Genomic DNA, 67,552 nt, shown 5'->3' with positions numbered 1-67,552 from the left:
CGTTGGCACCGGTGGCAGTGGAGTCAAGTCTCTGTCAAGTAAGGGTCTGTGAAAGCTCCTTCATTTCCAGCAACATACTGTTGTTGTTCCGACACAAATTTCCACTAGGGGCTACGCCTCGCAGTGTCAACGGCACGGGCAGCTCTAGGGACTTCCAACATCAAGCTAACGCCCACCCCCCATCTTGGTCGAGGGGCTAATCTTCGAAAATAAGAAAGAATACAAGTTTTGGACAGAACCAAGGCCTTGTATGGTCCTCGAACTCAAGCCTATGGGGAAACCAACTACTTTAAGAAAAACTACAAGTTTTGGACAGAACCAAGGCCTTGTATGGTCCTCGGACTCAAGCTTATGGGGAAACCAACTGTTATTGTTATTAATTAGTTGTTATTATAACTTTTGGACACAACCCGGACATTGTATGGTCCCCGAACTCTGTCCCATGGAGAGGTTACCCATTAATAATTGGGTTAAGCCCTAGACTGAATGGAAGTCCCGGTCTATCCTCGGATCCTCAATTCCAAGGGAACTAATGTGAATGTGTTCGGGCCCGGTATAACCATACCTCAGTCCTCGGATCAGAGGCCATAAAACGATTAAGGCCAGGTGTTATCAAGAACACAGCCAAAGTCCATCGCTACTCGGCAACCCTCTCGGTTGGTTTATTTTGAGTTACTCATTCTCGGATGATTGCCTCATGCACATTACATAGCACTCAGCTGTTATCTCGGTTAGTCTTGTAAGCTTAATCTACCGTAGGTTGGTATTATTATGCTTGATAGTCTCAATTAGTCCAAAATAATAGCTTTTTGTTACAAGGTTTTCTGTCCTAAGTATCGTTAAAGAAAAAAAAATATATACACATGAAATACATCCATTCACAAAGTAATTGCTGCAGAAAAGAAAAGTATTTAGATGGAAATAAATTCATCTTTTATTAAGACAAAGAAATAGTACAACGTACAATGAAAGAGCTTGAATAAGCTTATACTAAAAACTAACTACGTAAGCAAAAAGAAAAGATACAAGGGAATGAAGAAAAAGCAGAAGAAGAGGCGCAGAGAAGATAGATGCAGCAGTTCCAAAACGTTGTCTACGGAAACCATTCCTCAATACTTTTACATGCCCATAACTCAGGCAGCAAAAGAACCTAACATGGGGCTAGCACCTTTGAAGAAAAGGTGCAGGGAGTAGGAAGTTGATGAGCCTCCATGTTAGCCACGCTCGCGATGGAGTAGATGACGCTGATGACGGAAAACCTTACTGCTGTTGCATCAAGAATCTGGTGCAACCAGTCCCTGCTTCGGATTTTGACTGAAAGAGGTAGAGATATCATCCCCACCTTGACAAAACAGAGGCTTATCTTGAGTCTGTGTCTCCCCTGTCCAGACCGCACCACCTTGAGTCTCGGAAGGATCCGGTGTCTCTGAAGCGGGTGTAGATCCTTCACCCCCACCCGTGCCTCCAACATATTGCTCTAAGGGTGGATTGCATTGGAGATGGAGACTGTGAGTATGGCTGAAGGACTACGAATTTGAAGGGGCCAAAGGGTTTATATGTAAGGGGAGTAACCCCCTATCCTACTTATATAGAGGGCAAACTGGCGGCATTTAATCCATGCAGGTTTCCAAGAAATGCTACAGACAAGACGGTCTTGGTACAATTTCCAACATCATCTGCAACCGTAAGGTTTGAATAACCTCGTGAAGGAGACATATTAATGGCGCGCCTCGAACACTGAAACGTCAAGGACGCCGCGTGAGAAAATCTAGAGGGATGTCTCACAATTTGGTGCGCCCCCCATGCAAATGGAGAAACCCCAACATTAATGAAGTGTAGAGCTGGACAAGTCATAGTTTGGGCCTAACATCACCAAAACCCTCATCCCCAACCACAAGGTCGGGTAATAGGATTTTGAGGGGCTATTGTGGGGCCGAGAAATTTGAGGTCCCAGTCCACTTTACATTCAGGGCCCAAAACCCAGGCCGAAGAGCCCTATTGCTGAGGACGCATGATGAAAGCCCCAAAAAGGCCCAAGGATGTGGCCGAGGACGATCTCACGCTCAACACCTCACAAAACACCTGAAGAAAAGGACAAACTCAGTACAGGGGCAGTCCAAGGGAGAAAGCTGCCAACACCGTAATATGGAGCCCTGCATCTGACAGGCCCATACTCCAGACCATGCTATTTAACTTTTCCCAACCACCCCCAACCACTCTGAGGTATGGATTGATAGGACGAGTCTATACCCCAAAGAAAAAGCAAAACTTACACGTGGACATTGAATGGGAAGTAAACACTAGTATAAAAGGGAAATAAAGCCAAGGGGGAGAGGGCCCCTGAGAAAAAGAAGGATAAAATCCTACAAAAAAGGGAGAATGGGAAGGATATGATGCTCCTCGGACGCAATCCGAGGACTTAAACCCTCCAAGCTGCATCGATGTAAGGCTTAGCTATTCAAGCCAAGCCTACCTTCATATGAGCTTCCATAAAAATCATGACCAGACCGTTGTCCGGTGACCAAGGTCCAGCCTTTCAAGTCCACACTCTACAAATTATATTGTTCGGGCCCTTTACATACGAGCCCAATGTCACTCTTGGGTCGTTAATAATCGTGTCCCTACAACTCATTATAAGTAGATTTAAATTGTTAATATAGTTTAAAATTTTGAAAATAGTGCTTTATTTTACAATAAAAAATTATAAATATATTAATTATAATAAAATTTAAAAAATAAGTATTTTTTTTAATTTTATTGAGTTATGCTAATTGACATTTTTTTTATGTTTCTAATGATGTTCAATGTTCAAATCCACCATCCTTGTTGTCATAACTATCAATTTTTGAAAAGTATAGAAAAAAATGTATGTTTTTTTTTTTTTTTTTTTGAAAAATTGAAATACCTACTAGTTTTAGAATAAATGGATTTAGTTTACATTTATAATGAATATGTCGTGCAGCAGTTTACCGGTTTGTTCTTATGGTGAATCGCTTTCCGGCCATTATACAAATGAAGAAACAGTACAAACGGAACAAAATTTGTGGCAACGGGAAAAGAATTTCGGTAATATAATTAATGAAATTGATGAGAATTTGTTAGTTTCTGTCTCCTCCTTTTTCTTGAATTTCGGCAATATCAATACCAAAATTAAAGACTTGTCAGTTTCTCTCTTTTTTTCTTGTATTTCGGCCGCATGAATACTGAATTTTGCATCTCTCCTCTATACATAAAGCTTAAAAACTCTAATTTTAACAATATTTAACCAAAAGACTCGTGATACAAGGACATCCTGTAAACCAAATGCTCACCTTAAGGTTAAGACTACAATAATAGTGGGGAGGGAAATGTGTATTTCAACAATATTTTTTTTAATTGAAAAATAAAAATATTATTTTTGTGGTTTGTTAGGATATTTAGTGTTGACTAAATTCTGGATCAAAGGTTTCAGTTTATTAATTACATATTTATTTGAATTTAAATTTTCATTTCAATTGTAAATGCATGGAGTCATTGGCTATTAAATTTAGATGAAAGAATTCAAAGTGCTACAACAAGAATTTCGAACAAGCGAAATTCAGCATGTCAAGTGAGATGTTGGCCGAAATTGTCAGTATTCAAAAATTCAATTACAAAGAATGTCTCACATGAAATTCGCACAAAACTTGTTCCAGGGAGTTTGTCTAAGAAATTAAGAATTAGTTTTTCCCAATTACTTATGCAGCCGACCAATATGAATGAAAATTAAACCCTAGAATCAAAAGAAAAAGGATTAGTTGTTTTTACCATACTGATGGGAAATTTAATCCAAACACTCTTGATCAACCCTAAGTGTAGAGGATTGTTGTTGGAAACCATAGAGGCAGTCACAAATCTTAGCCTTTGAGTGTTCAAGAGATTGGATTTGCAATCAGTAATCGACTTGTCGAATTGCTAAGAATAGAAGCGTCTGGTGGCGATTGTTACTAACGAAAACATAGAGCTTGGATATAAGAACATTACTTATAGTGGAGGTTTTGTAACTTTTTTTTTTGGTTGTATGGCAACTATTTTATAGTGAATTTGGTGCGAACATGGAGTGTTTTTATCATCATAAGTTTTCACTTCATAAATAATTCACGATGTTAGCGTGCATGAGTTGTTACGTGATTACTCTATCACTATTGTGTTTTTACTTATCCATGAAACTGATCATTTAATCACTTGGACCATCGTCTGATTGATAAAATTGGAAGGAAGTTGTTTTTTAGAAATTTAAATGAACTTCCATGGTGGGTTTAGGATTATGCATAATTAGCGGTAAACCATTGCAATGCATTGTATTAATTAAAAACAAAATAAAATCAGAGCGATAACGTAACTTCACTATCTTGCCATTAGTGGGTGTGTAACACAATTATCACAGTTAGTGTATTATAGGTATTGTATTTACTTTTCTAAAAAAGAAAAGGTATTTTATTTACAACATCAGCTTGTAATTCCTTTTCTTCTTGGTAAACTTTCAAATTCTTTGTCAACAGCAATATCGGCAATTGCTACACATACCGAAATCATAAAAGGCACTTTGATTCTGTTTATAGCTCTTAAAGTAATGAAAAACTGAAAGGGATGAGCCAAACATATTTAATGCCCAAATAGGCAAATACCAAATGACATGTGTTAGGCTTTATGCCTAAGCTTTATTTTTTATTTTTTAATTAATGAAAAAGCGTAGAAAAGGCGATGTGAGTGGCTTCTTTGCTTGAGCATTGCCATAGTATCCTCCTACGCTTCCCATTATAATGAGAGTATAATAACCACAAACCAGTTGGGAGTAAACCTAATAACCACTAGGCCAGCATCCTCGATGTATGCCTAATTTTTTTTCCCTTTATAATAAGAGTATGCCTAAATTCTATTTATTGATTTGGGCTTATAACCCAATAATTTAACGAACCTAAAAGCCCTGCAAAATGACCAACATGTTAAGTCAGGTCAAAAGACCCACTCCCAGGCCGGACTTCAAGATCAAAAAATTTCCTAAGCTAGACTAAACGGCCCGCAACCAAGTCCATCTAAATTCCAAAGGACTTGAAAAATCAAACTAGGCTTGATGACCCACAACTCAATTAGACTAACACGATTCATCTTGGGTAAATGACCCAATTCGAACTAGACATACTGTAATATAATTCATATCACCTCTCTCCCTCTCTGGATTATCACCCAACCTTCAATATATGAGTTGGACAGTGAAGGTTCATTTAGCCTTCAGTACATGTCCTGTAATCTTTCCCTGCTTTATCATCCATGTGAAAAGGTGGTGCTAGTTCTTTCTAGAGTTTATTCAATTTTAAAACTGCCATCAACTTGAAGGTTTATAGCCCCTCCTAGCTGTCTTCATTTCTTCTCTAGTTCTTACTAGAATACTCTTCTTATAATCATTTTAAAATGTAAAGTATTGTGTTGTTAATATATAGTGACATGATTTATTACAAGTTGTGTTCTAAATACTAGATTTAGTTCATAAAGATTAGCCTTTTGCGAGGGCTATAATCCAGCATCTTTTGCTATCTGCTGGACCCCTTCACATTTTATCCTCTATTTTGCTTCAAGGAACAGGAGTGGCTTAAATGGTATCTTTAAAGTTATATTCAAACACATGATTGCCAATGAAGCATAAATAATGTTAACTTTTCAAAGGACAATTAAATTCAATGTAGCTATGTGTTTGAATTTAATTGGAGAACCTAATATATTGTACCTAAGTTTTAGTATAACAGGGAGGATAGTACCTTCACCTTTGTTTACTCTAGTTGTAGATCTTCTAGATTCTGGGTCTTTCCTATGTGTTTAGGGAGGAGAGGAGATATATCTTCTTTAATAAATTCTCTATTCTTCATGCATTGGATTTCATTTCTATGATCTAGTCAGCTTAGTAATTCTTGTTACAAAGTTTTTGATTGCAATAAGTGGGATCATGATATAGTTTGTTACCATGGTAGTGATCTGGTTACTTTGATATGGAAATCCAGCCATGGATCGGATCATGAAACAATTTTTCTTTTTATTTGTGCTTTCATAAAGAGAAATTATTCCTTTATTTTTTTATCAAGTGGGTGAATTCTGTGCTGATTCATTATATGGTCATATTTCATTTACTTGATCATATGTTTGCCAGTAATCCAATTCTGATGGTTTTTATTTTCTAAATTCAACTTTTAGTGAAATTCTTAATTGGTTTGTGAATGCAGTTTCTACCGATGCAAGTTTGACCCATTACATGGTGGAGAGATGACTCAACTTGAATAGTACAATTTTCTGAAGCTGGACGAGAGTTCATAAATCAAGGTGGACATATAGTTTTTCTATTTTGGGTGGTCACTACTGTTTTTTTTTTTTTTAATATGTAAGAAAAAACTTATTAAAAAAGAGTACTTCATGTATAAAGGAACGAAGAAACCTAGAGAATTGGTGATCATTGCTTTTAATAATTTTTCATATATATATATATATATATATGTGTGTGTTTAGGGTAGAGCACTGAATGGTGAAAATGTTGTAAATCACGAGAAAATGAAGAAAGCTTAGGTCTTTTAACTGGGAATTTATGTGCATTGATGGTAACGTGAATAGTGAAAACTTTGTAAATATATGTTCAACTGTATATTTTTATGGAATGATGGAAACGACAATAAACTCTCTGCAATGGTATATAGAATATAACTAACCAGTGATTTTTTGTACTTATTCTGAATAATTGGATTGTTACAACTTGTACAATAAATAGGAAGGGGGATTTGAACCAAAGTCTTGTTTCTCCTTATAAAGGAGACTAGGCAATGGCATCAAGCTACTGTGCTCTTGGCATTGTGTTTCTTTACTTGATACAATTTAACAGATGGAAGGCTGGATATTTATTTAACTTCATTCTGCACTCTTTTAGATTTGAACGAGATAATCAAGTAGAAAAGAAAAAAAAAAGTGAAACCTTTGTGTGGTTGTGATGTTTTCAATTGCTGGAAAAAAAAAAAAAAAAAAAATTCCTGCCTAGTTTGAACTGGGAATTTGGGATTGTTTCTGTACTCTATGCATATAGAAACTCCGTGAACAAATTTAAACAAGTTGAAAAGAAAAAAAAAAAAATTTATAGAAAGAGCTTTAAAGTTTAAAGCCTAACAAAATCCAATAATTTTGATTCAAATTCAAGGATTAGTTGGAGAAACATGGGTTAAATATGTTAATTGTCCTTATTTTTAAAATTATTACAAAAATGTCTTTATTGTTATTTGACGGATGGAAAATCTTGATGTAAATCATGTAACACAAGAAATTTAGAAAGCATACTTTGATGAATAGGCATGAATTTTGTTTGTTAGATTGGCAATTTTCATTCATTAGATGATGAGAAAGACCTTTTGAAACACTATGAAGGTAGGGACTAAAATGACCTTTTTGAAACAATAGGAAAGTATAGGGATTAGGGACTAAAGTGCACCCTTTAATATAAAGAACGATTTTAAACAAAGGTCAAAGAGATTGAAGACCAAATATGCAATTTAACCTCAAAAAATAAAGGTAACAACCAAATAGAAGTTACCAAAAAGCAAAACCATCGCATAATTGGTTCAAGATATTCTAAATTTGGTGCAGAAGGATGGTATGTGGCAGTGCCGTTACACCATCAACATTCTTAATTGCTGCCCTACTCTTAAACTTATATGAAATATACAAATCCCTTGAGGCTTGCTTCTCCAACCTCTAACTTAGAGGAAACATCCATGTGCACCAAAATTTTTTCTAAACGGAGTTTATGGCTTTGAAGGAAAATTGCCTATGATGGTGACCACAGCGTATATGCGCATTTTGACCACAAAAAAGAGGACAAATTTGAGGCATGCAAGTCAAAGGGACGGTAATTTATACGGATGCATTCCTAAGCAATTGAATCGAAATTTGCCCTTCGAAAGTGACGAGCAAGTTCCTCCTATCATAATTGGTTGGAAAATTCTTCGAAATCCAATTCCTGCATTGGATAAAACTAATATGCAACATACACACAAGTAGACAATCAGTTGAAGTAACTTTTTTTTTTTAATTAAGGCAATCAGACAGAGATTTGACTTTTGAATCAGTGGTAACGTACCATGTTGGCATAATCTAGGTCCCGTGAGTCCTTCATTGAATCAGTGGAGTTCTTTATCACACCCTACTAGATCCACCAAAATTTATAAGCTCAAGAGTATTAAAATAATAGACAATAAGTTTAGAAAAACATCTTACCATTTAAGTTTTGCATAAAGTGACCCTCTTATGCTAGGCCTTAATAGTGTGAATTGTTCCCACCAATAAGCTAACTGAGCTACAGTTAATGCCTTTGCAAGAGCCAGTTAACAATGCAAAAGTCACATATTTACTCCTCCCATATATCCAATATCCACATCAAGGATGTTATATAAACAGTAATAACTCTATTCATGCCTCCAGAGCTTAGTATATAAAAATTAGTAAGAAATTTCGGATGATTTCTACTCGAGTTTACTCTATTCAGCTAGAAGTTCTCAAGAGAATTTTTTTAATGGAATGGGAGGGGACTCTGTTGCTCAGAAAATTAATAGGTAGGGAAGACAGAAGTATATTTTAGCTGGTCCTGTCCAATCTGCCAATATGTTGGTTAGACCAACCAATCAAATTCCCATACCTAAAATATATTACAAGAGATATTTAGAATGGAAAATGCAACTTTAAATGAATGTGATGAGAATCTTATAATCCTCATAAGGTTCCCATCATCTGATATGAAATTTCCTGCAATCTCATAAATAATTCCCATCATCTTCTTCTTCAGGTTAAACTTTTCAAATTCTTTGCCAACAACATTATCTAAAATTGTAGAACGCATCAACATCTTGAAAGATTCTTCATTTTTGTTTGTATCCCTTGAAGCCAGGAAAAACTTAAAAGGTACCTCAATTAGAAATTAACCCAAAATCTGAGCACAAGAATTTCTAAATACCAATATAGCAACCAAGTAATCGTGAGATGCCAAGAGGAAGAATTAATCATAAAACCATTATCAGTTAATAGTGGATGCATTTCTAAGCAATTGAATTGAAATTTGCCATTTGAAAGTGGCGAGCAAGCTCCTATCATATCAGTTGGTTTCCATCCTTCTCATGTATATAGGTCATTGGCACACCTTGCATTTTATTTTTTGCTCTCCATTCCTTCCAGCTGATGCACACTTATGGCAGCCTCAAAATTCTTCATAATCCAATTTTCTATATTGGATAGAAATAATATGCAACCTACACAAGTAGATAATCAGCTGCCACTCTTATCCTTAATATTTTTAGAAAGTTAAATTTTAAATGAGGCAGACAATTACATTAAATGGAAGCATGATTTTTGACAGCATTACCATGTTGGCATAATCTAGGAGGGCCCATAAGGCCATGAATCCTTCATTGAATTGGTGGGGTTCTTTATCACACCCTGCTAGATTAGATCCACCAATATTTATAATTGATCAAGAGTAATAAAATAAGAGAGGATAAGACTTAAAATTCTGAATAGAGATGAATCCAGTAATGCTTGGTCTTAATACTGTGAATTGTTCTCACCGATCAGCTAACTGAGCTACAGTAGCCTTTCACAACTGCAAAATTTCACATATTCACAAATCCCAATATCTCCAATGTTCACATCAAGGATATTATATAAAATTATTTCTATGCATGGCTCTAGGTTTAATAATATACTTTAGTTACAAATTCCAAATGGTTTCTATCCATTTTTACTCTATCCTGCTATAAGTTCTCGAGATTTTTTTATTTTTTATTTTTTAATTATGAATTTTGTGTTTTATTTTTTTATTATAAAAAAAAAAGGAATGGTAGGGGGTTTGTGTTGCTAAGAAAATTAATAGGTTGGGAAGACATACATATTTTAGGTGGTCATGTCCAATCTTACAATAAGTTGGTTAGGTGTGCTAATTAAGTAATATCTACTTTCCTATTTTGAATAACCTTAGAAGCTTCAAGCTTATAAGAAAAATTGGCTGGCCAGATTAACCTTGATAAACTGGCATTAAATATGAAATTCCATGACTCTAAAATATATTGAGAGAGACTTTTAGAACATAAATTGCAGTGATAAGTGAATGTGATGAGAATGTTTTTTAAAATATGCTCGAATCCTGTAATTGTCATACTAATCTTATAATCTGATAAATAATTTCCTGCAATCTTATAAATACACCTCACAGCTTCAAATAAATGCAATCAGAATATATAGGCAAAGAATGAGGTGATGATATTAGAGGTTTGAACCTTTTCTTTCCAGAATTTGTAGTAATAAAGGATCAAACATAACATAAAGTAACAGTTAGGATTGCAGAACATAACACTGCAGATGATGTAACCTTGTGCTAATTCTACCATACTTTATAAGATGTAAAGTAAATCTCTAGCAAATAATCAGTTAATTTTGGATGCGTGCCTCTAACAGCCTAAGCAACTGCATCAAAATTTACCATTTGAAAGTAATGAACATATAACTATATAAGGCAAGTTCCTCTATCATAATCGGTTTGGTCCAAACCTTCTCAAACAGCAAATGAGCATGCCTTGCATGTTGTTCCCAGCTCTCCATTCCTTCCAGCTGGTGCAGACATGTGAGCCGCATTAAATTTTTCAAAATCCAATATTTGGTATTGAATAGAACTAATACACAACATTCACAGGTGACAGGTAGACAATCAGTTGCCACTCTTTTCATCATAGTATTTTAGGAAGTCAGTTATTTAAAATAAGGTAATCATTTCTAACAAACAGGAAATATGAATTTTGTTAGCATTACCATGTTGGCATAGGGCCCGTGAATCCTTCATTGAATTGATGGAGTTCCTTTTCACAACCTGCTAGATCCACCACTATTAATATCGGCTCAAGAGTATTAGCATATGTAAAGATAAAATTTGAGAAATATCTGACCATCTTAAAGTTCGGCAAAGTTTGAATTGTTCTTGCAAAAAAGCTAACTAGCTACCATTGATGTCTCTGCAAGAGGCTATCACAATGAAAAAACTTAACAAATTTACTCCTCCCAAAATAGCTAAAATTGACTCTAAAGATATTAAAAGGGGAAAAAATTTATCTCTGAGTGCCTAGAAAGTGGATGTTGAAGTACTTACCCAAAGATGTGGAAGCACGTTGGTTGCTGAACAAGAATTTAATCCTTAACCATAATATCGAAAAAATGGGATGTGAGCAATCTTAGGCCAATCCTCACCAATTCTCTCCTGGCATCTTTCCTTCAAGTGGGGACAATTATTGATTCTTAGGCTTTGTAAAGAGGTGAGGCGGTGCATTCCTTCGGGAAGTGACGTCAAATTAGGACATTCGTTAATTTCAAGCCTTTGAAGTGATGTGAGGTCGCTTATCCCCTTGGGAAGTGATTTCAAATTGGGACATCTAAAAATTTCAATATTTTGAAGAGATGTGAGTTTATTGATCCTTTCATGAAGTGATGTCAAATTGGGGCATTCGTTAATTTTAAGCCTTTGAAGTGATGTGAAATTGCCAATCCACTCTGGTAATGTAATCAAGTGGGGAACATTTGAAATCTTAATCACTTGCAAAGTGGTAACACATTGTGTGCCATTACCACTCTCATTACCAAACAGATCAACCTCCTCGCATTCCCAAATCTCTAGCCTCTTAAGGGAAGTGAGATGTGTAAATCGGGACAGAGATTTTAGTCTAGGACATGCCCAAATCTTTAGATATTCAAGAGAAGTCAAGTTTTGCAGCCACTCCTCTGGCAGAGACTCCATGTCCTGCATCCGAACCAAAGAAAAATACTTTAATTTGGAGAGAGGAGGGGAGGAAGGAAGCAAAGAGGCTCCTGTCATATTCATTGTCGTTGTCATTGTTTGTTGCAATGGCTTCAAGCTTGCATTACTCAGTACTAGCTTATCTTCAAGAGAAGGAAATAGCGGCATGCAAGTCAAGTTACTGCAATTCGAGATATGGAAATAAGAAAGACAAGGAAAGGATGGCAGATTTTGATGACTTGATGTTGATGTTGTTATTGCCACTTTGTTGTGATCATTATCAAAATTGACCTTGACAATATCCGTCCTCCACCATCCTTTTAGATTAGGGCAATCTAAAAGTTGTAGTGACTCTAAGGATGGGAAAAATGTTGTTGATGATGACGCCAATAAATCAGAAACCTCATTAGTGATTTCCCTGTCAGATATGTATTCTAGATCCATCATACTTCGAAGATCAAGATATCGAAGAGAGGGGAGTTGATACAATGGTGATAGATGTTGGACCTTAGATTTCCAAAATTTTAAATTAACAAGACTTGTTAGGGAAGGAAGCCAACTCGAAAATCTCACACCCATATACCCTTCCACATGCAATAATTTTAAAGCATGGTGTGGCTGGAGACCTTCTAACAAGTTTTCCTCATTGCAAACGTCTACGCCATCATTACCCTCCCAATTCCAACTTAACTTCAAATTTCTAAGATTCTGCTTGTCTTTCAAATTTGCAGCTTTGGCTTCTACTGCATTCACCCCTTCCAAATTTTTAACACATAGTTCTCCTCTCACATTGTTTAGCTTTTTCAATTCGACTAGTCCTCCAGAATGCTTGGAGGAGAAAGCTGCAGGGTCCTTGCTCACAACAAAGAGCGGTAACATCTGAAGAGAAGTCAGTTGCCCTAATCCACATGGCATATGAGTCAAACTATCACAACAATATATATTAAGATGCTTGAGGTTGACCAACTTTTGAACGTCTCTTGGCAATTCTTTAAGCTTCCGACATCCAGAGAGCTTTAATGTTTGCAAATTCAACAGCCTAATAATAGAATTAGGGAGAACTTCAATGTCGTTCTTGGAAAGATCAAGGTACTTTAGATGTGTCAACTTGTCTATACAATTCGGTGTTGTCGTAATTCTTAAGCCGTGTAGGTCTAACACACGCAAGCATTTAAAGCTAGTAATAAGTTTTTTGAGTGTAGATTCTTCTTCTCCTTTCTTATTATAGAACTGGTGATTGGACGTCAAAATAAGTGTACGTATCTTCTTTGCTTTAACTAATGGGCTTAAATTCTTCTCAAAGAATGAAGCATTGTAAAATGGAAATGACAAATGACGAACTTCTTCATTAATATTTGTTGCATTGGAATTAACGAGTGTGCAATCGATCCTTGAGACTGATTGTGTAAGATCATGGATTAAACCATGCATTTTAAGAGTTATATTCCCCATGCGATCTTCTCTTACTTCTTGGAAGAGGGATCGCCAAAGTCGATCCATGCAATACTCTTTAGCAACTTCCTCTAATTGTACCTTTTCATCTGATGATTGGATAAATCCTTGTGCTATCCATAGTTATATTAATGTTAACTTTGAAATCTCATAATCTTTAGGAAATAATGAATAATAAGCAAAGCAACACTTTAAATGTGATGGGAGATGATCATAACTCAATTTCAGAATTGGTAAAATTCCATTACCATTTTCTCCTTGAGTTACATTTGTAATTTCATTATCCTTGATATAAGACCATTCATCCTTTGTTTTTTTGAAGTATAATACTCTTCCTATCACCTTTATAGCAAGAGGCACTCCTTGACATTTTTGTACAATTTCCATTCCAATCGCTTCAATGTTAGGATCAATGGTATCTTGCCCTTTTTGAAATGCCATTTGCTTAAATAAAGACCAAGATTGGTTAATTGACAGGCCTTCTAGAAAATAGGGTGAGACTGTGCTGGTAATTTCTGCAACCAATTTGGTCCGTGTAGTTATCACCACTTTACTTCCCTTTGCGCCACCCATCAAAAGTCTTTTTAAGTTACACCACAATTCCTCATTGCTGTTCCATACATCATCCTCTACGTCTTGAAGTACAGCTTGAATAGTGGAAACAGTGTTCTTCAATTTTTCGAGCTCATCTTTGACACCCCAGATAGATCCGATCACTTCGAAAGTTGTGGAGCTCAATTTTTCAATGATCTTTCGTGCAAGACCAAACGGGATTGCTTCAGCCATTTCTTCTTGGTGGGAGAAAGAAAACGCTGAAAGATAGATCACAAGAAAGCTAGCTGAAATGCGAAATGTGGGAGAAGGAATAAGTTTGAATTTGCACCACGCTGACCAAATTAAGGAAGGTTCAGCTTTACCAATTTTCGTAGTGCTTCCACAGCTCTATCATGATTCGGTGTGACTAAAAGCTTCACCACTCAATCATGAGTCAAGAAAGACTCAAGACTCCGCGTGAAGAGGGGACTCTTTTGTTAGACTTAAGACAACACATGATGTTGTTATTCAACTAAAATGGCATGAAACAAACTAATTGAAATAAAGACTAACTTTTGGTGTGTGCATTCAAGAAATCACGTTGCAGGTATATATTGTAAAGCATTCTATTCTATAACAATGGATAAGAGTTCGATGAATAAGAAACGATATATGTAAGGACCCGATTTGAAAAAGTTAGCCCAGAATGTGGACAAATTTTGGCCCAAGAGACCCAAAACAATGAATTTGTAGAGAAATGAGTCGAAACACTTGACTTTAGTTAATCAGACAACGACATGGATAGGCTTCATGACAAAAAAATAAAAATGAACTCTTATGAAATGAAGAAGGAACATCCTCGGCTTGGTCCAAGGACAATAGTTCTAATATAATGTTCTTAGAAAGTGTTACAAGTTTAATTGCAGATTGCTACAGTATTTTTTCTTTCTAATTTCCGACCCCTCTATTGTTCTTTCTCCTCTTCTTTTATACTCTCTTCTCCCTTCACCTCAACCGTCCACCTGTATGCTAGATGGTTAAGGTTGATACTTGTCCCATCAGTCTTTCTCATAAGTCTTCAAGCAGTAGCTGTAAGGCTGAAATACACTGTTCAGGCATCACTTCCACATCAATGCGGCCAAGGGATTAGCTGCAGTGCATTTAATGCGGAGGCAGCAGCTTTCTCTCCAGATATTTTGGGGTTCATCCTTATCTCATATCTCTACCGTCTTTGTCCACCCCAAACGAATTTCAGGAATTGCCATCTTTGCTGTCAATCCATTTCCCAGGACCTTGGCCAAGCTCGACCGATGAAGTTTTCATCCTCGGCAAACTTTCTGTGGCCTTTAGGACTAAACCCCACCATTTATTCATCAATGTAATTTCCGCTAACGAAGACATCTCATCCTTGGGTGGATCTTTGTTCTCGACTTGGGTCATAGGTCCAACATATGAATAGATAATGCACTTCTGGGCCTAGGGACCCTATAATATATATGGAATATGTTAATGGAGTTAAACAATTCGTGAAATTTGTGTCTCAAACAACACACAAGGAAGGATTCCATGTCCGTGTATACAAAATTGTTAATGTTGTATGGATCACCTATTTTCATTTAGGATTGTTAAGTGTTATCAACCTTGAGTTTTTTCATGGTAAATCAACATCTACAATGACTTCCATTGAAACTCTAAATAGTCATGTCCAAAAAACCTCAAATGAATATGATATACTATTTCATAATCATGAGATGTTGCATGACTTATTCCGCATGCATTATATGGCGTTAGAACTAGTGGAAGAAGACCTTAGTGTGCGACAAGCTGCACAAGGTTCTAATTAAGATGCAAAACAATTTTACAACTTCATATATTGAAGAATAAATTAAAAAAAAAAAAAATCATATTATGTCAAATTTTTTTTGTGCATTGCACGAATTGCCGACTATATATATATATATATATATATATATATAAATACATTCAAATGCCCAAATAGAAAATATTGAATGATGTGTTAAGCTTAATGCCTAAACTCTTTTTTCTTTTTTAATTAATAAATAAAATGATAAGAGGGGGCGACTTGAGTGGTTTTCCTATTTAGATGTTACCATAGTAGCAAGGGCGGAGCCAGGGATTTTTGTTTGGGGGGGCCAAGTTGTAACACTAATATATTTATCAAGACAACCTCATACACACACATAAATACACATGCTTTTTTTATTATATACACACACTTTTTTATTTGATAAGTTATATATATATACACACCCAACAAAAAAAGAGCTTAATATTTTCAATCAAAATTATGTTTGATGGCTATCTTTCATAAAATTAATAAAATACATTTTCACAATTTTCATAGTAAAATTCTTAAAAAGTTTCATTTTCTATAAAAATTATCAAATTTTATACTAATGTAAGTAAAATTATTCAAGTGAACTAATGTAATTTTCAAAAACAAGAATGATCCAAAATTTGGAGGAACAAATTAGGCTCAAAACATATTTGAAACTATTTTGCTTTGACCCATTATGTGGCAACTAAAGAGACATTTCATGTGTAGTTTTAGTAACAATAATTTTTTAATGAGTCAATAACTTGTTAATCGCCACATAACAAGTTGAAAAAGATAAATTCAAACATGTTTGGTGCCAACTTTTTCAAATATTTAACAAATATAAAAGCAAATTTTACAATAAAATATAGAATTGTGAAAAATAAAGTTGTCTCTATAACTATTAGATCAATTTTTTTTAAAGCATCATTGGACTAATACAAATACTTAGGGGGGGGCCAGCTCTTATTTTTGTAGACTAAATTTTGAAAGCATTAAAATAATTATATATATATATATATATTTAAAAAAATTCACAATTTTGGGGGGGCCATGGCCCCCCCACCCTTCAACATGGCTCCGCCCATGCATAGTAGCATTCTACTCGTTGGGTTTGAGTTTGCAAGCAGAAGAATCAATGATCATTTAATTATTATCCTAGCCAATTAGCATTAAGCCGAGGGCATGAATTTTTTCCAAATTCTTCTTATTGCAGGATTCAAACTTGGGTCTTCTACTCCCAAGTGGATTGAGAGTTAGCGTACTGACCATTAGACCACCACCCTCAATGTATGCCTAAATTCTATTTACTTATTGGGGCTTAGAACCCAATAATTCTACAAAATGACTAACATGTTAAGTCGAGTCAAAAGACCCACTCTCAGGCCAGATTTCAAGATCAACAAAAACCCTAAGCTAGACTAAACGGCCCGCAGTCAAGTCCATCTAAAAGACTTGCAAATCAAACCAGGCTTTGATGACACACACATTTATCTTGGGTAAATGACCCGTACGAATTAGACATCCCTCTTGGGCTAGATCTCTCGGTTTCATTTTCAAGCCCAATTCAAAGTCTTTCATTATTATGACCCCTAACGAATTCAACTCACCGACATTGTCCATTTATGTCATGTCCAAACGACAAGCCGTTTTTCTTAAGGTATAAAAACGACATCGCAATTGAGAGAGTTCACAGGGGTTTTAGTAAACCTTAAATCTTTGTTCGAAAAGCAAAGAAGACACATCCTCTCTCTCTTTCTCATTCTGGTCTCTGATTGCAAACCCTACCAAATACTCTCTCAATTCTCTTTTTTTTTTTTTTTTTTTTTTGGTTCTCTATCTGAAACTGAAAAACAATGCAACTATTTATATCATAGTATTTACCTTTTCACTTACCTACGCTACGATGTCTTCAACAACAAAAACGAATGTTGTTGTTTTGCCTCCACGCAAAATCAATCTCCAGAAGTTTCGAGAATCTCGAGGCCCAGAGCTCGAATCACTTCACTCCTTAGTATCAACTCGGCTGAACAACGATTTCCGGTCTCGCAGGAACAAGAGACGAAGAACAACCTCGTACGACAATCAAGCTGCCAAGAAGAACAAGAAGAGGAGACGCAGGAATGAGACCGGTGCTTGTTTGGAGAAAGATAAAGAGGAGAAGGAGGTTAAGGTTGTTCCTCGGCGCATTCGGAGGAGAATTGAGCTTCGGATGAATCAGGAAAAAGGGTTTTCGAGTTCTGGAGATGGGACTAAGAGGCTTAGAACACATGTTTGGTATGCGAAGCGCTTCGCTATGACTAAGCTTTGGGGGTTTTATCTTCCTCTTGGTTTGCAAGGAAGGTACAATACAAAAATAAAGTGTTACTATTATGATCTCTGTTTTATTGCTTAAAAAAAATTATGACTTGTTAAGATTGTGTTTGAATGAGCTTTGTTTTCTTTATGTTGTGTAAAGAGTGTAGCGGTATACCAAAAAAAATGTGAGGTTTTAAAAATTTGTGTGTAAGTAAATAGATAGAATGAGCTAGAAACTGAAACAAATGGACCCTGAGAGATTTTTCAAAGTCCTATGATCAATAAATTTGAACTTACTAAAATAAAATAAAATAAAATAAAATAAATGGTTGAAGAAATTTTGAAAATTGAAATCAATACTAAATTTAACATGTCTATTTCTGTCAATAAAGAATGGAAAAATTAATGAGTCAATTTAGTGCAAGGTAAGTGTGACATTCGAAATATCAGGGGTAAACTGATGTTGACTGGCCCTATATTTTATGGTTGATCGGATTGCCTGGAAAGGTGTGAATTGGATAATGGACTGAGTACAAATGTGTGTTTTGAAGATTTTTAGTCTTAAGCTATATATGGAGAATGTTGTATGTGCCTTATACTATTTAATTGTTGACAATGGTTTTTAAATGTTTTGTGTAGGGGAAGGGGTTCAAGGGCACTCCTGAAGTGGTTCAAACAAGAAGTTCTCGTACATGATGCGAGTTATCATGTTTCTGTCCAATTAGAGGGTCCGGAGGTAGGCATTCTCTCTTCTTGTTACAAACTTTTTGATTCTAAACCCATTTCACTCACATTTGTTAAATAATAGGATAGAGGAAGCAGATCTTTAATGAATAGTTGAAATAATTATTTCCAGTGCCACTGGCCGAATAAAAAAGTCAAGCAATTTTTTTTTAATTCTATTATGATCAATGTAATCTGATCTTGTGTTGTATGCTTCCAGGATTCTTTAATATCGGTTCTAAAAACTCTGATGGTGCCTTCCCCTTCAGATCTTTCTGAAACTTCTTCTCGCTCTGTTATTTCGGGTGCCATGTATGGAAGCGCTATGGTAGGTTATCTCATTAAGTGATCACTTATGAACAGAGATTACATAAGGATTTAGATATATGAATTCCTTGTTATTTGCAGCTTCATCATGTTGGAGCACCGCTTTCTCAGCCAATTGCTCCAGTGACCTATATGTGGCGACCTGTTTGCCAGCAGAATAGAGATAGTGATGTTATGGACCATGATGGTGATGGCTGTGACAAGCCAGAGAACATCGTGTCCAGTTCTTCCTCTCGCCAGATGTGGGTGTGGATACATGTTTCTGCTTTTAGTGAGGGATTTGATGCTCTAAAATTTGCCTGCCAGAAGGAGGTACGCATTCTAAATTTGGTTCTCTAACAGAATCATATTTCTCTTTATCTTTTGAAGCTTAGTAGGCTTAAACTTCCAACCTCAAATGAGGTCTCATATGTGGGAAGTCTTGTTACTCTAAAGCTGCATTAAAATTTTCTGGAACCTACTCTATAAGTGAATGATAATCTCAAGGGATCCTTCCATTATAATTTAAGAAAAAGACATTGTTGTTGATGTTATAGTTTTCTTTGTAGTTGCATTAGATATATGTCATGTGTCCAATGTGATACTAAGTTGTTTTTATGTCTTTTGGTAATAGGTTTCAATTGCCTAGAGTATTAGATAGTAGAATAGAGAAACAGCTGGTGCTTAGATCACTCATCACATACTCTTGTAACGTTTATTTTCCCCCTTCATGTGTTCTATCTTCAGATGGATGAGAGGGGCATTTTGATCAATTGTGTTTCGCTTGAAGGTCAACTTGCAAAATTAGAAGTATTAGGATTAAAGGCATTTCAACATCTTCAGAAGATATTACATCCTGTTACTTGGTGAGTTATTTAATACTAGAAATAAGTGAAGAAGTGCAAGATGGCTAATTGGTGTTTACTGGCTTTACAGTTCTTCAGAGAACCCTTGGCAATTGAGGAAGCATTCAGCTGTAGACTCTGACCATGACTTCCAATTGAAGAAGTCTTCTGTACTTGAAAATGAGGAGAATTTTTCTTCTCATGCAATCGTGTCTCTTAGAGTCAAGGATCCTCGCATAATGCCTGAGAAAAGGTTCACAGATGTTCCAGAGTCACTTTCTACTGGTATGCTCAGCGTATCAGAAGCTGAAGCTAAAGAGGATGTTGCATTAGCAGAAATACTAGACAAGAACGAGGAGTTGTTATCTGGGACAAAACCTGGAGGAAATAGCATTATTTATGATAACAAGGATTTATGGGATAGTAGCAGTGGAGTAAGTCCCCCTATGGAAGAGCATGTATTGTGTATGGAAAAAAATGTTCTGCGTATGGATAAGTTCTGCCTTGATGCTTCAAATTCAGGAATGCTGAACACTTCAACCAAGGTGCAGTGCTCAAGATCTTGCCCTATTCTGCTTTTAAAAAATAATGATCCAAAGGGATTGCATATAGGGTAACTCCTTTTATCCTAGTAAAATCTCCAATTTTGTCTTACTCGAATAAAGCTAATTCTTACAATTGGGAACCTGATTCTTAATTTACATTTAACACATGCATAATTATCCATGGTGACTTACTGTTATTGTCCATTGATTAGGCACCATTGTGTTTATGCCTCAGAAGAGTAAAATTGTCAGTTATGAAAATTCTGATTTAATAAATGGCTTTGGCTGTGGACAAGAGTTAGTACGACAAATAGTGCAAATTTTAGATCCTAAGAATCTGTGATTAGCCTTTTCTTCTGTACGTGCATGGCCTTCCATCAGTGGAAATTTATTTTTGAGAATTCAATTAGATTTATGTTAAGAATTCAATTAGATTTATGACACTAATGTTTCAGATAAAGAAAAGCAATTTGTCTTTCATGGTTGTTTCCATTTGATATATTTTTTTTTAGGTAACTTCCATTTTGATATCTAATTAACATTTAAAATGAAGAGAAGCATCTTGATTTCTTGAATTTTTATTGCAAAATTTAAAATTATGATGGTCCATAAGATAGCTGATAAATCTGTTAAATAGTTTTCAGGAGAAAGCAGATTGTAAATTTATTAGTAACATTTGTTTTGTGGATGCTGACTAGATGGCAAAATATATTGTTTTGAGATGCATGGAGAATCTAACTGTCAGATTTTTTTTGTAATGTTTAGTATCTTATAAGTATTTGTTTTATTTCCTTTCAGATGGTCCATTATACTTCCCTTAAGTTGGGTCAGGGTCTTTTGGGCTCCTCTTATCTCTAAGGGAGCTCATGCAATAGGTTTGAGAGAGAAGCATTGGGTTGCAAGTGAAGTAAGCCTTTCAGCACCTTACAAAGTTACAACTATTGTATTCATTAATGGTTTTTCAAGCATTGAATGAAATTTTATCTCTTGCAGATGGGGATGCCCTTTTTTCCTTCAGAATTTCCTGATTGCAATGCTTACTCATTCTTTATGGCAAATGAAGCTGCTGTCTCTAATAAAAAAGTAGAACGTTCCCCTCCTGATGTCAGACCATGGAGAGTTCCCATTCCACCCCCATGGGACACCATCTGCCATGCTTTCAACGAAGGACCCACTAGAGTAGGAAATAGTCAAATTAACAATGAGGAAAAAATGTTTAATGGGAATTCGTTGTCCAGCTCTGATTCTGGAAATTGTAGTACATCATCATTTGTTCATCATGGTAATACATTTGACGGAGTTGTAGCAAGGACACACTTTGTGCTGACTGATTTCTTGAGAGAAATCCAAGGTGATCATTTGCTTCTATTTTCTCAACTGCCTGACAAGAAGACGAGTATATTCAAGTTATTGAAAGATGAAAGCAAGTTTGGCCCCAGTATGAATGGTATTGCCCACTTTAGTTATGGTCGGAAACTATGTTTTCTTAGAATTCTTCTCCATGCTTACAAGGAAGGCGTTTTCGAAGAGGGGGCAGTTGTATGTGCTCCTCAACATACTGATATATCATTGTTGATTTCAAGGTAGTTAAATCTTGAAACTTTTATTTTAGGTTAATGAGTTCTTCCCTTACTTGCCAAGGGTTCCATTCATTTAGAATTTTTAAGCTTTTCTTTATACTTTTTTGTTCCTTTTTTTTTTTTTTCTTGAATTGGCAATTACAAAACTTCTAATTTGGGAAAATGATAGATGAATTGCAAGGGTTCTCAAACAACTTTTTGTGTGAATATTTAATGAAATGTGTATGCTTTGGTGCATTAGAAAGGTGAAATCTGACATGAAAAATCATAAGATATGTTGGATTATCTTGTTCTTATGAAAATTCTATTCTCTCAAATGCAAACTTTGTTAATGTCAAGTTCTTCTTTACTTTGTGCCTAATATGGTTTGAATACCCTTGATTAATATTTTGATTTTGATTTTTGTTATTGTTGCAGGTCAGGAACTGACGAGGGTGGACTTCAAATGCCTCAATCTGCTGTGAGATCGTATTTCAAAGAACAATCTCCTGCTAAGTGGGAACTCCACAAACCAGAAGATGCTATTGCAAGGGAATGTCATCGGTGGCCAATTGGCTTTGTTACAACTGGATTTGTTCGAGGGAGGTTAGTATACACGTCTTTGATTACATAGCAACTATGTACATCTATGGTCTTCCATTGTTTCGTTTTACTTTTGTTCATAATCTCAATATTGGATATGATGTGTGTAGCAAGAAGCCAGTAGCAGAGGCTTTATGTGAGGCAGTCTTACTTGCTCGTCTTAGAGAGGAGCAGTGGAATAATATGCTTAAAAAGCGGAGGAAGGAGATCTATGTCCTGGTTAGGAATCTAAGATCTTCATCATATAGACTTGCCCTTGCAACCATTGTGCTGGAACAACAGGAAGAAGATGTGGAATTTATGTGAGATGCCGCAACTCCTGTATTTTTTGTACATGTTAATGAGAAAATGAGATCTGCTCAATTTATTTTTTGCTATTTTTTTTATCCCTTAAATTTAATTTATTTGTTGGACATTGTACACAATTGGCTACTCTTTCTTCCACCCAGTTAAGGAGAGAGAGTCCATAGTAGAAGAAAACATGCTTCTCTTGAACTTTTTCTTTAATTATTTTTTATGTATAGGGGAAAAAAGTGCAGAATGATGATTATCTCATTGACTCCATGTTTATGGTGTAGAAGAAATCAGGAAAATAAACGTTGTCATCTGGATAGAAATTAGAACTACACCTCATTTGAGTTAAACCCCCCGTTAATTAATGTTTTTATCAAACCTTTCTTTTGTCTCTGCCGGCCCATGGCCCCCACCATCTGCTCCTGCCATTGCCTTCACCACCAATGTTAAATCTCTACCAATGCTGCCACAACTGTTGTCAGCACCACAATCTGTTGATATGACCTCTATTGCCACCAGCCCACTGCCACCATCATGGTTATTGTTGCCTTCCGTTGGCTTACAGCTACTGACACAACCACTATTACCAATTGTCATCGTCATTAAATTGATAAGATTAAAAATCAATTTAAAATCCCTTCATTTAGCAAACACTAATTATTGTTGTATATACTGAGTTACACGTTATCATATATACTACAGTTGAAATATTGTTTTAAGATATGATTTCAGTATTTCACAATTATAATTAAAATCATGTTTTGAAAACATGATTATTGTTGCATGCATTTAGAGTTTTTTTTTTTTATTTATTTTTTTTTTTAACGTTGCACATGCTAAGTTACACGTTACCATATAAACTCCAGTTGAAATCTTGTTTTAAAACATGATTTCACAATTATAATTGAAATTGTATTTTCAAAGCATAATTTTAGTTGTGTCCTGTGCACCGTCTATCATAGTACCACCACTCTTTTAACATATTCACTTAGTTTTTTCCTAGTTTTTCATCTACTTGTACCTACCAACTCTAAATTGTTGGTCTTTCAGCTTAGAGGATTTAGAGTGGTCCAGGGCATGTTGAGAGGGTGTTCAAGACTTGGACAAGTTTGAAAGGTTATTCATGACCAAGGCCTAGTCTAAGGATCTGACTACTCTTGCCTCTGTTACCAAAGTTTTATCAAAACCAAATCAGAATAATGATCATATACTCGTCCTTTTTATTATTATTGAGGATCTATCTATTCTTGTCTCTCTTACCAAAGTTATATTATAGATCTCAATTGTAACCTTACAATATTGAGGGATGTTCAATGGTTAGAACTCCCCATGCAAGTATAAGCTCAGGCCTGTTCCATATTATATTAATCAATTTAAATAAAAGAAACTATATAAAATGATTGTTATATATTTCTACTCAATAATTTGTGAAAAATACTATAACCACAAAAAATAACACAACTTTTGCCACAACTTGCAACATGACAAGTTGTGAGTGGTGAAAATAAATGGTAATCCATATAGGTCTATACCTCCACCACTCCAAAAAAAAAAAAAAAAATTCCCATTTTTTTTCTAAATTAAAAAAAAAAAAAAAAAAAAAAATCTTACAACAAGATTGGCACAAGATTTCTTGCAATCTTGGAAGAGATTTTATGACGAAACATAAATTTGATTCTTCATACTTGCAAGTTGCAATCTTAGGAAAAGACATTCTAATGTAACATATGATCATATATTGACAGATGATTTAAATCATGCGCACTTTAGTCCAAGATTTCATGCAATCTTGTAAGAGATCTTCTGATGAAACATAAATTTGACTATTCATACATGCAATCTTTGGAAAAGATATTATAATGAACCAGTTATTGAAGGTTGATTTAAATTTCATGCATTTACACAACATGACAGTTGACAAATTAACAGCGATGGGTAATATTAAACTTGTGGTTGTCATTAAACTTGTAGATTGTGCAATCTCCCAAATTTTTGAATCAATAAAATTCAACACGATTGAAATCTTAAATAGTTTTACCAAAAAAATTATAATAATTGTCAATATGCCAAATTATTATTGATGATCAATTTTTCATAACGGTTTGAGATTTCAATTTTTGTTTGTTAGTTTTTCACACTGTATATTGTCAATATTAGCTACCCAATCCAGCTAAAAAAATATATATAACTATAGGATTAAAAAATGGAGAATAAAAAGACTGAAACCATATTTGCACTTCATACAATTTTTTTGCAGATTGTTTTTTTTATTTTTTATTATTATTATTATTATTTTTTAAGTAGAACTATAGTGACTTGATCCTGATTTGAATGGTCAAATCTTTGGTATCTCCACATAGCGCATCATAAGATGCACCTAAAGACAAAATTCGAATCAAAATGAATTTTGTGATTAAGCCTTAAGATATGGTCTTGTTCTTGTCCCATGTACAAAAGTTTCAAGAATACAACTACTGTAGTGATTTGAAAAGCTTTTTTGACAGTACAAGGAGACAAGGATCCAAAAGTCTACGTCAATGCTGCAGTAGGTGAGCTGTCTGACTGAGTCTGAGAGCTCCATTGCAGTTCCCTATAAAACCTTGACTCCCCTAATAGGCTTGGCCAACGTCAATAACAATATAAAGAGAATCACACAAAAGGCTAAGCCACGTAGCAAAACATGCATACCCAATAGGCCAAATATATAGTTCAACAGTGTGTTTGTGTCTACAACTCTCTAGAGATCAGGTTTTCTTCTCCATGATAAAAGTTCGAGCTCATTTGCTCTGCTCTTTTTTTGTTTTAATTATAGCTCTTGTGGTTTTTGAGTTTCTGTTTGATTGTCAATTATTTGGGTAGTTGGTGATTCCTTCTCAATAAAACCTGCCTTAATAGAGTGTTTTCATCTTTGAGTACTAAGAAATTTCCTGGCTGTTTCTCTGTTTAATTTTTGGGGAGTTCATAATGACTTATATGTTTAATTATGTGGTGGTTTTTATTCTTCTTTTTATTTTTATTTTTGGTCTTTTCCTCCAAGTAATGAATTATTGGACTGTTTCCACTATTGTGTAATGTGGAATCTTGCTGTTCATTTTTTTAATGATTTGTTTTTTATATTGAGGCTTTTTAAATTTTGGGTTTTTGAAACATATTTTTCAAAATTCTGCATAATTAGACACATTCCAAAATTGGGTACTTGGACATTTCTCAGCTATTACTGACCAAAAAAAAAAAAAAGAAAAAAAGAAAATTGCTCAGCCATTACTGCATGTGCTCTATTTATGTTGAATATTTAGGTACACTGGCTTGTGATACGAAGGCACATTGATTTTGAGGTTCTGGTGATTCTTTTTCAAGAGTCTGCACTGGTACTTGAGAGTTCTAAGAAAAAACTACTGAGTCCTTGAAATTTCTTAGTGATTCCTCTGTTTTGGGCCCCTGCTTATTTAGATAGGCTCTTAACTTTGGTGTTCATTGGGGTTTTTTATTATATTTACCACTGACATATTTTTGCCTGACACTTTTTTCATGCTTTCTTAGCATTGGTTGCTTTTTAATTTTATGCTCTTTGGTTGTGGAGCTTTATATAATTTGTAGGTTTGGCGTTGATATCGTGTGCAGGGACAGAACTAGGATTTCATCTTGGGGGGCCAAAAGATGTCCTAAATTCTCTTTATATGAGATAAATTATGTTGTTGAATCTTATCAATCATCTTATTCCAAACCCTATATGTATCACATTTGAAAACAAAAAACTATATAGTATTTCAAATAAAAACGAGTTGATAAATTGATGACTATGATGATGAGAAAAAAAACTATAACATTGGAAAAAAAATGCAGACACCAACAATCTGACACGAAAATGACACTTTAATTCAGCACTTTTGAAATTACTCAACATTATGTTTAATTAACCATACATATTGATAAATTATCCTCTATTTTCTTTCTTTTTATAACTGAAATTAGTAAATTAATTAGGAAAAATTAAAGAAAAATAAAATAAAGCATATTGTTTTCAATTCACATTATCTCAATCCAAAAATTTCCTTCTCTTTTCAATATTAATTCAAATAGTTTTATATTTTTCAAGACTTGGTGTGAGTATATTATTTTTGTTGGTTGTTAGCATGTGCACTGAAACATTTCTTGTAATTATATAAGACTGCAACTTTACATCTTCGAAACTCTCTCATTCTTTCACGATTTCCTTGCAGTTTATTTTTTGGGTGAAAAGATAACATGGAGGAAAAGTGTGCAATCAAGAAAGATGTTACTGAAGTATTTCTTTATACTTAGAATCAAATTCTTTTCATGTTACTTTTTTCTTAAATTGAATTTTGCTAGTGGTAATTTTTGGCTTGTGCAGTTGATAGGCAATACCCCAATGGTATATCTCAACCACATTGTAGATGGCTGTGTAGCCCGTATTGCTGCCAAGCTTGAAATGATGGAACCCTGCTCTAGTGTCAAAGACAGGCATCTAATTTGTTATTTTTGTATTGATTATATTTTTCTTAATATTAAAGTGTTCTAGCAACAATAGGATTTGTTCAAGAATCTCTAGTTGAGACATGCATTTTGGATGTACGTTTTGACATGCAGGATTGCATATAGTATGATTAAAGATGCTGAAGAAAAGGGTTTGATTACTCCAGGGAAGGTTGGTATTAAAAAATCCTCACTTCACCGTTTTAGAAGAATTGAACCCCAACCCACCCTACCTGCCTCTCCCTAAATTTGTTTTTGTAATAGCAGCTATGTATTTGTCTCTTATACATGTTCATGTCCTATATATGTTTTCACCAAAGTCTATGCAGATGTTAGCATCATTATGACATAAAACAGTTAAATCGGGGTATTTCTTTGGATTTGTTTCCTAGTTCAGTGGTGCTCATATTGGAGTTAGTTTTTCCCTATTTCAATTTTTCTTCAAGTAATGTTTGATTACACAGAGACTTTGCTACATCTATTGTCTATATTATGAAAATTTTGAGCGAATGAGCTCTAGCACAGCTGACATCTCCTCCTCCCCTAACAAGTGCTATGTGGAGGGTGAGATCATGCGGTAAAGACTACTAAGTGTTTGTGTAACTTACCAATCTAAAAAGAAATATTATTGGAAGTGTTGAACTAACATCTTTCCCTTGATTCTTGATATGTTTGAATGGCGGAAAGACTGTCCTCATTGAGCCTACTAGTGGCAACACTGGCATTGGATTGGCATTCGTTGCAGCAGTTAAGGGTTACAAACTTATCCTTACCATTGCATCTTCAATGAGTCTTGAGAGAAGAATGGTGCCTCAAGCTTTTGGAGCTGAGTTGTACCTTACAGATCCTGCCAAGGGCGTTTATGGTGTATTTGATAAGGCCAATGAACTGCGAAGTAAAATACCCAATAGCTATATCCTTCAGCAATTTGAAAATCCTGCCAACCCAAAGGTATTCTTTGTGTTAGATATTTTGTGATAACAAATGTATGGTTGACACCATTAACTAATTATGCTGCCAATCTTTGTTAGGTCCATTATGAAACCACTGGCCCAGAGATATGGAGAGATTCAGGAGGGAAAGTTGATGCCCTGGTTTCAGGCATAGGGACTGGGGGTACAGTAACTGGTGCAGGGAATTTCCTCAAGGAGAAAAACCCTGAGATAAAGGTTGACTTATGATTGTGTTTGTGTGTCTGTTTTTAGGGAGAGAGGGATAGAGAACTCACGTGACATGTTCCTAATGGTATGTTTCTTTTGGTAATGTCTAGGTGTATGGAGTAGAACCAGTTGAAAGTGCAGTCTTGAATGGAGGACAGCCTGGTCAGTTAACTTTTTGTTCATGCCCTGACTTCTTACTCTTCGTTCATGCAATTTCCCTTGTGTATATGTGAAATTCTGTACTTATAAGACTTTGAATTATATTGGTACAAGGAAAAAGTTCCAGATTTCCTGGTTCCATTAGTATGAAAAATTCACCCCCTTAGAAAATAACAATTTGTGATACTTAATCAAACTAAACCAGACATATTGTAACTTTATAAGTTTGAATAATTGGTTTGAAGAGTATCAGTAGGTAACACATTTTGCAGATATCAGTTTGGAGTGCTATCAGTAAATTTCAAGGAGGGTGGGCCAAAATTGTTTGTTTTGTAGAAGGCTAAGTTTATTATGGCTTAAGTTTCACTGTTGAGTCACATCAGTGATTCATTAGCATTGCTATTAAATATAAATGTAACAGTTCTGTTTGATAACTGTACTTTCTGTTGTTATTGAACAATAAGGTTGATAAACGAAATAGCTATATATCTTCTGGAACTGTTCTATTTAGTAAATTCGCACAAGCTTTTCTACCTGCTAAGCATGCAGGCTTTAGTGTGAATGGAAGCTGCTCTACATGTGGAGCTTGAGTGACACTAAGCTGGTTTGATCAGGCTTTTTGAGGACTGGAGGTGGATGTTTAACCAGCTTCCATAATACACCTCTTAAGAAATTGCCAAAGGAAATTTTATTTAGTTTAAACTTAATGTAAAAAATTAATAGGAAGTGATGAATAATGTGTGATTTAGGGATGCAGTTTATTTGCAGTTGCTTTTGATGAGTTCAGCTAACATTTACTGCACCCAACTATTTGTTTGAAACTGATAATGGGAAAGCATCATATGTATTTTGGTGTTTATTTTTATGGTATTCTAAAGTCATTAGTCTAAAGTTAAGGGAGTTTAATTTCTTAAGCTAAAAATTTGGCTTGGGTCCTAGCTTGAGATAGGATGGAAAAAATCCTTTTCTATAATTGGGATAGAAGTTGCACAAGTTTGAATAACCGCATGTGTAGTTGACTAACCAAGCATATGTGATATCATAGGCAAGCATCTTATCCAAGGAATTGGAGCTGGTATAATACCTACTGTTCTGGATATGAAGCTGCTTGATGAAGTTATTCAGGTGAGTCCAGAAACTATTTTATTTTCCTTCACCTTGATTTCACATGTGAAATTATGTACTTGTGCTATAGTTAGAAGTGTTGCATATTGAGTGAAAAGCATGAGCATAGTCTGAATACATTGTAATTATGGGTATGCAAGTAGAGTTATCTTTGCAATGGAGGTATAACTCATTTATCACCTTTGGAACATTATTTGTCATGGATGATTGAATTTTGGAAGGCAGATAAGTAGGCTCAACAAAAGGACATTAAGGACTAGGTTTGTGAAATTTTTGCCTAGAAAAGTCTTTTATGTAATTTTATCAGTCTTAGAGGGTAGTTTATTTTAGGATTTTATTTTTTATTTTAGTCCTTTATAAGTGTAAAGTTCATTCCTGTTATATTTGGTTTAAGGGCATTTCATCTTGATGAGAGTCAGCTTTATGGGGCTTGTTTCTTTATATAATCCAGAGAATCGATTCTTTTGGGCTATTTCATGAATTATATTTTTAGAAATGAATAAATTACCCGTCACGCTTGCTTCCGTTTCAGTATGAAAATGAAAATGGTTCTGGAAGAACTTGTTTATCTTTGTTATTGTTTCTGTGAGTGAGACAGGAAAATAAAATTTTTACAATCATGAGATGGGTCATTCTCTTAAATGAATATGTCACACTACTCAGCTGAACTCAATATCTGCATTTTAGTATTAAAAAAAAAAAACAGAAATGATTCTGGAGACCAATAAGGAATACATATACATGGACAAGTTTGAGCATATTGTTGTCTGAGTTCTTATGGAAATTGGTCTTTCTATTTTCTTGGAGTTTGTGAGGGCTTTAATAATCGTTTAGTGACTGATTAAATACATTTTACGATGAAAAAAAAAAACAAAAAAAACAACAACAACCTAAGCTGGGCTTGGACATTCCCATTTAAAGTTAAAACAAAAGTTGCAAATCCTTGTGACAGTTAAACGAACCTGTTACAGTGGTAGCAGAATAACTTCCTGTTTTCTGTTTCAATCTTGTTGAAGCGTAATGGCAATTACCGGCTATTGCTTAAATGGAAACTCTTATCACTGGCATCTGCATATTCAGCCATAGATTTTATTTCACGGACTCAAAATGCTTTTGGTAACTTTTTCAGGTATCAAATGAGGAAGCTATTGAAACTGCTAAACTGCTTGCCTTGAAAGAAGGTTTGCTGGTAGGATACTTACTTAAGGTAATGGCTCTATAAGAACTTTTTACAATTCATTTCTATGCTGAACGTGGAAGCATGTATTTTGCAGGTTGGGATTTCATCTGGTGCTGCAGCTGCTGCTGCAGTAAAGTTGGCAAATAGGCCAGAAAATGCTGGAAAACTTATTGCTGTAAGTCTAAGTGCCTTCTTTAAATTGATATAGAATCTTTGTTGCACTTCATTATATATATTATGGTATTGTGCTTAGCTTGATTTAACTAATTTCAAAATTTGCTCCAGAATCCCTCTAATTATGTCTCATACAACTCCTTTTAGGATTTATATTTCTTCAATTTTCTCATCCTCACCCAGGAAGTAAATATTTTTCAAGGCTTCAAGCTCTACAGTACTTCGGCAAAGCTGCTGCTTGTGGGCTATAATATCATATTGATCAGTCCCCTTTGTCTTCATTTGTTTATATAAATGGATCTTTAAAAATGAAATTTAAAATTGAAAAAAAAAATTGTGACACCCTAATGTTTTTTAAGTCCAATAATTTCAAAAAAAAAAAAAAAATCATTTGAAAAAATTTCAGAATAATTTGGCCCAAGTTTTAATACTGGTGTGTCCTAGGAGTTGCATAAGTATTGCATACCTGCTTAACTAACCTAGAATCGGATTTGATTCGTATTAAATGACCTACCTACAAAAAAGTAAAAAGTATAAATTCCTAAGTTGGCTTAAAACAAAGACCAGGTTGAGTCTGTATGGAAGTAAGGTTCAACATGGGTTTGGGCACTCCAAAAAACGATATATGCAATCCAGTTGTCAAACCTAAACTTGACCTTTTGCCACCCTCAACTCATTTTTCCATGGCACTTATGTGTAGGATTGTATCAAATGCACAGACGGCTTAGAGTTAGAGCTGTACTAGTCTGTGTATTCCAAACTCAATCCATTAACTATTCTGTTTGATTTTGTTTTGAATACAGGTTATCTTTCCCAGCTTTGGAGAGCGTTATCTGTCTACTGTGCTTTTTGATTCCATTAGGCATGAGGCAGAAAATATGACTTATGACTGATTGTTTCTGAATATCAGAAACTGCTTTATGTATGTTATGCAATCTACATATTTGAAATAATGAGAACTTCCTATGGTCTGTTTGCTGTATGATCAACAGCTTGACTAATAAAAGTTTGATAGATTGACTTGATAGCCTCAATCTTCAAATTTTTCTAAGCCTAAAGAATTCATATTTCAGGGTTACATTGCATTTAAATAGTCTGAGCTTTCCTTTTCAATGAACATCATTTATTGCATTTTTATGATCCTTCCAGTCTATATATCTATGTATTACTGAAAAAAAAAAAAAAAAAAAAAAAAAAAAAAAAAAAAAAAAAAAAAAAAAAAAAAAAAAAAAAAAAAAAAACTCTTTAGTGTTCATTTTCATGTCCTTCTAAAAATAGCATTTTTAGCGTGATGATCACTTCACACTTAGATCAAGTTATAGTAAAATTTCTATCTTGAATAAAAAAATAATAATAAGGCATAACAAAAATCTACAAAAATAGGGCATAACACTTCGATTAACCCTTAACCCTATTACTTTAGTAATTTACTAATAACAATTAAGGGCACAAAGAGAAATATAGAAATTTGAATCTAATCAAATTTTATGACAAAAAAATGAGAGGCACTATTCCACTACAAATCATAGATAATTAGTTATTATAGATATGATAAAAAAGTAGTTTCAATGTTCAAGTTTCTCCATAAAAATTCCACGTTTTAGTGCGAGTAGTTAAATCTACTCTTCTTCTTTTATTGAGAAAGATCTACTCTTCTTCTTGATTGCATAAGAAGAAGAAACCAATTTAGCATATAGTATTGGCAGGGGCTGTGCGAACACAGGCCACCTCTACCACAAATTATGACATTGGCTCCACCACTTGGGTAGACCTTAGGCAAGTACCCCTCCTACGTGCAATGGAGGTTACTAGCCTAGGCCTTGGGCCTTTTTGATCACCTATTGACCCCATCCAGGTAAGTATGTTGGTCTGTTATGCTCACATCTTATTTATACACCAAGTTGACCCCTACTGTGACATAAATTAGTGATGTGGGATGAAAGATGGATTGGTCATTGGTGTAATGTAACACATTGAGGCAGTGAGGCATAACATTGTTGTCAACCAATTTAGGATTTTGGTTTGATCAAAACAATATTTTGGATGATCAAATATCAATCACTTTCCACCTTGGTGATAACTAACAATTCTGGAGGAATATTTGTGTCTGATAGAATGAGTCCTTCGTATACTATGCATCTTATTATATATATTTAAGTGTATCCATGCATATGCATGAGGTTACAAGCTAGTTTTCATGAAAGCAAGACACCCAAGTGTCCAAGACTCAAGTACTGCCTACAAGCACTCCAAGTGTTCATGTGATAATCATTTTTGTGATAGCAAGACCCCAAGAGTCCAATTGTCCCCATAAGCACTCCCTAGTGTCCAAGTATTCTAGAAGGTTCAAAATAAGTGTCCAATTGCCTCCACAAGCAATCTTCCACAAAGTTCAAAGTCCAAGTGTGCAATTGCCTCCAACAATTCACTATAGAAGAGCTTTAAAGAAGCAGTTTTGTGGCACAAGCCTAGAGAATCTAGAAAAGACTCCAAGCCTTCTACCATTAATACCCCTTCTACTCTTGAGAAAACTTTACTGTTATTTGTTGGTAAGGAATATTTCAACAAAGTACTCATTACCTACATGCGCACCCATCATCTACATGCTCATTCATTACATATATACCCATTCGTCACCTACATTCTAATTAATGGGGAATATTTTCATCAGTCAGCTTTACCAGTCAGCTTCAGAGAACAGAAACCACAAGCTCGACTTGTCTAATGAGCTTAACTCATCTGAATTGGTTAACTCGTTCGTTTGTTCCACTTCACCACTATTTCGTCATCTCTAAAGACAGAAGAGTAAGGACATCTACTTGAAGCTAATCATCCTACTATGCTCAAGTGTAAAAACCGTTGCGCAAGACCCTCGTAAATTTTCGCAATTGCCAAGTATGGGAATACTAAACCCAATAATTTTAGTGCCGTTAGCCCATGTCTTCAATATGCTAATGCCTACAATTAAGCAAAAGTGGTTACTTCAGACCCCTATATAAGCACCAAGATACATGAAAACACAATTCTCAAAACTTTTTTGAGTTCATTGAGATCACTGTGAGTTTCTAACTTAACCTTAGGAGTGTCTTTGGCTAACACCACACTAGTGCACTGATAGTATTTTCACTCTTAAGATTTTCCGACTTTTTTAGGTTTTCTAATGACTACGAGTTTGGATGATTAACTTACTGACGATTTCGTGCATCATCATTTGTAAATTGTATTTCTGGAAAATATCACCAAGTGTAATACTTTTCAAAATATTAATGCAAGTATATACATTTCAAGTGGAAAAACTTTCAAGTAACATTATTTTTATGGGAAATATTAACAATGTCCTAAGAGTATTGGTTTAAGAACTATTTTTATAAATATTTTATGGGAAAATGATAAAGCAATTAATTTTGCTGACAACTCTTTATATTTTCCATAAAAGTAATGTAAAAAACTTTCTTGGTATGGTTTATTAGCAATTGCCCTAAGGGCATTTGTAAACATGACCCTATTTTTATAACAATAATTACTCTGATTTATTATCAAATCCTTTCCATTATTGATATTTTGAATGCATATTTATTCAAAGTCGATTATCTAGTTGTCCTTTACATTCTTCGCTCTTTTTGAGACTTATATATATATATATATTTGTGTGTTTATATATTTTTAATTATGGGATCATATGTACTTAATCCATGTGAATTGGGCTAGGTTGGGTTCTACAAGGCATGAAACATTTAAGTCCAATCCATTGACCCAATCCAACACATGGGGTGGATTAGGTTGGTTTTTACTTGAGAATTTATCAACTCAACAAGATCTAGTTAGATTGAAAATATCTTCCAACTCAATCCAACCCAACTCATGTGTGCCCCTATTTTGCTAGCTCTAGTTCCATGAGCTAGAATGTAATCTCTTAAATGGAATTTAACTATTTTGTTCTTGGCCACTAATTTTCTATTTAAGGAACCCACCCTATCCTATTCAAATTTGAGTTGTTAAAATTGTCAATCCATACCCAACTCATACTATTAATAGTTTAAAAATATACACATTTTTAAATTTTATTCATAATTTAATTGTTACAAAGTATTAATATATTCTGTATTTTGAGATTTTATTAAGATTTTAATTCAATGTATTTTGGTAGTCTAAAAATTTATTGTGATAAAATTAAAATATTATTCTTGAACTGTGTTAGAAAAATTCAAATCGTTAGATAGAAAAATGGAGCATTTACATTGGTATCCCTAAAATAGGATAAAAGCCTAATATAGGTTCTAAACCAAATAAAAATAATGAAATTGGCATCCTTACCTTTATTTAAAATAACTTTTTGCTATTTCTCCTAACACTCAATTAAAATTATTATTTTTTGCATTTTTTTTACATAAATTTATTATTATTATTGCAATTTTTAGGAACATATTATTTTTTATTTAGGATGTAAGTATTTCTATAGAAAATGTTTCTTTTCAAAACTAGTTTAAAGAGAAACTTTTCAAACTCATCTTATATCTTTTTATTGTGTGTGAATTTTGAAAATCTAACTATTGGATTTCATATTTTTTATGTTCTTAATACACATGTCAAATTTAATTCAAATCGGATGTTATTTTACTATTCAACTAATAAACTTATGTTTTATGCATAATTTTATACTACAAAAACTTAAAATTTAAACATTTAATTGATGACATATCTATTTATCTTTGGTCTTTCTTGAATTTTTGCAAGCATAGTGGATATGATAAAAATATGCAATTTAACAGTTAAATTTTCAAAATTCAAATTCAATAAAAAGATATGTGAGAGTTTGGAGGAATTCTCTAGAGAGAGAAACCTTTTCCATTTCTAACTATCTAAAACAATTTTTTTTTTTTTTAATTAATAGTTGGTGTTTGTGTTTTGAAAAGTAAAGAAAAAGTATGTGATTTGAAAATGAAAATAAATACAACTAGCCTCCTCTACAAATTCATCTGTTGTACTTGTACACGATTTTATCAACATATTGCACATGGTATACCTATTACCTATATATTAAATACAAAGAACTGAAGAAGAGAGAGCAGACAGCAGAGCTATCCATTCTCCCAAAAAAAAAAAGAGTTGTCAATTACAATGACGCCAAAATCAAATACAATGATGCCTAGAAAATTTTCTTTAGAAAAAAATATAGAGAAGGGAAAATGAAAAAGAAAAGTGAGGAAACTAAAGTAAGTAGTTGTTTATCAATTGTAAGGACACGATTCGTAACGAACCGTAACAGTGTTGGGTTCGCACGTAAAAAGGCCCAAACAATATCATTTATAGAGCGTGGGTTTGAAAGACTAGGCCTTGGTCACCAGGTGGTGGGTTTTTCGTGGTGTTCATGCGTGGTTAAGTTTTCTTCACCCCTGGAATCTTTCTCCTGGAGGTGGGTTGGGAGGCTCTGGTTTTTGGCCATTTTTCCCAGCCTCCTCTCTAGGTTACTTATTTTTCCTTTTATATCTGCCTGCGTTTATTGTCCTTCGTCCACGTATAGGGTCAACCTTTCCAAGACTGATACTTGTCCCATCAGCCCATACCCAAAGTCTTTGGGGGTGGTTGTAAAAGCCAAAGAATACGGCTCTGTCAGGTTCAGAGTATTGAATGGCAGTAAGGGTAGCTTTCCCTGGATATTTTAGATTTTTCTTCCTAGTTTTAGTCCTATACCGTTTTTACCCCTCTTTCCGGTGGGACTTTGAGTCTGCCGAGGACTGAACTGTCCTCGGCTGAATCCCAAGACTATCTTGTCGAGCTTGGGCCATAGCCCTCCTCGGCTTGGGCCTCTGGCCTCCTCACGGGTAAATGGGCCTGGCCCATAAATTATTTGGGCCCCACATCAATTATTATAAAAAAATGGCCATGAAGCTTCTATCAAAAGTTACTGCTCACGTACATTTTTTCATTCTTTTAATTATGGATTATTTAGAGAAATTAGGTGTGTGATGCCTTAATTTGATTGATTGTGTGTGGATGTGTGATAAGTCCCACGTTGGATATATACTAGGTTAAATTGGGTTTTATTAACTCCTACAAGAAATTTCAATTGTAACTAGTTCTTTTAAAGTATAGCGCAGATGTGGTTAGCACTTTTTTTTTTACGTATAGCGTGTCAAGATTTGGATCTTCAATCTTCAGTCCCTATTGGTGGAATGTTTTAATTTCCAGTTGTTATCCTTGCTTAAATCAAAGTTGTACCCACTATAAATCCATGAGTTGTTAAAGATCATTCGAGATTTAGTTTCTTATTTTGACAAAATTTCTTTTCATGCACTTCTTCAATAATGTAATAATGCTACAAGTATGTTAATTTAGTATTGAATTATATAGATATTCTCATTCTTAAACCGTGATTTTTTTTCATACTTTGGCACCCCAAACATAAGATCCTGACTTCGTCCTTATTAACAAATAGGGTATTAATTAATTTCACTGCAACACCAATTATTCATTACTTAATTTCACTACTCATTCATTGCAACAATAGCAACCAAGAGAAATATTTACAAAGTTGAAGAAATCATTCATTAAAGAGAGACTCTTTTCTTTTCTTTTTTTGATAATCCATTAAAGAGAGACTTGAAATGCTTGAAACCTACACGTAAAACTTGAAAATTAAAACTCAACCAATAATAAACCCAATGAGTAAAACATAAACAGAAAGCTAAAAACCAAATGTAGAAGTTGAAGATATCAGGAACCCAAAAGACCCAAGTAAAAATGCCAAGAATGGATTTAACTTACTGATCATGGGACTTCAAAAAGATTTAAAATTTCTATAAATTTCCAATATTTTTAGATAACTAGCATGTCTAAGAACAGAATTAGAGATTTGAAGAGAAACAGTATATATAACGATATTGAAGAGTAAATTTAATAGTGCAAAATCACTTTAAATAAACAAATAAAAAGTTCAAAAAATAAAATTTAATGATTAGTTTGGCAGGGGCAGCGCTTGCGCAGCCCCCGATGCAACAAATAATGACGTAGGCTCTTCCACTAGGGAAGACCTTAGGCTGGCACCCCTCCTTCATGTGCAATGGAGGCTACCCTCCTAGGACATGGGCCTCATGGATCACCCATTGACCCCGTCCAGGTAAGTATGTTGATATGTGTCGCACACTTTACTTTAGTACTATGCGCTTACCTCTCCTCTTCCTTACTTATTTCAATGTGGGACTTGGGGTCATTGAAAAACGCAAACCCAACACAGACACTATTATGCCATTGCCAGCCATTCGAGACACGTAATATTGCAATTCTTGATTATATTTAAAAACTATATTTTTTTTCCAATTTCACGTTTACAAAATTTTATTTACAGTACTTGAAATAACTATTTTTGTAGAAAAAGATTTTTCAAAATTGAAATTGATAATTCTACTTGATATTTGATTATAGTACAAGAAGATTAAGTGAATTGGTATTTTATAAATTGAAAATAAGATGTTAGCAAATTCCTAATAACAAAATGTTAGATGTAACTTTGTATTTCAAAAAATAATAAAAATGATTTTTTTAAAAAATGTTATATATATAATTTATTGATTTTTTAGAAAAAAGATATTATTTAATTAGTGTGGGTCCGGGAAGTTTACAGTCCGGCCCAAACTCTGTCTGGGCCCAGGGCCCGTGCCGAGGAGGTCTCTTGTCGAGGACGAATGGTCGATGGCCGGGGAGTCAAGGGGAACGGCTGAGAAGCTACCCTGTCCTCGGCACTCCAGAACTTCGATGGGAAGATCAACATCTTGGTAGAGGCTATCCCCAGACAGTCCCCTGAAGGGGATGTAAGTGGAAGGGGGCCCATAGGGAAGCAGGGTGCAGGATTGGATCAAGGATGATGCGTCCCCTCCGCATTAAATGCATCTGCCAACACCCAGATCCGATTAATGAGAAAAGACGTTGGAACGGTGTAAACTTCGATCTTCGCAACTAGTAAAAAGTAAGACGGGACGGTTGATGGGATGGATACAGAAATAAGCCCCTGCCTGACCTACAAGTGGAGGGCCAGGATTAACCAAGACGGACTATATAATAAAAAGGTAGGTGCACCAAGCGAGTGGCTGGGAAAAATGGCCAGAAACCAGAGCCTCCCAGCCCACCTCTAGGAGAAAGATTCCAGGGGTGAAGATAACCTAGACACGAATGAATACCACGAAAAACCCACCGCCTGGCGGCCAGGGCCTAGCCTTTCAAACCCACGCTCTACAAATGATATTGTTCGGGCCTTGTTACGTGCGAACCCAACACTGTTGCGGTTTGTTACGAATCGAGTCCTTACAATTGGCGCCGTCTGTGGGAAAGGCTTGTGTGTTGGTATAGGCGGTAGGTCGAAATAGTTCATTTGTCATTTCTAACAATTGGTTATAGAATTTTAGCGTAAAGTTCCACTAGGGGCTATGCTTCTTGATTAGGGGCTACGTTTGTCAGCGTTAATCGCGCGGATAACTCTAGGGGCTTGGCCGAAGAGCTAACTCCCTTAAAGTCAAGTTCCAGCGCTAAAAGAAAACTAGGTTTTGGACAGAACCAAGGCATTGCATGGTCCTCGGACTCAAGCCTATGGGGAAACCAACTACTTGGATGAGGAAAACTAGGTTTTGGACAGAATCAAGGCATTGCATGGTCCTCGGACTCAAGCCTATGGGGAAACCAACTACTTGGATGAGGAAAACTAGGTTTTGGACAGAACCAAGGCATTGCATGGTCCTCGGACTCAAGCCTATGGGGAAACCAACTACTTGGATGAGGAAAACTAGGTTTTGGACAGAACCAAGGCATTGCATGGTCCTCGGACTCAAGCCTATGGGGAAACCAACTACTTGGATGAGGAAAACTAGGTTTTGGACAGAACCAAGGCATTGCATAGTCCTCGGACTCAAGCCTATGGGGAAACCAACTGCTTGGATGAGGAAAACTAGGTTTTGGACAGAACCAGGGCATTGCATGGTCCTCGGACTCAAGCCTATGGGGAAACCAACTACTTGGATGAGGAAAACAAGGTTTTGGACGGAACCAGGGCATTGCATGGTCCTCGGACTCAAGCCTATGGGGAAACCAGTATTACTGGCATAAAATCTACGATTGGATTCAAAAAAGCATAAGCCTCGGGCAATTTTGAGAAGAAAAAACTACTTGATGAGGAAAGCTAGGCACTAAGCGAGACTTAGCTACTATGCGTGCGTCGAAAATTGTGCCCATATCTTCGTAAAACGAAGGTTAGAAATGAATCTAAAGCCTCTGTGGGTGCAAGTAAATTAGGGTTTGGGGAACATGATGATAAATGTATTGCATGCATAGATATTCGTACATGTTAAAATGAATCAGCGCAGAATTCATAAGCAAATAGTGCGTATCAACGAGGGCGGCTAACGATGTAACCAGAAGGAAAAAGGAAAAACAAGATTTCATATATACATGTTCAAATGCTTGTAAATCATCAAAAAATTAGGAAGTTTTTGAAATAAAAAGAAACAAGTTAATCGTTAAAATAGAAACGAATGCAAAAGCCTAGCCAGGACCTCTACTTTTCTGCCTTTTCGTTGGTCACGTCCTGAGAGGAAGGAACGGGATCAGCTTCGATACCCGGAAGGATGGCCCCTGCTGGGGAAGGCTGAACAGGGTCAGCACTGGTACTCTGAAAGACCACGGCAAGGGGAATGGCCTGTGGCAGTCGGGCAAGTGTGGCTGGCTCCTCTGTACTAGACACCTGAATGCCAGCCACGGGCTCAGTAACCTCCTTAGGTGCCTCAGGGTCCGTATGCTGGGGTGTCACCGTTACATCCTGAAGTCCTCCCTCTTTGGGCGCTTTGCTGGAGGAGCCGCTGGCCTGTAAGTCTTCCAACGTGGCGACCTCTTCCTCGGGTTGATCATCCGTAACCGCGGAGTTGGTAGAAATGACCTCGCGGATGGCCGCCGGGTAGAATATGCTCTCTGCCTTCCACAAATCAGATGACGCATCCACCCTAGCTCGTTTCAATGCTTCTTCCCAAACCTGGGAGCAATAAAACCTACACACTCCAGGAATCTGCGCCTTAAGGGTGGCCTAGGTCTCGGCTACTCCCAGGTTGTAACCATCATCCTCGGCCGTATTCTTGGCAGCCTCTGCATCATTCCTGGCAAACTCGGCCTCCTGCTTTGCCCTTTGGGCTTCATCACGGGCATATTCTGCCACTCCCTTTTCATGCACAGCCGTGGCCAGCTGCTTATTTAAATCCTCGATCAGGTCTTTGGCTATTCGCAACTGGTCCTCGGCTTCAAGTGCACGCTTTGTTTGGTCCTTGGCCTGTTTTTGGGCGCTAGCAAGGCCCGTCGAGACGTTATCCCTCTCGCGGGTAGTTATTGTTAAGTCTTCCTTGACTTTGGCAAGTTCATTTTCAGAAGCTTCGAGAGTCTTCGAGGTCGTTATGCACTTCTTGAGCTCGTTCTCAGCTGCCTTACTCCTGTTATTCACCTCCTCCTCCATCCTATAGGTTGCCTGAAGAGCCTGTCAAGAAAGATGAGCGTGTGGTTAGTAACAGATCAGTGGCAAGAGCTAACAAAGTATTAGGTTTCGAGAAATCTTACCATGCCCAAGTATCTCTTAGTGCTGAGAAAGACCTCCTGCATCCTCATTCTCCTCAGTTCATCCATGTCATTAGGGAGTAACATGGTTCTCCCTAATGCGTCCGCCACGTAGCCACCCTCGCCATCTCCAAGGTCCCTCAGAGAGGCCGTTTCCAGCAATGGACCCCCGTGAAGCATTGGGGCAGGAAGCCAGGCGCTCGGCAGGGACTGGGACTCAATCCCCTTTCCCTTGGCTTGAGAAGTTTGGGCTTCAGTTTCTTTGCCCTTGCCTTGGTACCCAGTTTTCAGTTGTTTTGTGCGCGGAGTCTCATCCTTCTCCTTTGGAGGTTGGGATTTTCCCTCGTCCACAACATCCTTGCCCTTGGGGCTCCTCTTTCTCTTGGGATCAGCGCCTTCAAGTCGAGGAGGCCGAGCTGGTTGGGAGGAAGTGGGAAGTTCGGGGCGGGTGGATGGTGGCTGGGACTTGGTGGAGGATGACCTGGTTTGGATAGTAAGGGGCCGAGGTGGTGGAGGAGGAGCATTGGGTTGTGGTGTCTCCTGGGTATCCTTCCCTGGTTGGTCCTCGAGGAGTTGGAGAAGGGGGGTCAAAGGTATTCTCTTGACTCCCATCTCGGCTTGAGAAGAGGTGCCTATTAACGACAATTCCGCCTCGGACAAGGCTGGGTCACCTATGTCACCAGGAGGGTCCTCGGATTGGTAGACTAAGTCAAATACCCCGAACCCTTCCTCTGGTTGATCTGGCTCACCTTCGTCCTCTGCTGCTTGATGAGACGAAGAGGGGCCCACCTGGGGGATGTTCTCGGGGACAGCTGGCTCCTGGGAGATTAAAAATCCCTTCTCGACTACGGTAATTTTGGAAGCCAAGGACGGCGGGCACTGATCACGTGCTTTGCGTCCCCAAATGACTTCTGAACAGGAGGATACCCTAGTATTTTGTGAGCTGCACGGACTTGGCCATCTCTGTCATTCACGAAAACCGCCGCTTGTAAAACGGTCTCCAAGTCCGCCCGATTGACCAAGTGAAAATGCCGTGTGTAGGCGTGTTCATCTACAAAAAAAACAAACACATATGCATGGTTAGTTATCGAACAACATTAGATTGGAATGGCGTAAAGGGTTATCCCCCTTCCATCTCCAGTACCCCACCTGGTTCTCCTTCTACTACGGGGTATGGATCGCCATCGTGCCATTCCCCAGAGACGATAAGGAAATCCTTGTTCAGTCCCTTGTTGAAGTCAGGGAGGCATTGGATCAACCGAACCCTGTCGTCCCTCGACCTCATGTAGTAGGTTTTCCCTTTCAGTTTTTGGAGGTTATAGCACCAGTTCACGTCATGATGGGTCAGTCTTAACCCCATCTTCTCATTTAAAGCGTCCACGCACCTCAGAATCCTAAAAATGTTGCCGGCACATTGGGTGGAGGCTAAACGGAAATGCCTGAGATAACCCCTCGTCACTGGCCCCATAGGGATTCTCATGCCTCCCTCAACAAAGGCAAGGACGGGAATTACCACCGCGCCCGTTCCCCTCCTATAGTGTCATTCCCCCATCTTACAGTGCTCCAGACTCACGTTGGGGGGAATCCTATAATCAACGATGAACTTATTCATCGCCTCTTCAGTATCGACCAACTTCCTCAATCTCAATTTAGTTGCCTTTGTCATTTACTAAAACAAACCTAACCCGCGACGGAAAAGAAAGGGAGCCAAAGAGAAATAAACTCAGAAAAGAAAAAACGCGAGTTAATGGAGGTAGGGAACTTACATAAAAGGAGAATTACGCTTCGGATAGGCTTTATGTGCTTGAGATAGACTTGAATTTGGGCGGAAGTTCAGATGAACCCAAGATACACGCACTAAAACTCTTAAGTGCAGAACTGAAGAGACGGATCCATCTCCAAAAAATCTTTTATACTTTCTAGGGTAACTGCACGCCCTTTTCCCGCCCAAAGAGGCCAGGAGATCACCACCGTTCGATTTCCATCACACCGTTGAACGTGGGAAGCACAAAGCCGCCCGTATTTAATGAGGCCACGTTTCGCCTTCCAGGGGCACTAGGAACGTGCCTTGGGCAGGTGGAAAGCCTCGGGAAACGATAGGTGACAAGGACTGACAGGTATTAGCGGATCTCTGATGTCATCAAAACCCTCCCATCCGTCCGAAGAGACGGATAGCAGGATTTTGAGGGGCTATTGTGGGTCCGGGAAGTTTACAGTCCGGCCCAAACTCTGTCTGGGCCCAGGGCCCGTGCCGAGGAGGTCTCTTGTCGAGGACGAATGGTCGATGGCCGGGGAGTCAAGGGGAACGGCTGAGAAGCTACCCTGTCCTCGGCACTCCAGAACTTCGATGGGAAGATCAACATCTTGGTAGAGGCTATCCCCAGACAGTCCCCTGAAGGGGATGTAAGTGGAAGGGGGCCCATAGGGAAGCAGGGTGCAGGATTGGATCAAGGATGATGCGTCCCCTCCGCATTAAATGCATCTGCCAACACCCAGATCCGATTAATGAGAAAAGACGTTGGAACGGTGTAAACTTCGATCTTCGCAACTAGTAAAAAGTAAGACGGGACGGTTCATGGGATGGATACAGAAATAAGCCCCTGCCTGACCTACAAGTGGAGGGCCAGGATTAACCAAGACGGACTATATAATAAAAAGGTAGGTGCACCAAGCGAGTGGCTGGGAAAAATGGCCAGAAATTAGAGCCTCCCAGCCCACCTCCAGGAGAAAGATTCCAGGGGTGAAGATAACCTAGACACGAATGAATACCACGAAAAACCCACCGCCTGGCGGCCAGAGCCTAGCCTTTCAAACCCACGCTCTACAAATGATATTGTTCGGGCCTTTTTACGTGCGAACCCAACACTGTTGCGGTTCGTTACGAATCGAGTCCTTACAATTGGTATACTTAAAAACCCCACTTTTTTGTTTATTAAAAAAAAACAATTATAACTATTGTATTTGGTTTCCATTATATTGAACTAGCCTAACAAGTAGTTAAAATTTCACTATCGAGAAGAAAACAATTTATAACTTATATTACAAGAATCAACTTAGGTAGAATGCACTGGACCCAATCCTTACCTTATATTATTCATAGTGTTCCCAATTGAAGTTCAGATTTTTTTTTTTAAAGTTATTCTAACTAATTATAGTAAACTATAGACTATAATATAACTATAGTATAGAAAAAAATGGAGAATAAAAAGACTTAAACAATACTTGCACAGTTGCACTTCATATCGTAGAAAAAATGGGTCAATACTTGCACAGTTGCACTTCGTAGCCGCTTCAAGTTGGCAAATGGATCAGATGGGATGGGAACTTGGAAATAAGTAGTTGTTTATCCATTATTATAAATTGCAACAACAAAAAAATTGGCCATGAAGCTTCTTTCAAAAGTTACTTCTAAGTGCTAATGTGCATTTTTTCATTTCTTTTAATTATGGATTATTTAGAGAAATTAGGCCTGTGATGCCTCAATTTGATTAATTGTGTGTGGATGTGTAATGTGTCCCACATTGAACAAATACTAGGTTGAATTAAATTTTATTAACTCCTACAAGAAGCTTCAATTGTGAGTTTGTGACTGTATAGTGTAGATGTGACTAGCGTTTTTCCTTTGTATGTTACATATGGTATTAGAGTCGGCCCAGTAACCCTATGTGGCCTTAAAGACACTATATCCCACAAAATAAGCCCTATCGAGAATGCTTCAATTGTGACTAGTCTTTTTGAAGTATAACACTTTGAGATTTGGGTCTTCAATCTTCACTCCTTATTGGTGGAATGTTTTAATTTACAGTTGTTATCCTTGCTTAATTTAGAGTTGTACTTCTCTCAAAAAAAAAAAAAAAATTCAGAGTTGTACCCACTATAAATCCATGAGCTGTTAAAGATCATTCGGGATTTGGCTTTTTGTATTGACAAAATTTCTTTTCATGCACTTCTTAAATAATGTAATAATGCTACAAGTAAGTTAATTTAGTATTGAATTATATTGAATTATATAGATATTCTCATTCTTAAACCGTGGTTTTTTTTTTTTTTTTCATACTTTGGCACCCTAACATAAGATCCTGACTTCGTCCTTATTAATTAATAGGGTATTATTTAATTTCACTGCAACACCACTTATTCACTACTTAATTTCACTACATATTCATTGCAACACTAGCAACCAAGAGAAATATTTACAAAGTTGAAGAAATCATTCATTAAAGAGATACTCCTTTCTTTTCTTTTTTTGATAATCCATTAAAGAGAGACTTGAAATGCTGGAAACCTACACACAAAACTTGAAAATTAAAACTCAAAAAATAATAAACCCAACGAGTCAAACATAAACAGAAAGCTAAAAACCAAATGTAGAAGTTGAAGGTATCAGGAACCCAAAAGACCCAAGTAAAAATGCCAAGAATGGATTTAACTTACTGATCATGGGACTTCAAAAAAATTTAAAATTTCTATAAATTTCCAATATTTTGAGATAACTAGCATGTCTAAGAACAGAATTAGAGATATGAGGAGAAACAGTATATATAACGATATTAAAGGGCCAAAATGGCCCATTAGCATTAATTTTTGAAATATTTAGCAACAGAGCACTGTTTCGGAAATAATTAGGGAAGTACCACTTTTTCCGAAAACGCCGCTATAGGGCCCGAAAACGTCACTATAGGGCTTAAAAAACGCCACTATAGGGCCCCTTGAACCTGTTATGGGGACTTATAAAAAATTTTTGCAGGAAAACGCTGCTATAGGGCCCAAAAACGTCACTATAGGGCTTAAAAACGCCACTATAGGGCCCCTTGAACCTGTTATGGGACTTATAAAAAAATTTTGCAGGAAAACGCCGCTATAGGGCCCAAAAACGTCACTATAGGGCTTAAAAACGCCACTATAGGGCCCCTTGAACCTGTTATGGGACTTATAAAAAAATTTTGCAGGAAAACGCCGCTATAGGGCCCGAAAAAGTGGTATTTCCCTAATTATTTCCGAAACAGTGCTCTGTTGCTAAATATTTCAAAAATTAATGCTAATGAGCCATTTTGGCCGATATTAAAGAGTAAATTTAATAGTGCAAAATCACTTTAAATAAACAAATAAAAAGTTAAAAAAATAAAATTTAATGATTAGTTTGGCAGGGGCAGCGCTTGCGCAGCCCCCAGTGCAACAAATAATGACGTAGGCTCTTCCACTAGGGAAGACCTTAGGCCGGCACCCCTCCTTCATGTGCAATGGAGGCTACCCTCCTAGGACATGGGCCTTATGGATCACCCATTGACCCCGTCCAGGTAAGTATGTTGAGACGTGTCTCATACTTTACTTTAATACTATGCGCTTACCTCTCCCCTTCCTTATTTATTTCAATGTGGGACTTGTGGTCATTGAAAAACGCAAACACAATCAAAAGGCAATTGGGGTGGACCAGCCAAGTATCCTCCGATGATTAAATCAGTTTTGTTCTAGAAAATAAGGTTCCAACTTTTGAGGAATTCTCTTAGGAAAAAACTTACCTTGATTTGATGTAGGCAAGTCCTTATATAGAGGGTCTAGGAATGGTTACTTAATAACTTCCCCAAGATTTGTGGGAATTAGTAAGTTCAGACATCACTTCCACAACGGCTATGGAATTTATAGCCTCCAATCTTTCCGCTACAACTGCTACTGGAAGTTAAGCATCTATGAGGAAGTTACAGCGACAAATAAGGGTTTTATTCTCACTGTGGTCTGGATCTTCAACATATATGAGTAAATCCCATCATTGAGAATTTCTTAAGTGTCATGTGATCGTCTAGACATTTTTCCCATGACGACCTCTTTAAACACCTAGCCCTTGGCATCTGGACGAGCCAAAGATAGTAATTCTTTTGCTTCCCCATCAATTATGTTTATAGAATATATTGTTTTGCTAAAAGGTATGAGGCGGTTTGAGGCCCAATAATATATATCTGCAGCGAAAGTGAAACTTGTGCACTCAATGAACATCAAATTTTTTTTATTTTTTTTTTAAATTGAACACTACCAATGCTATTATAAGTCTAACCTCAATTTAGTGGATAATGATTGCTTGATCTGATGTTATGTTATGTTGAATTTACCATGGAGTAATCTATCTATGTATGATTTCAAATGCTCGTATTTGATAGTTTATGAAGACTGAAAGATCTCATTGAATCAGAAGTTTACACCTTAAAAATGAAGACTGATAAGAAGCTAACAATCACCTTAAAGATCTCTGCCGGCTCGCGGCCCCCACCATCTGCTCCTGCCATTGCCTTCACCACCAATGTTTTAATCTTTACCAATGTTGACACAACTATTGTCAGCACCACAATCTATTTATATCACCTCTATTGTCACCAGCCCACCACTACCATCATTATTATTGTTGCCTTCCCTTGGCTTGCAGCTATTGACACAACCACTACTGCTAATTGTCATCATCATTAAATTGATAGGATTGAAATTTCCATCCATTTAAAATCTCATCATTTAGCAAACACTAATTATTATTACATATGCTGAGTTACACATTACTGAATATACACTTGAATTATTGTTTTCAAACACGATTTCACAATCATAACTAAAATCATATTTTGAAAACACAATTATTGTTGCACATGCTAAGGGTTTTTTTTTTTTTTTTTTTTAATGAACGTTGCACACACTGAGTTACATGTTATCATTTACACTACAGTTGAAATCTTGTTTTAAAACATGATTTCACAATTATAAGTGAAATCATGTTTTGAACACAAGATTTTAGTTGTATCCCCATACACATTGTATAATTAGTTAATTACCACCACTCTTTAGCATATTCACTTAGTTTTTTCCTAGTTTTGCATCTACTTTTACCAACTCTAAATTGTTGGTCTTTTAGCTTAGAGAATTTAGGGCAGTCCAGGACATGTTTGAGAGGTTGTTCAAGACTTAAACAAGTTTGAAAGGTTATTCGTGACCAAGGTCTAGTTTATTGCAAGCAGTCTAAGGATCTAACTATTCTTGCCTCTATTACCAAAGTTTTAAGAGAACCAAATATAATAATGACCATGTATTTGTCCTTTTTATTATTATTGGGGATCTATCTATTCTTGTCTCTGTCACCAAAGTTCTATTTTAAATCTCAACTATAACCTTAACAATATTGAGGGAAGTTCAATGGTGAGAAATTGCGAACTCCCATGCAAGTATAAGCTTAGGCCTATTTGGTAGTTCATGTAAGTCTACATCTCCACCGCTCATAACTCACCACGTGGCGAGTTATGACAAAAATTGCGTTATTTTTGTAGTCCAAATATTTGTTATAATTGGTGGTCTAGCAAAATGAAACCAAATGTTTTTTTTAATTGCATAAATCATTTATGATAAAACATTTTTTCCTTTTCTTTTTGCTGAATTAAAAATTAAAAAAAAAATTACAACAAGATTGACCCAAGATTTCTTGCAATCTTGGAAGAGATTTTCTAACGAAACATAAATTTGATTCTTCATACTTGCAAGTTGCAATCTTAGGAAAATACATTGTAATGTAACATATGATCATATATTGGCAGACGATTTAAATCATGCACTTTAGTCCAAGATTTCATGCAATCTTCTTTCTTATCTTCTTCATTTTTTTTTTTTTTTTTTTTTTTTTTGAGAAGGAGATTTCATGCAATCTTGGAAGAAATCTTTTGATGAAAAATAAATTTGACTTTTCATACATGCAATCTTAGGAAAAGATATTATAATTAATGAACCATTTATTGAAGGATGATTTAAACTTCATGAACATGACAATTGACATATTAACAGCAATGGATATATTAAAACTTGGGGTTGTTATTAAGATTATGTGGCATACCATTCACAGGAGCAAGTGGCCAAGGCTAGCATTAGCCTTAGATCACTTAGTTCATTGGCTAGGACTTCTATTAGAAAAATGTCTTAAAATTGTGGGTCAATAATTACTTTCACTAAAAAGAAAAAAAAAAACATATGCAGACTGTGCACTCTTTCCCTTACCTCCAAATAGACTCCCAAATTTTTAAATCAATAAAATTCAACCAGATTGAAATTGTAGGGCTGAAAGGCCAGGGAGCCCATATCTATGTATATATTAGGCCAGGGGCCCAATCTAAGGACGTTAAACACTTCCAGAGAGGTCTGTGCCAATAAGGGAATAAATGGAATCCGATCAGGGCCACCCCGGGGAAAAATGAGGAAGAATCCCTCCTCGACTGGGCAAGACCGAGGAGGAAAGGCATAGTCTGCCATCAAGAGTAACATTCCAGACCATTTCATGGAAGAGAATAAGTATTAAGAAGGAACAGGACAAAAGAAAGCTATAAAATATCTAAAATAAGGCTGCTACCATGGCATTGAATACTCTGCAGCTGGTCAAACCATGCTTTTCAGCCTTACAGTTACTCTCAAAGACTTTAGGGAGAGGTTGATGGGACAAATATCAGAGTTATTAATCTAAATCTACACATGGAAGGTGGAAATAAGAGGAGGAGGATAGTATAAAATAAAGGAGGGACCCTGATAGAAAGAGATCCAAAAAATGGAGAAAGAAAGGAGGGCAGCAATAAGGACCGGACTAATAGCCTAATCCGGAAGACATACAAGAACTGATCTCCTTGGACCGTGCCGAGGGTGATTTTCTTTAAGTATAACCTGTTTGTTCTTATTTTATTGGCATTTCAATCTACCATAACAACTATCCAACTTATTAGAGCCTAGATTCCTAACTCATTCTCTACAAATTCATTGTTTTGGGCCTTTTTGGGCTCATGTCCGTATATCTTTTGGGTCGGGGAGCCAAATTGCGTCCTTACAATTGGTGCCGTCTGTGGGAAAGTCTAGTGTTTTAGTGAGTTCAACGCTCAACATACCGAGGTGATGCAGCAGGAGATCAATCATTTAAGGAAGCCATTTTGGCAATGATGCATGCTACGAGGAGGATTGCCAAGTAGGATATGATATTGGGGGCTTTCTATATCGAATACATACCTCACGCAACTGTGAAGGGTGAAGCCTTCACTGATCTGGTGGTCGAGTTCGTTGAAACTCTATTTAAAAAATTGAGAAACAAAACATGGATGAAAAGTTAGCTGGCATGGTCTCACTACACCGGACCCTTTGTCTAGGAGGATACATATTGATGATGTTGCAAATCAAAGGGGATCCGAAGTGGGGCTAGTTTTAGTATCTCCTGAAAAGGTATTATTATTAACGAAAGTTTCCATTGACATATGCTTATCCATTGTGCAAATGCATTGTACTTCACAATGGCATCTTTTATAAGTGTTCAAACAGAACCAACGTCATGCCTGCAGTCCTCGGACCAGATGCTTTGGGGAAATTAACACTATGACATCTTTTATAAGTGTTTAAATAGAACCAAAGTCATGCCTACGGTCCTCGGACCAAATGCTTTGGGGAAATTAACACTATGACATATTTTATAAGTGTTCAAACAGAACCAAAGTCATGCCTACAGTCCTCGGACCAAATGCTTTAGGGAAATTAACACTATGGCATCTTTTATAAGTGTTCAAATAGAACCAAAGTCATGCCTGCAGTCTTCAGACTAGATGTTTTGGGGAAATTAACACTATGACATCTTTTATAAATGTTCGAACAAAACCAAAGTCATGCCTGCAGTCCTTGGACCAGATGCTTTAACACTGCCATCTTTTATAAGTGTTCAAACAAAACCAAGGTCATGCCTGAAGTCCTTGGACTAGATGCTTTGAGGAAATTAACACTAAAGCATCTTTGTAAATGTCTGGCAAAACCTAAGTACAGGATGGCCCCCTCGAATCACTTGCTTTGGATTCAGTATTCTATGATGGATTGCACAGTTCACAGTACAAGCACACGGTCATTTTCCTTATTATTATTTTTTTTACTAAGTTAATTTACTTGAGTTAGTAGCCATGCACTACTGCAGGCTTTGATAAAGTTAGAGTGGCAATTTTTCATTATTGACAACAACATCAATTTTAAGTCCCATTAGAGGGAAAAATAACAACGTCACCATTCATAAAAATAGTTATTGCAAAGAAAAGAAAGACTCACGAAGTAAAAAGTGCAACCCTTTTTATTAGATAAAGGAAATGTACATTATGCATAACAGCAAACCTCCACTACAAAATAGGAGACCTATCTATCATTTTTTCTCCTAATTACAAGATGTTCTACTATCAAAGCTGAAAAGCAGAAAGCCTGTCTATCTTCGTTCTTGTTAATTTGCTCAATCAACCTTGGATTGTTTTTACATTTATGCACACATGATATGTGTTGAAACCCAAAACGCTATCACACCAAAAATCTGATGTGATCTGCACTTGCTATGGGCCTTGGCTGGAGAAGAAGGATCTTCTTTCTTGCTCGGCTGAAAGGCAGGAACATCTTTGGCCTCTGCTTCCTTCGTCTTGACCGCATCATCTAGGGCCTTGGCGGCATCCTTGGTTTCTAAGGAGGGCCCAGTTTTCTTGCCTTTGCCTTTATCCTTGGCCATCTCATCCCCTAGGCCTTGATCCCCATCTTGGCTGGATCCTTTGGAAGCCTTGAAGATTTGAGAGTTTGAAATTTCTGGAGAACTCGAAGATTTGTAAAGCAAAGAAGAATGATTCCCTCGGGGCACCTTATATAGAAGGCAAAACCTAGTGGGAGTTATCCTGCTCGAAATTCGAAGAGAAAGTTATAAGCGGGAAAAATCCCGCTCAATTTCCAACAAAATCCTCAGCTGTTGGATCAGCATCACATTGTAAAGTGTGGGGAACATGGAGCAGCAAGAATTTAATGAAAGCACGTCTCGTATATTGAAATGTCAGGAGCGTGACTTGAACAGTTATCTGTACAGTCAGAGGGGATGTAAATTGGGCGAGAGGGAACTATCATCACGTCAACATCCTCCTTTCCCCCTGAGGAGTCAGAAAGAAGGATCTCGAGAGGCTATTGTAGGGGTGAAAGGCTAAGGAGCCCATATCTATGTATATGTTGGGCCAGAGGCCCCATCTGAGAACGTTAAACACTTCCAGAGGGGTCTGTGCCAATAAGGGAATAAATGGAATCCGATCAGGGCCACCCTGGGGAAAAACGAGGAAAAATCCCTCATCGGCTGGGCAAGGCCGAGGAGGGAAGGCATAGTCTACCATCAAGAGCAACATTTCGGACTATTTCATGAAAGAGGATAAGTAGTAAGAAGGAACAGGACAAAAGAAAGCTATAAAATATCTAAGATAAGGCTACTACCATGGCATTGAATACTCTGCAACTGGTCAAACCATACTTTTCAGCCTTACAGTTACTCCCAAAGACTTTAGGGAGGGATTGATGAGACAAGTATCAGAGTTATCAATCTAAATCTACACGTGGAAGGTGAAAATAAGAGGAGGAGGATAGTATAAAATAAAGGAGGGACCTTGATAGAAAGAGATCCAAAAAATGGAGAAAGAAAGGAGGGCAGCAATAAGGACCGGACTAATAGCCTAATCCGGAAGACATACAAGAACTGATCTCTTCGGACCGTGTCGAGGGTGATTTTCTTTAAGTATAACCTGCCTATTCTTATTTTATTGGCATTTCAATCTACCATAACAACTATCCAACTCATTAGAGCCTAGATTCCCAACTCATTCTCTACAAGTTCATTGTTTTGGGGCTTTTTGGGCTTAGGCCCATATATCTTTTGGGTCGGGGAGCCGAATTGCATCCTTACAAAAATTTTAAAGATTTTTACAAAATAATAATAATAATTGTCAATGTGCTGAATTATTATTGATTATCTTTCTCATAACACCTTGAGATTTCAGTTTTTGTAATTTGTTTTTTCATACAAAATATTGTCAATAATAGGTACCCAATCTTCCACCCAACTACACATCAAACCATCTCTCTCTCTCTCTCTCTCTCTCTCTCTCTCTCTCTCTCTCTCTCTCTCTCTCTCTCTCTAGCCAAAATCAAATCTAAAAATTAGATTTCAACAATCCATAAATTAAAAGTCATTCTAAAAAATAATAATAAATCTCCATCTCCTTTATTAAATTTTACTCTTGAACCATGATATTTGATTTTCTATATAAAATTAATCTTGGTTTGGTAAGTATTAATTTATTAAGTTTTGTTAAGGTCATCTGGTGATTCTATTGTTAAGTAAAGTTGCAATAATGCCTTTGATATATAATTCATATTATAATTTTACATTTAAGATAGTGTTTATCTTATTTTAAATTCTTTTTAATTATAATTTCCTAATATGAAAATATCACTGCAAATGTGAAAAACGAGAGAGAGATAGAGAGAGAGAGAGAGAGAGAGAGAGAGAGAGAGGTTGAATTTCAAGCAGGATATCGTGATAAATTTGTTAATAGCAATTTAAAATATAATAAAGTATATAGATGAAACCTTACAAATGATTTTTAAAAATATTCATTAAAAAGAGTTAAACAAAAAATAATGGCATAATACAATAGAAAGATAATAAAGAAAACAATCATAACAAAGATCAAACATGTAATATTGCAATTCTTGATTATATTTAAAAACTATATTATTTTTCCTTTCACGTCTACAAAATTTTATTTACAGTACTTGAAATAACTATTTTTGCAGAAAAAGATTTTTCAAAATTGAAATTGATAATTCTACTTGATATTTGATTATAGTACAAGAAGATTAAGTGAATTGGTCATTTTATAAATTGAAAATAAGATGTTAGCAAATTCCTAATAACAAAATGTTAGATGTAACTTTGTATTTCAAAAAATAATAAAAATGATTTTTTTAAAATGTTATATATATATAATTTATTGATTTTTTAGAAAAAAAATATTATTTAATTGGTATACTTAAAAACCCCACTTTTTTGTTTATAAAAAAAAAACACTTATAACTACCATATTAGGTTTCAATTATATTAAACCAGCCTAACAAGGAGTTAAAATTTCACTATCACGAAGAAAACGATTTATAACTTATATTACAAGAATCAGCTTGGGTAGAATGCATTGAACCTAATCCTTACCTTCTATTATTTATAGTGTTCCCAATCGAAGCTCAAGTTTTTTTTATAAGTTATTCTAACTAATTATAGTAAACTATAGACTATAATATAACTATAGTATAGAAAAAAAAATGGAGAATAAAAAGACTTAAACAATATTTGCACAGTTGCACTTTATATTTTGAAAAAATGGGTCGATTTTATATCTATATATATATTTAATTTTATAGAATACTTTTTGGTTATTATTTTTTTGCAGATTGTTTCATTTTTTTTATTTATCATATTTTTAGTAGAACTATGGTGACCTGATCCTGATCTGAATGGTCAAATCTTTGGTATCTCTACATAGCGCATCATAAGAGCACATTAAGACAAGAGTCGAATCAAAATGAATTTTGTGATAAGACATGGTCTTGTTCTTGTACCATGTACAAAAGTTTTAAGAATACACTACTGTAGTGATTTGAAAAGGGTAAAGCTTCTTTGGAAGTACAAGGAGACAAGGATCCAAAAGTCTATGTCAATACTGTAGTGGGTGAGTTGTGTGAATAAGTCTGAGAGTTCCATTGCACTTCCCTATAAACCTTCACTACCCTGACAGGCTCAGCCAACATCAATAACAATATATAAAGAGAATCACACAAATTTGAAATAGCTAAGCTAGCAAAACATACATACCCAATAGGCCAAATATATAGTCCAACAGTGTATGTATCTACAACTATTTAGAGATAAGGTTCTCTTCTCCATGATTAAAGTTCAAGATCATTTGCTCTCTTCTTTTCTTGTTTAATTGTAGCTCTTGTGGTTTTTGACTTTTTGTTTGATTGTCAATTATTTGGGTAGTTGGAGATTCCTTCTTAATAAAGTGTTTCCATCTTTGGGTAGTAAGAAATTTTCTGGCTGTTGCTCTGTTTAATTTTGGGGAGTTCATAATGACTTATATGTTTAATTCGGTAGAGGTTGTTGTTGTTTTTTTAATTTTTGGCCTTTTCCTCCAAGTAATGAATTATTTTCTTCTCCAAAAAGAAAAAAAAAAAAAAAAAAGGTAAAGAATTATTGGACTTTTTCCTCATAGGCAAGCATCTTATCCAAGGAATTGGAGCTGGTATAATACCTACTGTTCTGGATATGAAGTTGCTTCATGAAGTTATTCAAGGGAGTCCAGAAACCACTTTATTTTCCTTCACCTTGATTTCACATGTGAAATTATGTACTTGTGCTATAGTTTGAAGTGTTGCATATTGAGTGAAAAGCATGAGCATAGTCAGAATACATTGTAATTATGGGTATGCAAGTAGAGTTGTCTTTGCAACGGACGTATAACTCATTTATCACCTTTGGAACATTATTTTATCATTATAGATGATTGAAATTTGGAAGGCAGATAAGTAGGCTCAACAAAAGGACATTAAGGACTAGGTTTGTGAAAGTTTTGCCTAGAAAAGTCTTTTATGTAATTTTATCAGTCTTAGAGTGTTGTTTATTTTAGGATTTTATTTTTTATTTTAGTCCTTTATAGGTGTAAAGTTCATTCCTGTTATACTTGTTTTAAGGGCATTTCATCTTGATGAGAGTCAGCTTTATGGGGCTTGTAATGGACCTTGTTTCTTTATATCATCTAGAGAATCAATTCTTTTGGGCTATTTCATGAATTATATTTTTAGAAATGAATAAATTACCCATCACGCTTGCTTCAGGTTCAGTATGAAAACGAAAATGGTTCTGGAAGACCTTGTTTATCTTCGTTATTGTTTCTGTGAGTGAGAGGAAAATAAAATTTTTACAATCATGAAATGGGTCATTCTCTTAAATGAATATGTCACACTACTCAGCTGAACTCATTATCAGCATTTTTGTATAAAAAAACAAAAATGATTCTGGAGATCAATAAGGAATACATATACATGGATAAGTTTGAGCATATTGTCGTCTGAGTTCTTTTGGAAATTGGTCTTTCTATTTTCTTCGAGTTTGTGAGGGCTTTAATAATCATTTAGCAACTGATTAAATACATTTTACATTGAAAAAAAAAAAAAAAAAACACAAAGTTGGGCTTGGACATTCCCATTCAAAGTTAAAACAAAAGTTGCAAATCCTTGTGACAGTTACACAAACCTGTTACAGTGGAAGCAGAATAACGTTCTGTTTCAATCTTGTTGAAGCGTAGTGGCAATTACCGGCTATTGTTTACATGGCAACTCTCTGATCACTGGCATTTGCATATTCAGCCATAGATTTTATTTCACAGACTCAAAATGCTTTTGGTGACTTTTTCAGGTATCAAGTGAGGAAGCCATTGAAACTGCTAAACTGCTTGCCTTGAAAGAAAGGTTTGCTGGTAGGATACTTACTTAAGGTAATGGCTCTATAAGAACTTTTTACAATTCGTTTCTATGCTGAACGTGGAAGCATGTATTTTGCAGGTTGGGATTTCATCTGGTGCTGCAATAAAATTGGCTATGAAGCACGGGTGCGTTTCGGGACTCGGGTGCGGGTGCGGGTGCGGGTGTGAGACTCGGCAATTTTTGAAAAACTAGGGTGCGGGTGCGGCGGGACTCGGTGATTAAAAAATTATTAAAAATATTTTTATTTATATTTTCTATATATTTTTACTATTAAAATATTCTTAAAAAACACATTAATATACTTGATTCACAAAAAAGAAAGAAAGAATAAGGCAAGAAACGCATCTGAGGTCAGAATTTCGGTCTCTCCGGCGATTTTCACGGCCGATTCCGGCCTGTTTCGGCCGTATCGGTCGCCGGTCGATATTGACCGATATGGCCGATACGGCCGATACGGACCGAGTCGGCCCAATTTGGGCCGCGTCGGCGCCGATTTCAGCCGCGTCGGCCCGATTCAGGAGCTGCCACGTGGTGGGACGCGGCACGGACGCGCAGTCTGCCGCGTCCCTCTCGTGTCACCGCGTCCCACCGCGTCGGACGCGGGTGTGCTGGGCTGGATGCCGCGTCCGTGCATCCCAGAAAATTGGCAAAGAGGCCAGAAAATGCTGGAAAACTTATTGCTGTAAGTCCAAGTGTCTTCTTTAAATTGATATAGAATCTTTGTTGCGCTTCATTAAATGTATTTTGGTATTGTGCTTAGCTTGATTTAACTAATTTCAAAATTTGCTCCAGAATCCCTCTAATTATGTCTCATACAACTCTTAGGATTTCTATTTCTTCAATTTTCTCATCCTAACCCAGGAAGTAAATATTGTTCAAGGCTTCAAGCTCTACAGTACTTCTGCAAAGCTGCTACTTGTGGGCTATAATATCGTATTGATCAGTCCCCTTTGTCTTCATTTTTTTATATAAATGGATCTTTAAAAAAAAAAAATTTAATTGAAAAAAAAAAATTTGTGACACACTAATGCTTTTTAAGTCCAATAATTTCAAAAAAAAAAAAATCATTTGAAAAAAATTTCAGAATATTTAGGCCCAGGTTTTAATACTGGTGTTCCTAGGAGTTGCATAAGTATTGCATACCTGCTTAACTAACCTAGAATCGGATTTGATTCATATTAAATGACCTACCTACTAAAAAGTATAAATTCCTAAGTTGGCTTAAAACAAAGACCAGGTTGAGTCTGTATGAAAGTAAGGTTCAATATGGGTTGGGCACTCCAAAAAACAATATATGCAATCCAGTTGTCAGACCTAAACTTTGACCTTTTGCCACCCTTAACTCATTTTTCCATTGCAATTATGTGTAGGATTGTATAAAATGCACAGACGGCTTAGAGTTAGAGCTGTGCTAGTCTGTGTATTCCAAACTCAAGTCCATTAACTATTCTGTTTGATTTTGTTTTGAATACAGGTTATCTTTCCCAACTTTGGAGAGCGTTATCTGTCTACTGCACTCTTTGATTCCATTAGGCATGAGGCAGAAAATATGACTTATGACTGATTGTTTCTGAATATCAGAAACTGCTTTATGTATGTTGTGCAATCTACATATTTGAAATAATGAGAACTTCCTATGGTCTGTTTGCTGTATGATCAACAGCTTGACTAATAAAAGTTTGATAGATTGACTTGATAGCCTCAATCTTCAAATTGTCTAAGCCTAAAGAATTCATATTTCAGGGTTACATTGCATTTAAAGAGTCTGAGCTTTCATTTTCAATGAACACCATTTATTGCATTTTTATGATCCTTCCAGTCTATATATCTATGAAAAAAAAAAAAAAAACTCTTTAACGTTCATTTTAATGTCCTAAAAATAGCACTTTTGGCGTGATGACACTTTACAAAAATACAATTTTTTTTGCGAAGTGAGGGAGGCAAGGATTGAGATTGAAGTATTTGAAAGGGGATTTCACACTTAGATTAAGTTATAGTAAAAATTTTATCTTGAATAAAAAATAATAATAATAATAAGGCATCACAAAAATCTACAAAAATAGGGCATAACACTTCGATTAACCCTTAACCCTATTACTTTAGTAATTTACTAATAACAATTAAGGGCACAAAGAGAAATATAGAAATTTAAATCTAATGACAAACAATTAAGGGCACAAAGAGAAATATAGAAATTTAAATCTAATCAAATTCCATAACACATAAAAATGAGAGGCACTATTCCACAACATTTTCACCACAAATTATAGATTAGAGTACTCATAGCAGTGGAGCTAAATAGCTATATAGTTATTTTAGCTCCACCAAAACACAAAAAACCACCATCCAGCAGTGGAGCTATAGCTATTTTTTTTAGCTTCATTGCTACAGTTCACATTTATAGATGTGAATTGTAGCTGAGAGCTAAAAAATAAAATAATTTTTTATTCTCACTTCCTATTAAAATATTATTTATTTGTTTTTCCTTTTTAGTTCAGAACTCTCAACTCTCACCTCTCTCTCAACGCTCTTAGCTCTCTCTCAACTTCCTCTCACCATTGCCAGCCCACCCCCACGCTGTTAATCCACGCCGCCAACCCATTTCGCCCTTACTTGGTTGTTTTTTTTTTTTTTCCCCCTACTGTGGGCTATGGTGTGGTGGTGGTTGTGGTTGTGGTTGTGTGGGTAGATCGGCATCAGTGGATGGCTGGGTTCATCGACATTAGTGGATATATTACCTAGTGAGGAATGGATCGGTGGGTGGGTAGGTTTGTGGGTAGATCGGTGTGTTCACGGTGGTGGCTCGAGTGGGTTTTGTGTTGGTGGGTGTGGGTGTTGCCTGGTGGGTGTGGGCTTGGTTGATTTTTTTTTCTTTGTTGTGGGCTGTGGTGGTGGTGGTGGTTTTGGTTGTGGTTGTGTGTGTGGCTGATGGTTGTATGTAGTGAATATTTTATTTTATTGTAGTGAGATAAATTATTTTATTGTAGTAGATATATTATTTTATTGTGTTGAAAGCTAAAACTTAAAATAGATCCACTGTTGCAACGTGTCTATTGTGAATGCTCTTATAGTATAAAAAAATAGTTTCAATGTTCAAGTTTCTCCATAAAAATACATGACACATAAAAATTCCACATTTTAGTGTGAGTAGTTAAATCTACTCTTCCTTGAGAAAGATATACTCTTATTCTTTATTGCATATGAGAAGAAACCAATTTAGAATATAGTATTGACAGGGGCCGCGCGAACGCAGGCCCCCTCTACCACAAACTATGACATAGGCTCCACCACTTCGCTAGACCTTAGGTAAGCACCCCTCCTAAGTGCAATGGAGGTCACTAGCCTAGGCCATGGGCCTTCTTGATCACCCATTGACCCCGTCCAGGTAAGTATGTTGGCATGTGAAGCTCACATCTTATTTATACACCAAGTTGACCCCTACTCTGACATAAATTAGTGATGTGGGATGAAAGATGGATTGTTGTAGTGTAACACATTGAGGCAGTGAGGCATAACATTGTTGTCAACCAATTTAGGATTTTGGTTTGATCAAAACAATATTTTGGATGATCAAATATCAATCACTTTCCACCTTGGTGATAACTAACAATTCTGGAGGAATTTTTTAGTCTGACAGAACAAGTCCTTCGTATACTTACCTCATTGTTGAGGTGCTTTCTGTCAGAAAGTTTTTACAATTCCACATCCAGCCTTCAACTTTGTGTTATACCAATGATAAACCAATTTTGCTAAGAGGTTTATAGTTCAACTAGTATATCCTAGTGTTTTTAATAGCAACATTCAATGTTTAAATCTCCTCTCCTTCATTATATCTATCAAATTTATTATGAAAAATGAAAAAGAAAGATAAACCAATGTTAATATGCTTTGTCAAGATTAAGTAATTCGGATACAAATGAAAAACTAAAACCAATCTTCCAAAATTCTTGGAAATCCATATGAGATATATCCGTACATAATTTGAACTTCGAGAGAATACCTTTTAAAAAAAAAAGTTCTCCTAGTCCTATACTATTCCAAAATGTGAAGAAGAATTTTTTCCCATGTAAGTATGTGTATTTCCTACGCAAAAAATCCCTAGTGTGCATGTAATGCGAAGAATCCTTTCCCATATTTGCATTTCCATGTCACCACGTGAACGGGAGAAGTTATTTTCATGAAAGCGAGACTCCAAGTACTGCCCACAAGCACTCCAAGTGTTCATGTGATAATCATTTTCGTGATAGCAAGACTCCAAGAGTCCAATTGTCCCCATAGAAGAGCTTTAAAGAAGCAGTTTTGTGGCACAAGCAGGGAGAATCTAGAAAAGACTCCAACCCTTCTACCTTTAATACCCCTTCTACTCTTGAGAAAACTCTCTTATTTGTTGATAAGGAATATTTCTACAAAGTACTCATTACCTACATGTGCACCCGTCACCTACAAGCTCATTCATCACATATATGCCCATTCGTCACCTACATGCTAATTAATGGGGAATATTTTCATCAGTCAACTTTACCAGTCAGCTTTAGAGAACAAAAACCACAAGCTCGACTTGTCTAATGAGCTTAACTCATATGAATTGGTTAGCTCGTTCGTTTGCTCCACTTCACCTAAAACCATCTAATTGAGTAGTCCGACTTCACCACTATTCTGTCATCTCTAAAGATGGAAGAGTAAAGACATCTACTTGAAGCTAATCATCCTACTATGCTCAAGTGTAGAAACCACTGCGCAAGACCCTCTTACATTTTCACAACTGCCAAGTATGGGAATACTAAACCCAATAATACCAGTGCCGTTAGCCCATGTCTCCACTATGCTAATCCCTACAATTCAACAAAAGTGGTTACTTCAGACCCCTATATAAACACCAAGATACCACAGTCTCAAGGTACGTGAAAACACAGTTCTCAAAAAAAATTTGATTTCATTGTGAGTTTATAACTTAATCTTAGAAGTGTCTTTGACCGACACCACACCAGTGCACTTTGAAAGTATTTTCACTCTTAAGATTTTCTAACTCTTCAGGTTTTCTAACGACTGTGAGTTCGGACAATTCAACTTACTGACAATTTCGTGCATCATCATTTGTAATTTGTATTCCCAGCAAATATCACCAAGTGTAATACTTTTCAAAATATTAATGCAAGTATATACATTTCAAGTGGAAAAACTTTCAAGTAACATTATTTTATGGGAAATGTTAACAATGCCCTAAGGGCATTGGTTTATAAACTATTTTTAGAAATATTTTATGAGAAAATAATAAAGCAATTAATTTTTCTGACAACTTTTTATATTTTTCATAAAAGTGATTTTAAAAACTTTCTTGATATGGTTATTAACAATTGCCCTAAGTAAGGACACTCGTTAACATGACCCTATTTTTATAACAATAATTACTCTATGATTTATTATCTAATCCTTTCCATTATTGTTATTTTGAATGCATATTTATTCAAAGTTAATTATCTAGTTGTCCTTTACATTCTTTGCTCTTTCTAAGACTTATTTTTATATATTATGTTTATATATTTTTAATTATGGGATCATTTGTACTTAATCCATGTGAATTGGGTTAGGTTAGGTTCTACAAGGCATGAAACATTTGTGTCTAATCCATTGACCCAAGCAACACGTGGGGTGTATTAGGTTGGTTTTTACTTTTTACTTGAGAATTTATCAACCTAACAATATCTAATTAGATTGAAAACATCTTCCAACTCAACCCAACCCAACCCAACTCATGTGTGCCCCTATTTTGCTAGCTCTAGTTCCATGAGCTAGAATGCAATCTCTGAAATGGAATTTAACTATATTGTTCTTGACCACTAATTTTCTATTTAAGGATCCCACCCTATCCTATTCAAATTTGAGTTGCTAAAATTGTCAATCCATACCCAACTCATACTATTAATAGTTTAAAAATATACACATTTTTAAATCTTATTCATAATTTAATTGTTACAAAGTGTTAAGGGGATGTTTGGTAAGAGTATTTAAATATAGTTTTTTGTTCTGCAATTCATAAAATGGTGGGTCCCACACTTGAATTTATTGTTTGGCTAATATTTTCTAAATACAATTTTTTTTTTTTTAAATTGTTTCCTATTGTAAGGGCATAATTTGTAACGACCCCAAAATGATATTGGGTTTGTACGTTTAAGGGCCCAAACAATATAATTTGTAGAGCGTGGGCTTGAAAGGCTAGACTTTGGTCATCGGACAGCGGTGTGTCGTGGTTTCTATGGAAATTTACACGAGGGTGAACCGGGCGTGTCTAGCAAGGCCTTCTTCCGGTGCGACCTGGGTGGTTCCGGTCCTTAGACCTCGTCCGAAGAGCTTGGTGTTCTTACTGTTCTCCTTCTTTAGGACTTTTTGGTCTGGGAGATGCCCCCCCCCCCCTCTTCCTGGTTCTTTTTCCCTTTTATACTCGCATTTATCCTCCTTCCAGTGTCTACGTGTAAGCTCCACTTTCTGGGGTTGAGACTTGTTCTATCAGCCCATACCTAGAGTGGTTGGGGGTGGTTGTAAAAACTGAATAACATGGTGAAGAGCATGGACCTATTAGACGCAGAGTTCTTTATTGCAGTATTGGCAGTTTTTTCACTTGGCCTGCTCCTGCACTGAGCTCATCCTTTCCTTTAGGGGGTCTATGGGGTGCCGAGCAGAAGATCGTCTTCGGCCATATCCTTAAGCCTTTTTTGGACTTTCATTATGGTTACTTATAAATATATTGTGTTACAATTTTTTTTTCATTCATTATTTTAGTGACGTATAATACATAATCAAAATTAATTTTCCAAACATTATAACACATATGAGTATTATAAAATAACTAATAACGAACACGCGCATCGCGCGGGACATCCACTATTTATTCTTAAAAGTGGGAGCCAAACACGTAAAATATAAAAATTATTATCTAAAAACTACTTTCAAGTTCAATTTTTTGAAAATTGTTTTTATACTGTTTTGAAAACAAAAACAAAAATCCTCCTACCAATCAAGCCCTAACATATTTTGTATTTTGAGATTTTATTAAGATTTTAATTCAATGTATTTTGTTAGTCTAAATATTTTTTGTGATAAAATTAAAATATTATTCTTGAACTGTGTTAGAAAAATAGGGCATTTACAATGGTATCCCTAAAATAGGATAAAAGCCTAATATAGGTTCTAAACCGAATAAAAATAATGACATTGGCATCCTTACCTTTATTTAAAATAACTTTTTGCTATTTCTCCAAACACACAATCAAAATTATTATTTTTTGCATTTTTTTGGGAACATAAATTTATTATTATTGCAATTTTTAGGGACATTATTTTTTATTTAGTATGTAAGTATTTCTATTGGAAAAATGTTTCTCTTCCAAACTAGTTTAGAGAGAAATTTTTCAAACTCATCTTATATCTTTTTATTGTGTATGAATTTTGAAAATCTAACCATTGGATTGCATTTTTTTTTTTTTTTATGTTCTTAACGCACATATCAAATTTCATTCAAATCGGGTGTTATTTACTATTCAATCAATAAACTTATTTTTTATGCATTATTTTATACCACAAAAACTTAAAATTTAAACATTTGATTGATAACATATCTATTTATCTTTGGTCTTCTTAAATTTTTGCAAGCATAGTGGATATGATAAAAACATGCAACTTAACAGTTAAATTTTTAAAATTCACATTCAATAAAAAGGAATCTAAGGAGTTCGGAAGATTTCTCTAGAGAGTGAAACCTTTTCCATTTCTAACCATCTGAAATAGTTTTTTTTTTTTTTTTAAATTAATAGTTGGTTTTTGTGTTTTGAAAAGTAAAGAAAAAGTATGTGATTTGAAAATGAAAATAAATACAACTAGCCACCTCTACAGTCTACAAATTCATCTATTGTGCACGATTAATTTTATCAACATATTGTACATGGTGTACCTATATTTTAAATACAATGAACCGAAGAAGAGAGAGCAGACAGCAGAGCTATCCATTCTCCAAAAAAAAAAAAAAAAAAAAGAGCTGTCAATTACAATGATGCCAAAATCAAATACAATGATGCCTAGAAAATTTTCTTTAGAAAAAAAATATAGAGAAGGGAAAATAAAAAAGAAAAGTGAGGAAACTGAAGTAAATAATTGAATTAAATAAAAAGAAATAAGAACTCCGTAGAGCAGCCGCTTCAAGTTGGCAAATGGATCAGATGGGATGGGAACTTGGAAATAAGTAGTTGTTTATCAATTATTATAAATTGCAACAACAACAAAATTGGCCATGAAGCTTCTATCAAAAGTTACTGCTAATTAAGTGCTAACGTGCATTTTTTGCATTTCTTTTAATTATGGATTATTTAGAGAAATTAGGCATGTGATGTCTCAATTTGATTGATTGTGTGTGGATGTATGATGAGTCTCACATTTGACATATACTAAGTTGAATTAGATTTTATTAACTCCTACAAGACGCTTCGATTGTGACTGTATAGTGCAGATGTGACTAGTGTTTTTCCTTGGTATGTTACATATGGCATTAGAGTCGGCCCGGTAACCCCATATGGGCTCAAAAACACTATATCCCACAAAATAAGCCCTATCAAGGATGCTTCAATTGTGACTAGTCTTTTTGAAGTATAACGCATCAAGATTTGGGGTCTTCAATCTTCACTCCCTATTGGTGGAATGTTTTAATTTCCAGTTGTTATCCTTGCTTAATTCAGAGTTGTACCCACTATAAATCCATGAGTTGTTAAAGATCATTCGGGATTTGGCTTCTTGTATTGACAAAATTTCTTTTCACGCACTTCTTAAATAACGTAATAATGCTACAAGTATGTTAATTTAGTATTGAATTATACAGATATTCTCATTCTTAAACCGTGGTTTTTTTTTTTTTTTTTTTCATACTTTGGCACCCTAACATAAGATCCTGACTTCGTCCTTATTAACAAATAGGGTATTATTTAATTTCACTGCAACACCACTTATTCACTACTTAATTTCACTACTTATTCACTGCAACACTAGCAACCAAGAGAAATATTTACATAGTTGAAGAAATCATTCATTAAAGAAAGACTCTTTTCTTTTCTTTTTTTGATAATCCATTAAAGAGAGACTTGAAATGCTTGAAATCTACACACAAAACTTGAAAATTAAAACTCAAACAATAATAAACCCAATGAGTAAAACATAAACAGAAAGCTAAAAACCAAATGTAGAAATTGAAGATATCACGAACCCAAAAAACCCAAGTAAAAATGCCAAGAATGGATTTAACTTACTGATCATGGGACTTCAAAAAAATTTAAATTTCCATAAATTTTCAGTATTTTGAGATAACTGGCATGTCTAAGAACGGCATTAGAGATTTGAAGAAAAAAAAGTACATATAACAATATTGAGGAATTTTCAAAGTGCAAAATCACTTTAAATAAACAAATACTAAAAAGAAAAAAAAAAATAATGATTTATTTTAGCAGGGGCAACGCTTGCACGACCCCCAGCGCAACAAATAATGACGTAGGCTCTTCCACTAGGGAAGACCTTAGGCCGGCACCCCTCCTTCATGTGCAATGGAGGCTACCATCCTAGGACATGGACCTTATATATGGATCACCCATTGACCCCGTCCAGGTAAGTGTGTTGTTACGTGTCGCATGCTTTACTTTACCTCTCCTCTTCCTTATTTATTTCGATGTGTGACTTGTGGTCATTGAAAAACGCAAACCCAACACAGACACTATAATGCCATTGCCAGCCATTCAAGACTATGAAAGTCCAGCTCAAAAAAAAAAAAAAAAGACTATGAAAGTCCTTTTTGTCTCTTTTTTTAATTTCTCTCTTCTTTTCTTTTTTTACTTGAAAATTCCCAATTTCCACCATTATTACCTTTATAGAGTATATTGTTTTGCTAAAAGCTGGAGGCCCAATAATATATATCTGCAGTGAAAGTGAAACTTTTGCAATCGATGAACATCAATTTTTTTTTTTTTTTTTAAATATAAATTGAGCACTACCAATGCTATTATAAGTCTAACCTCAATTCAGTGGATATTGATTGCTTGATCTGATGTTATGTTGAATTTACCATGGAGTAATCTATCTATATATGATTTCAAATGCTTGTATTTGATAGTTTATGAAGACTGAAAGATCTCATTGAATCAGAAGTTTACACCTTAAAATGAAGACTGATAAGAAGCTAACAATCACATTGTTTTATAGGTGTTTTTGTCACTGCCATTGCCTTCAACACCAATGTTTTAATCTTTACTAATGTTGACACCACTATTGTTAGCACCAAAACCTGTTGATATCACCTCTATTGCCACCAGCCCACCACCACCATCATTGTTATTGTTGCCTTCCCTTGGCTTGCAGCTATTGACACAACCACTATTGCCAATTGTCATCATCATTAAATTGATAGGATTGAAATTTTCATCTATTTAAAATCTCATTATTTAGCAGACACTAATTATTGTTACACATGTTGAGTTACA

General features: G+C 35.8%; 4 protein-coding genes, 2 long non-coding RNA genes and 5 other non-coding genes across 13 annotated transcripts; 3 read left to right on the top strand and 8 right to left on the bottom strand.

The window, feature by feature from the left end:
- Positions 1-7,983: 7,983 nt before the first annotated feature.
- On the bottom strand, positions 7,984-8,495 carry LOC115982592. The gene is made up of 3 exons (XR_004089669.1): positions 8,263-8,495; positions 8,126-8,188; positions 7,984-8,020 (listed from the first exon to the last, which is right to left on the bottom strand). It is a non-coding gene; the product is annotated as an uncharacterized LOC115982592 (long non-coding RNA).
- A 688-nt stretch (positions 8,496-9,183) lies between these two features.
- Positions 9,184-13,889, bottom strand: LOC115982591 (putative disease resistance protein RGA4). The gene is made up of 5 exons (XM_031105234.1): positions 11,174-13,889; positions 10,840-11,049; positions 10,582-10,641; positions 9,401-9,474; positions 9,184-9,287 (listed from the first exon to the last, which is right to left on the bottom strand). The coding sequence occupies exon 1, from the start codon at positions 13,313-13,315 to the stop codon at positions 11,219-11,221; it is 2,097 nt and encodes a 698-aa protein (XP_030961094.1). The 5' UTR covers positions 13,316-13,889; the 3' UTR covers positions 9,184-9,287; positions 9,401-9,474; positions 10,582-10,641; positions 10,840-11,049; positions 11,174-11,218.
- LOC115980569 (putative disease resistance protein RGA4) lies at positions 13,391-14,053 on the bottom strand. Its single transcript, XM_031102804.1, has one exon. It carries the CDS (start codon positions 14,051-14,053, stop codon positions 13,391-13,393), a length of 663 nt encoding a protein of 220 aa, XP_030958664.1.
- Positions 14,054-17,446: 3,393 nt separating this feature from the next.
- LOC115982349 lies at positions 17,447-23,073 on the top strand. Its single transcript, XM_031104924.1, has 10 exons — positions 17,447-17,981; positions 18,576-18,672; positions 18,880-18,987; positions 19,068-19,298; positions 19,713-19,831; positions 19,902-20,423; positions 21,154-21,262; positions 21,349-21,938; positions 22,353-22,520; positions 22,628-23,073. The coding sequence occupies exons 1-10, from the start codon at positions 17,545-17,547 to the stop codon at positions 22,821-22,823; spliced, it is 2,577 nt and encodes an 858-aa protein (XP_030960784.1). The 5' UTR covers positions 17,447-17,544; the 3' UTR covers positions 22,824-23,073.
- A 2,260-nt stretch (positions 23,074-25,333) lies between these two features.
- On the top strand, positions 25,334-32,194 carry LOC115979977 (cysteine synthase-like). Of its 3 annotated transcripts, none has more exons than XM_031102112.1 (11): positions 25,334-25,360; positions 27,032-27,095; positions 27,184-27,293; positions 27,420-27,477; positions 27,993-28,256; positions 28,337-28,474; positions 28,576-28,627; positions 29,670-29,749; positions 30,879-30,938; positions 31,024-31,104; positions 31,907-32,194. In XM_031102112.1, exons 2-11 carry the CDS (start codon positions 27,057-27,059, stop codon positions 31,994-31,996), a joined length of 972 nt encoding a protein of 323 aa, XP_030957972.1. In that variant the 5' UTR covers positions 25,334-25,360; positions 27,032-27,056; the 3' UTR covers positions 31,997-32,194. The 3 variants fall into 3 exon arrangements, with proteins under 3 accessions (XP_030957972.1, XP_030957970.1, XP_030957971.1); XM_031102110.1 differs by lacking the exon at positions 25,334-25,360 and adding an exon at positions 25,395-25,559; XM_031102111.1 differs by lacking the exon at positions 25,334-25,360 and adding an exon at positions 25,395-25,580.
- Positions 32,195-32,805: 611 nt separating this feature from the next.
- LOC115983059 lies at positions 32,806-32,966 on the bottom strand. The gene has a single exon (XR_004089863.1). It is a non-coding gene; the product is annotated as a U1 spliceosomal RNA (small nuclear RNA).
- A 5,100-nt stretch (positions 32,967-38,066) lies between these two features.
- Positions 38,067-38,228, bottom strand: LOC115983063. Its single transcript, XR_004089867.1, has one exon. It is a non-coding gene; the product is annotated as a U1 spliceosomal RNA (small nuclear RNA).
- An 8,600-nt stretch (positions 38,229-46,828) lies between these two features.
- On the bottom strand, positions 46,829-46,989 carry LOC115983062. Its single transcript, XR_004089866.1, has one exon. It is a non-coding gene; the product is annotated as a U1 spliceosomal RNA (small nuclear RNA).
- A 10,694-nt stretch (positions 46,990-57,683) lies between these two features.
- On the top strand, positions 57,684-58,742 carry LOC115979976. The gene is made up of 2 exons (XR_004089255.1): positions 57,684-57,726; positions 58,519-58,742. It is a non-coding gene; the product is annotated as an uncharacterized LOC115979976 (long non-coding RNA).
- Positions 58,743-60,276: 1,534 nt separating this feature from the next.
- Positions 60,277-60,437, bottom strand: LOC115983056. The gene has a single exon (XR_004089860.1). It is a non-coding gene; the product is annotated as a U1 spliceosomal RNA (small nuclear RNA).
- A 6,089-nt stretch (positions 60,438-66,526) lies between these two features.
- LOC115983073 lies at positions 66,527-66,691 on the bottom strand. The gene has a single exon (XR_004089877.1). It is a non-coding gene; the product is annotated as a U1 spliceosomal RNA (small nuclear RNA).
- Between the last annotated feature and the right edge of the window lie 861 nt (positions 66,692-67,552).

This window comes from Quercus lobata, chromosome 3 (genome assembly GCF_001633185.2).
Source record: "Quercus lobata isolate SW786 chromosome 3, ValleyOak3.0 Primary Assembly, whole genome shotgun sequence".
Lineage (NCBI taxonomy): Eukaryota > Viridiplantae > Streptophyta > Magnoliopsida > Fagales > Fagaceae > Quercus > Quercus lobata.
Note: the sequence above shows the minus strand (reverse complement) of the source record. Positions and strands in the feature narration are given on the sequence as shown.

What these genes read in the sequence shown, in the direction of transcription:
- LOC115982591 (XM_031105234.1), bottom strand. Translation starts at nt 13,315, where the DNA reads ATGGATCGACTTTGGCGATCCCTCTTCCAAGAAGTAAGAGAAGATCGC.
- LOC115980569 (XM_031102804.1), bottom strand. Translation starts at nt 14,053, where the DNA reads ATGGCTGAAGCAATCCCGTTTGGTCTTGCACGAAAGATCATTGAAAAA.
- LOC115982349 (XM_031104924.1), top strand. Translation starts at nt 17,545, where the DNA reads ATGTCTTCAACAACAAAAACGAATGTTGTTGTTTTGCCTCCACGCAAA. An exon ending in TCCAATTAGAGGGTCCGGAG is followed by an intron (nt 18,673 to 18,879) that starts GTAGGCATTCTC and finishes GTATGCTTCCAG; the next exon opens with GATTCTTTAATATCGGTTCT. An exon ending in ATATCATTGTTGATTTCAAG is followed by an intron (nt 21,939 to 22,352) that starts GTAGTTAAATCT and finishes TTATTGTTGCAG; the next exon opens with GTCAGGAACTGACGAGGGTG.
- LOC115979977 (XM_031102112.1), top strand. Translation starts at nt 27,057, where the DNA reads ATGGAGGAAAAGTGTGCAATCAAGAAAGATGTTACTGAA. An exon ending in TGCTCTAGTGTCAAAGACAG is followed by an intron (nt 27,294 to 27,419) that starts GCATCTAATTTG and finishes TTTGACATGCAG; the next exon opens with GATTGCATATAGTATGATTA. An exon ending in CCTTGAAAGAAGGTTTGCTG is followed by an intron (nt 30,939 to 31,023) that starts GTAGGATACTTA and finishes TGTATTTTGCAG; the next exon opens with GTTGGGATTTCATCTGGTGC.